The sequence below is a fragment of the Synchiropus splendidus genome, chromosome 11 (assembly GCF_027744825.2).
Source record: "Synchiropus splendidus isolate RoL2022-P1 chromosome 11, RoL_Sspl_1.0, whole genome shotgun sequence".
Classification (NCBI taxonomy): Eukaryota; Metazoa; Chordata; class Actinopteri; order Syngnathiformes; family Callionymidae; genus Synchiropus; species Synchiropus splendidus.
In genome coordinates this window covers 14,080,963-14,152,174 of record NC_071344.1, presented here as the reverse complement: position 1 = coordinate 14,152,174, position 71,212 = coordinate 14,080,963, and the positions used below count along the sequence as shown (strand labels likewise).

The window sequence follows — 71,212 nt, the reverse complement described above, 5'->3', positions numbered from 1 at the left end:
ATAGTATAAGTACAGCTTTGTGAAGTACAAAAACTAACCTCAACACGCACATTTTTCCGGGGCATGGACTGTGTTTGAGTCTGACTAGCGCCCCCCATTGGACAGCACTATAATGACAGGCACCCGTCTTGATCAGTAAATGATTCTGATGAAACACTGGCAAAACGGAAATATGTCATTTATGGCAAGCAGGCGATGTTTTGCAAGCATATTTAATATAGACGTGACTTTAAAATGACAACAAGATAACAGTCTTACCATGTGCTTTGCGCTTCGGTTTCTTGTCTTGCGTGGAACTTGTCACCAAACCATGGTGGAGAAACACATTTGAGGACTGCTTGTTTCCCATGATGTTCTCCCGAGGAGGCAGCCAGTCTGTGGTCCATCCAGTTCAGCGTGTGCCGTCCACTCTTGTCTGGTGTTTCAAAAACATTGAATCCCGCCTGAAATTTGAAGGCGAGCAAACACGAGCACGTGGCCGCTGTTATCTCTCTGTTCTGACCAATAGCGGTGGACCTGAGGGGGCGTGGGGCTGAGCGCGTGAGAGGCAACGAGAAGAGGTTAAATATTCACATGCTGACTTTTGTTCTGATCCAACCGTCTTCTGCTAAACATAGCTGCAACGGTCCGTCCAGTCGGGGCAGTTTTGCGATAGCGACGATTCAGCACGTCGATTATTGACGGCAGCTTTGCAGCTGACGTTTGACATAGATCGACTTTCTCCTGAAGAAGAGTGTCTTGCACTCAGTTCTGTGGTTACATTTGCTTCGATAGCGTGGTCTGTTTTGGCAGGAAAACCAAAACGCACTCCATTGTAAATCAGCGAGCTGTAGTTTTCTGACCGTTTGCTGTTCTCGATTTGTCACTTTAATTATCCAAAGTATTTTTCATTGTAGTGGAAGCAGTTTTTTGCGCGTGCACTCTGTTTACCTACTGTATGACCAGGCATGCGTTTATATGTCAGTTACACTTTAATCACCATAAAAGTGGACAGTAAATATGGTACAATTATTTACAGAAAATTGTGTTGTCATTGCTCAAATAATTATGATTACGCTTTAATATCAAGTTTCAAGTGATTCTTGTAATATCACTAATGGTCCGTAGGATGGCGCTCTCTCTCTCTTCACGAACAGCGCGCAGCATTCGTGATTCTTCATCAACCTTCAGCGGTTAAACAGCGCGACTTAGTCGTGCGCTTTCTATTGATCAATGCTGAGTCAGCAGATACGTTGCCTTGAGCTCATCATGCTTCGCATCGTCGATGCAAATGTATAAAGTGATCCATTGCCATTTCCAAACGCTCGACATTGCGGGTCAAAAATTGTTCCAGAAGTCGTCTTCACTTATGTGTATATAAAGTTATGTGAACCCCTTGGATTTCACCTCCTGTGGCCTCTTTCTATATGCACTTTACCTGCTTCACTGTTTAAAAAAAAAAAAAACAATCTGCAGTCGGCTCCGTTTGTGCTCTGTTTTGGTCCAATCTACACATCCAACTGTCAGAAACAGAACAATGGGATCACAAGGGGGAAAAAATGAGGGAATGATTAAGAAAAAACAAAGAATATGGAAGCAATTGTGGCAGTTTTAATGGAAATGTTTAAACCGTAACTTATATTTTGGTAATATTTCAAGTTTATTCATTTATCCCTCCATTAATTCTGTTTCATGAAAAGTGTTTGCATGGCAATTTTCAAACTAATGATAATAATGTCTGACTTGATAAGCGCCTTCCTCCCCGTGTGTCAGAGCACATCACTGACTGTACAGGCCAATACTACACTGGTGTTTATCTCCGTTATTATCTCAGGTTTCTCCGTGTGTTATGACTGTGAAGGCGTCGAAGGTTCAGTGAATGTGCCCGTCTGCGGCGAGTGATTTATGTCTGTTCTTTTGTGTGCGTGTACGTGACATCATGCAGCCAGAGGGCAGGGTGCCAGTCATTCCTTGAATACTCCACGCAGGGCTTCACCTCTGCCTGCGAACACAACACTCCACCTCCAGTCAGTGGAAAAACACTGACCTTGTGCTGAGTCTGGGCTCTGGACAAGACTCTCCGCGGATTGATGCTCCTGGTTCAACACAAATGTGTGAGACCATTCACTACTGAGATCAGAAATACTGCAGTCATTCATATTATTTTACTAAAGGGAGCTGAGATTTCTATCTTCTCCTCTGTTTCATTTAAAGTACTCACTTGACTCATTCTCAGATTAGGAGCACCCGACTCCTCTCCGTGTGAGGCAGTGTGCGTGAGGAAAACCAATGGAGCCGTTTGTTACGTCAGGTGAAAGGTTTAGGCACTTGGAGTTCTTGGTCACGGGCCAGACTTGTTCTCTCCGCTGTAGTTTTGGTACATTCCGACCCGCTGCCATGGCTGAAGGAGTGGGCCAGAAGCTAGTTTCAGCACGTAGTGACGGGTCATTGACAAAGAATGGATGTTTAGATTTGATCTGCTTTGTTTATTTTTCAAATGTACCCTTGACACCTGGAGCCACAAGATAGAAGTACCTTCACTTCACCTTTCTCGAGCTTCTCCCTGTTCCACTTTTCACAGCCTGGAACGACCAAATTCCAACATGTCCAAGATTAGTTTAGGATTAGGGACAAACACAAGTTAAGCTTAAGATCAAATGAACGCTTTGTGGACATACCTCAAGAGGAAATGACCCCCTATCCAGAAAACCATGCAAAACTAGTCATCAAATGCTATGAAAAAGTCAGTGCTGGAGACACTGCATCTGGACCATTGCCTAATGGTGTGGTCACAACAGACAGGTCACCACAACATATCATGGGTCGCCTATAAACCACATCATGAGCTTCACCTGTGTGACCCAAGTACAGATATTTAAAGGGCCTGTAGAGCATGTTTTGCAGTTAAAGCACTGCAGTGCATTATGGGTCTCTTCATAGTTCCAGTGGTGGGAGATTAAAAATAGTCAGCATGAAGTTATAAAACTGTATACATTCATTTCTGTTGACATGATTGTAGTACGTTTTGGCCTTATTATCCACTAGTTCAGTTAGTGATGGAGATAAGGCAGCTACATGTTGGTCTATTTGTAAATACTGAGTGAGAAACTGAAGGATGTTTATAGAAAATAAATAGAAAGTAAGATGACCCTTGCTTATACAACACTGACCTGGATTATGATTTGAGAGGGGAACAGTCCAGACAGGCTTTCTAAAAGGAGAATGGTGCTGAGTGAAAAGAACATGGCACTTCATTGAAGTCACACTTGGTGACCTGACATGCCCGGAGGTAGCTGTGCTTTGTCACCAAAGATCTCCTCTGTCACGATACAGCAGCTTATCAGGCAGGTTTGGTTTGGCCCCGACTGACCTGCCGTCCTGTGTGTGGGTTTTTTTTCAGGTAGCAAGATGCACTGCAGCATACACGTCATCGGGCCTCTGTGTCGCTTCAGTGTGTTTAGACAAGTGTGTATGTTGACGTGGGTCTGAGGACAATGTAAATGCAGGATGTCACAGAGGATGCGCCGCCACAGTCCTAATCCTCTTTACGACAGGTGGGAATTTTGCCATGACATCAACTCGTGGACTAAACCTTTTCCGTTAGGACCAGTGTGTGAGGGAGACACTAATCCAGTTTTCAGTCCCAGAGGTGTAACCTGCCTGGCTTAACTGAAATTTGCTCCTTGGGTTTGCCAACACAGGAAATTAGATTAGAGCTTGTTAACTGTGCCCTGTTGTTGGGAGCCTTTTGTGATTATTTACACTTGACTGGATGATTTTTGTGTCACTCAGTTTTGCCTTACGATGTTTATTTATTCATTTATTTTAGGCTATTTTCTCCTTCTTTATATAATATAAAAAGTCAAGTGAACGATTCTCTGTGTTTACCACCTGAATTATGAGCAGACGTGATGATATTATTATAGAATATGCACACATTTCTTACAGTTTTGTCTTTATACCCGGTTGTTGTGTCGGCTCACGGTCCTTCACACCTTGTGGGAAGTCAATGCTTTGATGTCTCATTCAAATGTCAGGATTCGATGAAGAGCAGAATAAAATAGCAAACAAAAAAGAATGGTGCGTTGAACGTTTCTCCCTCAGGTTGTGTCTAATGAATCGAAGTGTGAAATATGACATCACCAGAAACTCCGCACAGCCTTCAGTGTCAGGACCTTGAATTTCATTCTGACACACTCCCAGACATGAATGATTCCAATGTGCTGACTTGCCGGCGTTTTGTTGTCCCCTCATCAGATCATGAAAGCGGCCTGACGATTTTCACACGCAGCCAGACAAACACACGCTTCTGCCAACAGGAAATCTGAGGTCACAAAAGCGGGTGGGCTGGAGGATGGTGGGGGGACGAGGGAGGTGGGGGGTGTCACACATATGTCACCAAAAACACAGCTTGTCTGAGCTGATCTAAAGAATGAGCCCTTTATTAGAGCTCATGCAGATGATGTCAATATTACAGTCAGGAAAACTTCACCCCTAAATTTGGAGCTGAATTGGAGCCTTTGAATGCAGATGCTGGTTTTACTGAGGTGTCATCATCCTCACCTAAAGAGGAAGCGCACTCCCCTTTCTCACACCCTTTGAAAGGTCAGAGCCAATGTTTTTTTGCTAATTCACACCCAAACATATTCCACTCCCTTTCACGGCCGTCTGCGCCCCCTGCTCCCATTGGTCAGAGGACACAAGACCGCAGCTCCAGCCAGCCCTGAATGCTCTTTAGTCGTCACACTTTTCCCAAACGCCTTGCAGCTGCTCCTATTGTCGCCCCAGAAGGGGGCCGGGGGGGTGCTCCTCATCTGATTCTTTAGGCTCCTTCTGTTGGGCTCGTGTGGCCCAAATAAGAAGGGAGATCATGTCGTCATGACTCTGCATGATGGTGGGATTCCTTCACAGGCGAAAAGACGTCTCATCGCTGTGTAACCAGGAATCTCAAAGTCTCACCTAACTCACGATCGCTCTCCCTCTCAAATTCATTAGGTTGTCGACTCTGGAGCTGGAGTGAATTTTCAAATAAGGAGTAAATGCAGTGAACACAACACACTTGTGAAGGTCACATCTATCGGCTGTGTGTATGACATATTGAAACGTAAATGTATATAACACCAATATTTCTTTTTGTCCCCTTCATTATTTTCCCAGGTTTTGCCAACTTGTTCTGCCTTACTTCATTCCCTCTGTCTTTTGGGGTGGCAGCCCCCACACAGCAGTCCTTGTGTTGTTCACATCTGTCCAAGTCGGACAAGTCACGTGAAGCTATTTGGATTGTGGAAATGTTTAATTCCTCACCTTTGAGGTTGTCACCAGGCCTGAAGAAGCCCTCTGTTATTTAGACTTTGACTTTATTTATTTATCTATTTGTAACTACAAGTTTACAGTTTGTACTTACTTACTCTGGATTTCTCATTTGCTCCTTCACTTATGTTACATTATATACAATATTATTGGTAACCAGCACCACAAACAAAAAAATAAAGACTTATGTTTTTCACTACAAAGTATATTCACTGTTTATGTCCTGCAACATTCTCGGGTTACTGGCTCTGTAGCTCATATTTTTTAAATAATATACAGTACTAACAAGAGAACATCCCAAAATCCATAGCCTGGGAAATGAAGGGAGTCAAAAGGGGCAGATATTATTGAAGCACTTTTTTCAAATGTTCCTCTTTAAATTCCTGAACAGGCCCGAGAACCAAAGAGTTTCTTGAAGGCTGTAAACTGGAATTAAAATAAATCTACTTGCGCCGTACAACATCATTTTAAAAAACTGCAGCTTTTAATCTGCAGAGAGTCTGAGTTTATTGGCACAGTTGTACAGAGTCATCAGCTCAAACTCAAAGCTTTCTCAAATGCCCATGACATTGATTTGGTTTTGGAGGGCACATGACCATCCACAGATGCAGCGATCCAGACTTAGGGGTCGTATTCTCAGAATGGTGGATTTTACAGTGTTTGAAGAGAAGAGAACATGATCTTTAAGTGACCAACTGTTGGGAGAGTAAGTGTTTGCTGTGCCACAGGAGCAACAACCATGAGAACTGCAATTCAAAACAAAGAGATCGAGCAGGTGATACGAAGCCAAAAGACGTTTATTCAGCAGTATAAAAAAACAACAGTCGAACGTGTGAAAAAATAGATATTCAAAACAAATATATTACTTTAGTTCAATAAATAAGTCAGATTGCAGGCCGTGAGGACGACCGGGCCCAGGGCGAGGAGGTTCCGGGGCCGGGACGTCAGAGCCGCAGTACACACACATGAGGTATTCAACGGTTTGTGTCCCTGTCGTGGCAGCATCGCCGAGGATTCGTCTCGTAAGGCAGGTTTTGCATTTGGCAGGACCTTTTAAAGGGCACTGATACATTCACGTTTCTCCGAGAAGGAGTTGGGCAACAAAAAAAATAACCTCCCCCAGTAGGGGGTGTATTCCTGAGACAACTGAGAGTCCTGGATTGTTGAGTGATTATCAAAGCAGTTGTCTTCATGATAGAAAAGTGTCAATCGAATAAAAATATCCAGATTCATCCAAACTTCCTAATGAGGAGGATCTGTGAACGAGGAGGGAGGGACAATACTGACGGACGGGCGGGCGGTCGCGAGCTTATCTGTCTGAAATAACCCCGCCACAGTTCAGGCCCCTGAAGCAGCCGACACCAGCATCACCACGCTCCTCAGCAGCTGGGCGAGGTGGTGATAGGGCTGTGGAGGAAAGTCCGCTGTCCGGCCGCGGCATGCACAGGGATGGACACGGGGAAGTTGAACACCGTGCTGCCTCCGCTGGTTCTGATGGCCGGACTCCCAGCCTCCGACGAGCAGCTGGACGACGCCAGGACTTGCGACTCGAACTGCAGCAGCTGACCCATGAAGCTGAAGTTAGGAGAGATGATGCTGCGCCGCTGCTTCACAAACTCAAAGGCCTCGTCCAGCTTGACTCGGTTTGTTCGCATCAGGTAGGCGAGGCAGATGGTGGCGGAGCGGGAGATGCCGGCCTGACAGTGGACGAAGACGCGGCCGCCTTTGTTTTTCACCGAATCTGTGGCAGAAAGAGACGGATTAGTACAGTGACGAGGGTAATCCAGATTGATACCAGGAGGTGAGAACAATAAGCCTTTTGACACCATATATTCCTCTAATCCCTGGTTAGAATTCAACATTTTAAATGTAGTTCAGTCTAGTCCAGATGGAATGAACATTCTTCTTCTATCATTTAATGTCATGATAAACGCAGGGAAAACAGGGCCTTTGCAACACTCACACACAAAATTCAAATGTTCTGATTAACACACAGGAAGACAGTTAGTGGAGGGGTGGGGGGCGAATGGCCAAAAAGGAGGGAGTCTCATGGACAAAAAGAGGGCCACACACCCCCCTGCTGGGGGTATTGATCTCAGAGGAAGGCTGACAGTGAGCAAAGAGAAATGGCCTTTTGTTCACCCCAAACAAAGGGTGGAATGGATGGGAGCCATCGCACCAATGGTTGGGGGCAGTTACCTCACCAGCCATTTAGATCAGGGCACCCCCCTTTTCCAGAGGGGTGATGATGCAATAGCCATTGTGTTTGGGAAGGGAGCCTGGTCTGGACCAGCTGGTCGGTTTTGGAGGGAACTTTTTTTAAATCGTGGTGTGACAGGAAGAAGGGGGAGGGGTGTTTATTTTGAAAGAATCCTCACCGATAAACTCGATGGCCTCGTTGAACCAGGAGCTGATGTCAGCCTTGTGGTTGTCCTCCACCGGGATGCTCTTGTAGACGTAGGAATCCTCGAAATGGTTGGGGCAGTTGGCTGAGACGTTGATGAGAGCTGTGATGCCAAGCATGTCCAGCATGTCCTTTCTGGACGCATGGTAGGCGCTGCCCAGGTACAGGAAGGGCAAGATCTCCACCGGACCACCCTGGAGTCAGATGAACAAGGTTCAATAAATGGCGCTTTTCCGTGCCAACCTTGAAAATGGCGTTGTTTGCGACGCATACCTGATCATAAAGAGGTGTGTTACAGGGACTGCAGCTGGGGTCAGAGCTCTCTGGGCGGCTGGAGCTCAGAGGTAAACTGAGCCCCTGTGGTGGGGAAGGCTTGGTGCAGACCTCCGGGTAGTCAGTGGAAAACTGCTCAAAGCCACCTGGGAAGAATAAAAGCGAATTAAAGGAAAGATAAGAGGAGAGTCGCGCTCCGGTTGTGACAACTGGTGGCGGGTTCTATTTTGGAACATTGTTTATAGCTGCCCAGTTGCTCTGTTGACAGCTGCTCCAACTAGCGTTTGTTGCGCCTGCGGCCAGGACGCACTCGCTCCATTCTCCTCACCTTTCAGGACAAACACTGGCGCTCCACACGAGTCCCGGCACAAGGCAGTCACCGCCAACATCAGGGTCCCGTCCTTCTTGGCCTGACTCAAGTCACAGCTGCGCTCGTCCAGCAGGACCACGGAGTCGTAGTCCCCGGAGACCAGTCGGTTCCGCGTGTTCTCGTTCGGGATTATGTGCTCGAGCCCCAAGCCGCCCCTGGCCCGCCGGCGGACGATGGTGCTGAAGCGGACGTTGGTGGATCCCGGGATGTGAGACGAGTTGAAGGAGAGGAAGGAGCGGCAGTCGAGCACCAGGCAGCCCGGGACGTCGGCGTCCAGCAGACGATAAAAAGACGTGCAGTCGATGGTGGGAACCTCCATTATGACCATAGTAGTACGACGGGGCAGGAAAGTTAAATCCAAAAACATAAAGCTCGAGCGGCGTGGATCGAGTTCAGGCTCCAAAGTGGCGAATCCTTTGTTCCGAAAAGCGACCAAAACAACACAAGACAAAAAAAACTCAAAACAAAAAAGTCCCTGTTTATATCTTGAGCTTTGTCTACTCCCAAATCAACTTCTCAAGCGAGAACCTTCTGCCTGCGAGCGGTTTGAAGAGGGTTTATATACGGCTCACAGTTGTGAATGAACACGCCTGACGTCAGGCACCGCCCCTTCCTGGCGGCCGGCCACACCAGCTTGACGTCAGCGCGCGCACACGGTACATTGTGAACCAGCACGTACGCGGTCACGTGGACGCGGAACCCGGATTCCAAATGTTTTGGTTTTTGTTCCCCGCCGCGAAAAGCCATTCTCCCCCTCTTGTTTCTTTAGACGGTAAATTTTTGGGGTATTTAGTGGGGAAATCACTGTTCAACTTTGGCCTGGCGTTAGACAGCATTGAAGTTACAAATTAAAATATAGACGCATATTAAAGCCATAAAAGAAATCTAAGAAATAACCACTGACAAATTCATCATTTACGCAACATTAAACTTAAATAAAGCCGTTGTCGAGTGTAATACGATCTTTATTTATTTGAATTTAATGAATTGATTTGTTTTTTTAGGGATTGGTAAAAACATACACAAGAAGAATCACTTTTTATTAACAATAAACCTAATTCTAGTGTCAATAAGAAAAATGTTATTAGTTTGAAAAATTGTTACACAGAAACGATCACTATTGTTTTCATACTTTTTGTCTTCTGTTTCAAATTTCCATGATGTTATTGTTAGATTTCATCAATGACTTGCCTCTTGAGTTAGTTGACAAATAACAAGATAATAAGAAAATATCTGGCTCAGAGGCCATAAAAGTTTATTCTTTGTTTTTATTAGTCAGAGGTACATAAAGTTCAATGCCCCGTGAGCAAAGGCTAACCATAAAAGTTAATCACTGTATAGAAATATCACGTCCAGTAAATTTCCACACGCTGAGAAACAAAACACGAACCAGGAAGACAACAGCAGAGAGAGAGATGTCTCGACTGTGCATCTGTGGCGTAATAGAAAGAGATAAATTTACAAAATTGACAGAAAACACATCCCGGAAAACCGTTCTGTACGGTTGTGGTTGACTGACTCATAAATTGGAGCCTTGCTGTCTCATAATAGGGAAGTTGTAGTCATACTGACAAGGCGCCTGATCAAAGGAGGGTGTGCTCAGCTTAGTCAAACTAGTTATTTTTGTTGTGAAACTACATGTTTACAGAGCAAACTTTGAGGTTGTCTTGTGACTGCCTCCTGCCTCAAAGCTCCCTTGCAATTTAACTCTTGATTCATTAAAATCATTCCGTCATTGAATATCTATTAAACTGCAAGCGAGGTTGAATTCTTTAGATATTGTTTTGGAACAGAGAGCAGGATGTCATCCAGGCCATGGCACCATTCTCACTCCACTGCAACTGGAGCACTTTCAGTCCTGAGAATACACATTCAAGCCTTCTGTTTCACTTTAAACTTGATGTGTTTTGGTGTGAGAGCGGAAGAGGGGGAGGGGGGAATATTTTAGCGCACAAATGTAAACCAGTCACAATGGAGTGCAAGAAGTAGCCATCCAGTCTGAGTTCACACCCCAGTGAGATGAGTCAACCAGGAGGCACAAGCCAAGAAGAGGGAATATTACGACAAAGTGGAGGAGGGATTTGAACACACAGTGTACCTAAACAGCTTGTTCTAACTGTAGTTTTGTCATCACATAAATGATTTGGGGGGAAAACTTTTGTCAAAGGTCTGGTGTCACAGGATGGGAGAAGGGTTTGTTTTGTTAAGTTATTTTTAACAGGTATACTTTGATTGGAATGACTCAAAGTTGCATTTAGCAGCGTTTGAGTTTCATATTGTTTGAATCTGAATAAAACCAATGAATAAATGCTTGTGGGACTTTGGGGGCTGGGATCAAATTAACTTGTCAGATCTACATTAATATCAGCAAAACTGAAACTAGTTCACTATGACATCAAAGTAAAGTATTGAAAAAAGATCCCTCAAGAACAAATGCCGTCCAGACTTATCTAAAGATTCCCAGGACCTTGACCATATAATAGACCATATCAATATACAGACAGGGTGTTGTGATGTGGTTAAAACCAGGTCGGAGTAGCGAGCCATAGGTTTCCATTTTTAAATTGCCACTGGGAACCAAAAGCAGACCCAAACTTCTTTGTAGAAAGAGAAGTGAAACAGAGGCATTTCCTGTGTTGTGAACTTACTGTCACTTGCAGACGTCCCCTCCTGTTTACCGACATTGTCGCCATGACAAACAGCTGGGACACCGTGGGAAAACACAGGGACGATCCATGCAAGCCCAAGCCAATTTACCACAACTTGGTTTCGTTTCAGTTCAAGTGTACCGCACGAGTCTCTGACTGTGCTATAATACTTTTGTCTCGTCTACTCTTGAGACACAGCAGTTGACCTTTGGACCTTAAATGCTTCCAAACAGTTTAAAACAGTTCCAAATGTAAAACTAAATAGAAGAATAAAGAAGGAATATTTAATACTAATAATAATAATCTTAGAGCTGTATTTCAAGCTTTTGAGGACACTTTTTTTTTTTACCATTCAGCTGGTTCGACCCTTGACCACTTCATTGCCCTCAAGAAAGTTAAAGGTATTCAATAGAAAGTAGAGAATCCAGGCAGTAATGAGATGAAAATATTGTTTGACCAAACTATTATGAAACTTGCGAACCAAGTGGATGTGTTTATTGGAGCATCCTTATGATGTCATCGGTCTTAAAAGCATTGCACAATATTTTATTGCCGGCAGAATATTTCATGTATGGAACGCATTGACCAAGACGAATTTCGAGAACAATTTAGGTAGGTTTGGGAGCTCAGTAGAAAACCTCGTTTTACTAGTCTATGTAAATATATGAATGTAACCTATACTTCTCTTTGCTTATTTAGTAGCTTTGAAACACACATATTCAACGGCGAGGACGTTTTTTAAAGAATATTTTTATTTATTTTTTTTCTAGTTTTGTCTCCATTATTTATGTCTACGGGACGAACACATTAATTATTACAAATATATCACTTTTATATCACGTTTTTCGGGGAGGAAGTAGAATCACCCAAACCGGAAGACGCTGTCCGCCAATCAGAACGTGCAAAGCGTCCTAAGGTGACGTCAGCCCGGTACTGACGAACAGCCGGTAACGTTTTGTAGCCGTGTGCTAACCCGCCGATTTTTGTCTTCTTTCCCGGTCAAAGTTGCAAACATCATGACTTTCGATGTCAGGAGGTGAGTACGCCGCTTGAGCCGCGGCTACCGAGGGGACTTGCGGGGGCTCCGGTGTTCTGGTGAAGCCAAGTGAACTCGCCGTCTCGGTGACTCTGAAGGATGCTCTTAGCTTTGGATGCATGTCACATTCAGCCCGTGAAAGCTGCGTTTCCATTCATCCCCGCTTGCTTCGGCTGCGTTTGCTCATTTGCATGGAAGTCGTAACGGTGCCACAATGCCTGTTTGACAGCCTGGGTCGGTCTCAATTCACACATTGAAGTTTGAAAAGTCTCCCAGCAGCCCACTCTGCGACAACAGTCGGCCAATAAACAACCTTAAAAACAACACCATTGAAACCTGGACAATAGTGAGGCACCTCATTATCGCTCGTATACAACTATTGAAAGTGTCAATAACCGCACGACCCTATCAAAACAAAGGACAGGATGTCTGCACTCAGGTCCGCCACCTCTTTCCTTTACATGGAAAACTCAGTGGGTCTGTATCAATTCACTTTATAAACATGACTAAAGCCCATGGTTAAAGGCTGTAGAGGATCTATTGAGGAAGATATGCTAATATTTCAAATGATCTAATTTGCAATCACTACTAAACATTTTTTTTAATTGTATACCATTTATTTATTGAGTATACTACTATTGTGCTAAGCTTAAATATTGAGTTTGTATCTTCCTCTAGTAAATATATCATTTGTGTTAGTCTACTAATGAAACTCCTTTAAACAGTACAGTATTGTCTGTGAGTTTTTCAGTTGGATATGTATTTCTCAAAGTACTATGTTGAGAACAACACAACACAGTAGTTCAGAAATGGAGTCTGAAGCATGTGGTGGATTATATGTGTGTTGTTATATATATATATATATAAAATGCATACATGCTAAATGTGCTCCACCAGTTGCGTTTTACTGCATACACCAGTAGGCTTCTTTGAACAGAAACTGATGGTGTTCAATATTTATGTGTCGAGCAGTTTACAGAAGGTAGTCGAATTGAATAGGTCAACATGTTTACCTACAGGATCTGGTGCAAGGCATGTTTGAACAGCCACAGGCTATGGGATCATAACCGTCATGTGCTTGCCGCGTGGCCACATCCTGTTGACATCCTGCACTTAATATTGGCCCCCATGACTTATGCCTGATGCAACAGTGGTTAAATAAAACAATGGACTACTACGCATAGCTTCTGTGTGCTTGGCTGAATTTGCGTCCCTTAACTGGATTGTAAGTTTCCAAAATGGCATGCTTAGGTGTTTTTGTAACCGACAGCAAATATATTATGCAGCTCCGAAATATTCTGGTCACATTTTGTTATTCTTTTCATAATCATTGCTCATTGCCAGTTAAATTCTCATCTCATTACCACAACTCTTTAATATTACGAATATTACGATACTCGATCGTGCCATATTTTAGAAATATTTTCACTGAAATATCAACATCTTGATAGTGTGGACTTTATTTTAAGTTATATTTAAATTATATTGATATTTAATACACATAGAGATACAGATACTTGGATATGCTGCTGCGTTTGTGGCAAGTTTGATACTAACGTTTTCTTATTATGCACTGCCGTTGTGTTGTCGATTAAGGGAGCATTTCATTCTGCGTGCGGAATTTAACTGAATATCTAACTGGACTGATGTCAGACGAATTAACTCATTTTCACGCACATATTATTGTAGTTCATTATCTTGTTTTCCCCCTTAAAATGATGGTTCTTAATACAACATATTGCCTAACTTACAGTATCACAGTATATGGCAATGTATCGTATCACTACTCCTGTATCAAAATACATATTGCATGCATATAACATAAGATACCTGCCGATACACAGCCCTAGTTATGGCTCAGGTGTCAGATGTAGAACCACTGATAGTATCAACTGTGTCCACTTTGGTTCAAACAGTCAGGTGTTTGGTTTATGTCACCCAATCAGATTAAAGCATTTTTTGAGTTAGGATTGTGACATTAGCTGCATGTGAAACTGAGCAATAGCTTCATATGAACACAAAATAGGCTGTGATGGGGAAAAACAGTATCATGACGTCAAGTGAATCAGTATCAAATATATATTTTTAGTTTAATAGTGAATATTTCATAGGGTTGCATCAGTGAAATGAGTAAACTGTCGGGAAGCAGCAATCTCACATTAGGTTAAATAGTCTGAGCTAACGCGATGACACACTGTTTGCTCGTGTGATGAGATCATGGCAACATTTAGTAACCTCACGTATGTAGTCACTTGCTAACTAGATTTCAAAAGCCGTTTCTGGCAAGTAATCGGTGAAGTGACTGCTGACCGTTGTTGAGTAATTATGAATATCATGAGGGAGTTGTCTTAATGACTCCTTTATAGATGCTTATGAAAACATCCTCAAACTAAATGAAAAGGCGATGATCTGGTGGTGATTCATGACTTTATGGTTTATTTAATAATTCCTTGAAATACGACCCTGCGCTCTCGTATGCTGGCGTCAACACTGGGCTGCTGGTACGACATGTCCTCACTAACCACATAACATCTTTGCACGATTGCAGCTGAGCAAGCAGTGAGTGCAGGAAGTGACGGAAGGAGGCCAAACGTCTGCAATTCAGGAAATTAAAAAAAAACCTACAGACTGTGAGATGAACTCTTGAATGGCCAACACTGTCAATATCATAATTATTTAACATTTCTCACATGGTGTTATTAAATGACTTCTGTGTGACTATTACAGTTTTGTTCTTTCTCCTTGTGGGCGTTTAATTGGTTTTGCTCATGTGTGGCTTATTTTCATTTCCATAGCTCAACTCATTCCAATTGATTTGAGTTCTCTTCAGGATTGTTTTAAATGCATTTCAGTGTACATACTGTTTAAATTATACATCACTATTGTCACCTACCTTTCAGTGACCTCAATTTTTAGAATGAAACTCACTTCCTTGTATGTGGCTTAGCGCACAACAGTTTTCATGACGCTTGGTCGTCCCCTTTTTTATAACAGGACTAACCAAGCTACTTCCTGTACCACTCTTGCTGCTCTATGTGCATCATTTGTTTCTGTTCAGTTGCCCAAAAGTATCCAGTTCTTTTTTTTTTCACTCATTACATCATTCTCAGAGGAAGCTCAACCAATATTTCTGATTTTTGCATCTGATTTACAGTAGCTGTGTGATTACCCGGGAGATGCCTGAAATATTTTTGCTGGTCTCTATGAATTCCCTGAACCATCGTATTACCGGATCATCAAAAAGTTCTGGTAAATTTTCAATTATACCGTATACAAAAATAATAATAAACTGAAATAAAAAAAAATAAAGTTAAATTCCAACACTATAATATATTGCTGTTCAAGTGGAATATTGTTTGAGCTTCATAACCTGTGTCAATCCACTCTTTGCCTTAACCCAAATAGATTTCCTCAGGGCCAAATAAATACACATCAGCTTCAGGTTACTCTTGTTTTCCCACTATCGGCAATATGTGTTGTAAATTTGTTCAAGTTCCCTTAGATAAGCTGCAGCTAACTAACATTTGTACTCTTGCCTGAGAGAAGCCCACTGGAGAGGGAGGGGTTGGGAGCGAGATCACCAAACAAGACTTTCGAGAGTCTTTCTCACAACAACCTGTCTGTTGCTCCTGGGAGGTTGGCCCGGTTGGGTGGAGACGAGGTGAGGAAGGAAACTTTGTACAATTGAGGCCCATTATTCAGGAAGTGTGTGACTCCACAAGTATTCTGCTCCAGATACACAAGGCCTTATGAGCTCCACACCCAAACCCTCCATACGCCCCTGGCCTACATATCCTGCCTGGGCAGGATGTTAAGGCACAGCGCAATGCTTCTTAATACGTGGATGAAATATCAGTAGAGGGATGGTGCTATTACTCTTTTCAGACCTGGGGCTATTGAAGCAAATGCGCTGGGTTTGACCTGGCCTGAAAAGCAGTCCTTCAAACCCCTCCTTTCCATTACATCAGCGCAGATGATTTCACTCGCAGCTCACAATTGGAGAAATATGATCGTTTTGGTTGCATGTGAGGACACGAAGAAAGAAGACGGGGAGAAGTGGGTGGAACTGGTGGGTGAAAATATGTATCAGTCCCCAAAAAAGGGCATGCTGGAGAGATTACGAACTGAAACTTGATTTTTTTCCCCCCTTCACCCTGTTCCTCTTGTGTTACACAAGAGGGGTCAGCTGGTAATACTCAAGCTTGGCTTCTGATTCACTGACTTTCAAAACATCATCTCCCACCCTTCTGGTGGTGTGACAGTTTTGTTTATTCTCTCGCTCTTTGTTGTTGTTTGTTTTGTGTATCTGTGACCTGCTTACACTTCGCTGTCGGCGACCTTTTGTTTGGGCCGTGTCTGATGCAGCTGAAAGGAAGAGGTGTGACCATTTATTTAAGCCTATGCGGCAGTGGCTGAGGCCCAAAGTTAACATTCCACGAGTCTCGAGTAATAGTCCATGCTCGGGTCAGAACAAAATGTACATCTTGTAATGTTTACATTCCCTTTTCCTTTCTGATGGCTTCTCTTTTCTCCCCACCAGATTCGATATCTACCGGAAAGTGCCTAAAGATCTCACCCAGCCCACATATACGGGCGCATTCAGTGAGTGGAAATGTCCTTTTTTCATTCATCATTAATAGCCACTCTAAAGACTGAGTCAGGATACTTGTTTTCCTTAAATACCCTAAATATCTGTTCAAATGATCTGATCTGATCTGAAGAATTATGGATGAAATCATTAAGACCTAGCCTGAGCTGAACCAATAAGTTTGGCACGCACAACCATTTAACAGGGTGGGGGGGGGGTTGTAGATCATGTATGTGCTTGTCTGTTGTGAGAGTCAGTCAGAAAGGTGCTCTACCTGTTCTAGCCCTCAAGTATGTGCGGAATGATAATGGACATGCCTGCGTATTGACAGGAGACAATAAGTCATCAGTGGAAATCTAAGCGTTGCTCTTGTCAAGTCATGTGTGTTTCACCCTGTCATCAGTTAGTCATTGTGTACTCAGGGATTGGATCAATTGTTTACCGCTGCTCAGACCCAGATGACGCATCTTTTACTCCGTGCTGTCATTTTCTCTTTAGAGCATCATCAGCTGTTTTTAAATACAGGAGGTATTGGCCTCAAGATGGAAATGTGGCGGCTCGGCCAGTTCCTTCCTGGTAGTTGGCGAGAGAATGAAGGTCCTAAAGATAAACAGCGATTCCACTGGAGAGGAAGTGGATGGAAGTTCGTCCTGTTCTCAGTCAACACCTTTCCTGTCTCCATTCACTGTGTAGGGTTGTCGAGGGCACAGAGTTGTTGGCATTTTGAGGCTCGACCCCTGATTTCAAAAGGTCAAATTCCTCACCTCATGCACATTTGTTGCTCTGCTTTCAGAGAGATTCCAGTGAGTTCAATTTTCATGGTACATCTGTCTCACTACCGTGTGTTTTTACTCTTTTTAAATGGCTTTAGTCACAGTTTGAAGGTGAAATCTGTTAAACTTGCTTAGTACTGACTGTTTAATGAGTCTTTGAAGGACTTAAAAAAATACTGTTATCAGAGATGTGTTTCAAAGTCACGGTTTCTACCAGGAATTTCGCCCCCACCCTGGAACCCTTAAAGTGATTTGTCACACTTATGTTTGCATTTTGTCCTGATTTAAATGTTGATATTGAAGATTGAGAAAAAAATTGACGTTTTCAAGTTGATATTAATCTGTTATCTGATGGTTTTGAACTCGGTTTGCTGTACGTGTGGGCGTGCGTAATATGTGTGTGATTAATGAGACAGGGACGTTTTGTGGTTAAAAGATTTCAGCAACTTTAAGACAAAAAGGCACAAACTTGATCCAGTAAGTGTCGTCACAGTCGTTGATAAGAGGCTGAAAAAACGAAACCTTGGATCTGGAATCGGCTGGTTTTTGTGTATTTCAACAAGGAAATGGTGTAGATTGAAACGACAAACATGTTTTTGCTCACTTCCACTCTATGAAAAGCAACCCAAAGAGTAACTCATTCTCTCTAGCAGAATTGTCCCCTGTGTAGCTTTGATGAATGTGAATTGGTGTCATAGTGGCACTCCCTATTGTTTGTCAGTTAAACATTACCTTATGTAAAACCGGCAGTTTGGCTGTGACGCCCGTCCCAGGCCAAGGTCATGTGATCTCGGATCCCTGGAGATTGTTGCCATGTAAACACGCCTCACCTGCTGAGTGAGAGCTTTCCAGCCCAGGCTCTCGCCATACCAGCCCGACCACAGAGGCATCACTTCCTCCCATATTTATCCCAGCCGACACGTGACAACTATTTATATGAGAGTGTTCTTGATTATTTTGCCATATGAGATGAGACAGACAGCTTTATCACCTCTTTTTTGGTCCAAGACAAAACTGATTTTGACTCAGAGGGTTGTTTTTAAAGGTTGATGCAACTCTGTGCTGAAAGCCTTCTTAAATGAGGTCTTTGTCTGATGTGTGAAGCATGAGCTCACCCGGACCTCGGTGGTGTAATGCTGGCCTGCGGTGCTGCTGTTAATGTGTGATGCTTGTAGGTGGTTTGCTTCAAAACAAGCGTAATTGCAGATTTAAGGTGACCAATAAAGTGGTTATTTCAGGAACATTTTCGCATCGGATGTTGGTTTATTAGGTCACGCGTACTCCTCCTTCAGTTTATAATTCTACTTTTAAACCGTCGTATGTGACTCACGTGTGTTTGTTATTGGGTGTGTCCTTAAGGCTCATTTTTTTTATTTTTCTTTGTCCACAGTTTCCATCCTCTGCTGTGTCTTCATCCTCTTCCTCTTCCTCTCTGAGCTGACTGGGTTCATAGCGACTGAAATGTACGTATCTTTGTCTGGGAAATGCTCATACGATTTAGTAATTTCCTGCGTCATCAGCTGACTGAGAGATGTGTGAAACACACCTCATGAAGGTCAGTGGCTCCATCCGCTGTTGTAATCCTTGATTGGAGTTCATGAGGCAACAGCAAATGAGCCTTGCACACGTCACTTCTCGCAGTTGGTGCGTGGCGGCCATTTGCGCCCACGGCTTCCACACAAGTGTCTCAATCCTCCACAGATATAGCCTCCTTAATGATGCTATGCCACATCACGCTGGTTACATGTCGGCTAACACGAGTGTCTCAACCATGAGTCACGCTCTCTTTTTGAGGCCCAATTACAGGCACATTTCACCTTTTTCTTGGTGGTGATGTCAATTTTAAGTGTGAAATGATGTCAATTGTGTCATTTACCAGCTGCAATGAAAGATACGTGGTGGTCTGTCATGTATTTTAGAAGTGCCATTCCACTAGGGCGGTGTATTGGCAGGTATCTTTCGACACATACATCCCGATACAGGAGTGGTGACACTGTAAGTTCAGCAATATATTGTGATAAGAACCATCATTTTAAGGGGGGGAAATCAGATAATGCAGTACAATATTATGGGCATGAAGTCTTATGACGCAAGTCCAGTTAAATTTCACCCAGCAGAATGACTGGCTCTCTTAATCAACAAAATAAGTTCAGTGCACAAAAAAGAAAATATTAGTATTAAACATGCTACAAATGCAGTAACATATCCAATTATCTATATAACAAATATTGATATAGACGACTTGAAATCTTCTTTTTTCTATGGGCTTCTCCGTAGTAGGGTGGCCACAGTTGATCATCCTCCTCCATCTCACCCTGTCCTCTGCTTCCTCTTCTCTCAAACCTACAATCCTCATGTCTCCTTCACCACCTCCATCAATCTCCTCTTTGGCCTTCCTCTCCACCTTCTGCCTGGCAGTTCCAACCTAAACATCTTCCTACCAATGTACTGGCTCTCTCCCCTCTGTACACGTCTAAACCATCTCCATCTAGCCTCTGACTTTGTCTCCTAAACACCTGACCACATGTGCTGTCCCTCTGATCTACTGCTTCCTGATCCTATCCATCCTGCTCACTCCCAGAGAGAAGCTCAGCATCTTCATCTCTGCTACCTCCAGCTCTGCCTCCTGTCTTTTCCTCAGTGCCACTGTTTCCAAACCATACAACATTGTTGGCCTCACCACCATTCTGCCTGCACCTGCTTCTTCACCTCTTTCTCACACTCTCCATGGCCCTGAACAGTTGAGCCTCAGTACTTCAAACCCCCCACCTTCTTTATCTCTGCATCCTGTAACTTCACCTGTCCACTTGGCTCCCTCTCATTCACACACATGTATTATATATAGAGAACTTGCAATGTCAAGATAAATTCACACAATCAAGATGTCAATATTTCAGCAAAGATTTCAATACAATATCGCACAGTCAGCGTGAAATTTGAGCCTATCAACCCTGAGTTCCAGCATCAGAATATAACCTCTAATGCTCATTCATTACCATGGTTTTGTTTCTAAAACTTACTTGTCCAGTTGATTGTGGCTAACAATTGACTCTCTTTTCCCTCTCAGTGTAAATGAACTGTATGTGGACGACCCTGATAAGGACAGTGGTGGGAAGATAGATGTGAGTTTAAACATCAGTTTGCCAAACTTACACTGTGATTGTGAGTATATAAATATATAACGTTGACTTCTTCTTCACAACACTTTATATGAATGCTGTTTTCCATGTGTGATGTCACTTCTGCTGCTAATCAGGAAGCAACGTTTACGATGACCTGTTTGTCTCTGTAAATCATAAGCCAATGACTAAGCTAAAATAAGATTTTAATGCCCTCTCTGTTGTTTCCTGGTTGTGTTTTTTTGTGTACTTCATAGCATGTTAGCGATTGATATCCCTTTGCAGTGGCTTCTGCACCAGCTCTCTGTCTGAAAGCAGGCCAACTGGCTGATGCCAGGCCCCGAGCGCCGTCACCGGCTATTTATTCCCCTCCATGACTCCCCTTAGTAACTATGCTCACGATGACAAACCCACACCTCAAACAAAAGATGCCATATTCATGCGCGCTTCAGCCAAGGTTCGCCTCCGTTCAAAACGCAACACCTTTAGTCAAGCAAACCATGTCCAAAAATGGAAAAGCGAAGTGCGTGTGTGAAAAATGAAGCTCTACTCTGTGGAGTTTGGAGCGTGGACAAACAGATGTTGGCCATGTGCACAGTCGAGATCACTCATGACGTCCCCAAACAAAACATCAGCCAGTTCCAATTACAGCTCTGGAGAGTCATGCTTTTGCTTCAGTTTAGCAGATACATGGTCGTAGTGAGACGGAACTTCTCCAGCAAAGCTGCACCTAATAATTTCAGTCTTTTTCTCTGCATACAAAATATGACAAGTAACTGTGAAGAATTGTGGTTGTTCTCTGCGCTCATATGTGGACCGTTAAGTAGTTTGTGCTCTAAATTCTGATGTGAAGAAACTTGATATATAAGCTCAACATTTACATTCATCAATTTTATGAACTCTAAACATGTCTCTTCACATGTCTACAAAAACGTACTGTGAAGTTTCATGTGGTTTTGGATTTTTTTTTTGTGAGCTAAATTTATTCAAATGGAAACATTTCTGCGGTCACCAATTGTGCAGAGTTTACATCTGTGTTTTTTTTCCTCTGGTCATGAGATGACTGTTCAAACTGATTTGTCACCATTGAATTCATGTCTTTACTGAACAAGCTGATAGTGTTCGTCTGTTGGGGGTTTCTCTTTGGTTTTGCGGCTTTATTTCTGATAGAATTAGCTAATTACATGAACAGTGCTGGTAATGATCATATCGTTATTATTGCTAAGTTATTAATTAAATGTATTATTATTATAATTAATAATTTATTTTATAGTTACACTCATTCATATTCTTATTAATGATATTTATATGACGGTAAATGCATGTTTAGCTGGATAATAAAATTGGAAATATGTTCGTGGTGTATTTGTGGTTGACTCTGCCTCTCCATGAGATGTGACCCTTGACATGTGAATGGTGTCTGCTGTTTGTTGTTGACTACCCTGTCAACATACCAGTCACAGAAACATAAGACTCTCACAAATATAACTGACAAATCTCGGTGAAGTCCTTTGCCTCTGTAGAAACAAAATAATGAATACAATTCCAAAGAATGTCTAGTTGGAGGTGACGTCCCGCATCTTGGTCCCTCACATTTTCTTCATCCCCTTTCTTCCCCTGTCCTTTTTTTCTGGAGTCCACTTGAGATGTGTGACTTAATGGAAAAGCTCTTAATAACCTTATAATGATAACCCCCGATCCACTTGCACTTTTTCCTTTAAAAGGATGACAGGTCTGTATGTACACGTACAATGTGCCAGACTTCTATTTCTACTCTGTATTTTGGGGATCACCATGAAGAGGTTTAACACGACTCGAATGTCAAAGGTCAGCCCGGCGGTATGCCGAGGTCTAAGCATAGATCAGGCCGACGTCCCTCTCTGCTAACGGGCCAACACACAACCAGGCTCTGAAAATAGGCCACTGCCACCATGCCAGGGCACGACTGTGTGTCCATGTGTGTGTGTGTGTGTTTTTCTGCCTTCATGGAAAAACACAGACTGAGCATGGACTTTGTTTATTTATTTTGTGGGTCGTGCTGTGCGGTTTTAGACACTACCAGCATCAAATATTATTTTCATCTGTCAATGAATTATCAGCATGTTTTTATGCTGTGCTGCTGTTTAGAAATGTTTTGGTCATGTTGTTGTTGTCGATACCTTTTGTACAAAAAAGTGATCATTGTTTTTCCAATTTATTTCTCATATTATTTCCTTCGTTTCACCAAAAATGTCTTAATATATCATCCTGCTGTTCAGTGTAGCCATTTTCTTCTTCAAAAATAAAATTGCAACTTATTTTTCTGAAGACTGACGTGCATCATATGACTGGAGAGCTACAATAAGGAGGGATTAAATGAGGACAAAGAAAACGAAATGTTTGTAGATAATAAATCTGGACGGAAATACAATGAAATGGAAACCTGTTTCAACAACTCCATTGACTTCTCCTTATTTATGCCCTCATTTATTTCCTTGTTGTGGCACTCCTGTGAGTCAGTCACTTATGATCATGAATATTATGGCCTGGCTCTTTGTTATATTGATGTTCTCTTGCTGACACAAGGGTCAATATTTTTTCCCCCAGTGGTGGGTCTGGACATCCAGGATGAGATGGGCCGCCATGAAGTCGGTCACATAGACAACTCGATGAAGATCCCTCTGAACCAGGGAGACGGTTGTCGCTTCGAAGGAGAATTCACCATCAACAAAGTAATTATTTTCTAACGTTCCACACTGAATGATTTTAATGTTGACAAGTTCATTCAACAGGAAGTGGCGTCATGACTTTGTCCTGAGAAGTTCATTCATAGCAAAGGTTTTCCAACCCTCATAAAATCATTAACCCGCCAGTCGGGCATTAAAGCGTCGCCGCTGGTGGAATAATTAGCAAACCCGTCACGCCGGGGAATTAGTTTTTCCCTGGGAAGGGAACTTGTGGGTTCCAGCTGAGTGCATGTGCGTCCAGCGTTTGTCATTAGTGGGCCAAATGTGTTGCAGGTGCTCTAAGATACGTATGTGTGCGCCTGCAGGTGCCAGGAAACTTCCATGTATCGACTCACAGTGCAACAGCCCAACCCCAGAGTCCGGATATGACGCACACCATCCACAAGCTGGCATTTGGGGAAAAGCTGCAGGTACACGTGTAGCTGATGGAAACTGAGGAACCATACTGTGAAATGCTCGACAGATTGAGGGGTCTCCATATACCTGAGAAATACCTGCTTTATTTGATATATACTGTATGTGCTTGCTGTGTGGAAGCATAACGTCTATACATTACAAAGAAAGGATCCCAGATGTAAAAGCTTGGGCTGGGACTTGAATTACAGAAAAATATTATACCGTAAAATCAATCCAAATAACACAGATTGATATTCTTAATGGTTTCTTTCACTGGGAATATTTTTCAGTTGCTCCCCATTATACGAGTGACGTCATGACCAACACATCCATGATGATGCCGTTCAACGGCAAATTCATTTTAAAAAAATAAAAAAGTATTTTGTGTAGTGTATAGCCACAAAGTGTACTATGTATATAAAGAGTTCCATCATCACTGGAGCTCTTCTACCCTGATGTTTGCCTGCACAGATTGAATTTAAATTTGATAAATCTGGTGTCAAATATTCTGATGGGTTTTTTTTTTAATCCAGTTGCACCCTAGTGCAAGTCTTTTTTTACCACCATAAAATAAAGCCAAAGCCAACTGTAATATTTTGTTTTGTTCTCCAGCTCTTACAAATGGGACTGTGTTGTTTTTGTATATCTGAATTCCAGACGAGACGTTTTGAAATGGCTTTTTTTCCTCCAACCTTGCTGTAGTGGAAATACTATTCGCCCATGTGGGGATCAGGATTTAAGAGTCAGAGCCACAATGATTTATTGACAGCTGTAGTTATAAATATTATCATGATTCCAAAATATTTCACATGCTTTCTCAATTTAATGAGAGACTCCTCAGGAAATGCAAAATCAAATCAAAAGTAATGTTATTTTATTCTCTGATTTTGGGTTCTTTTTCTTCACACAGGGTCTAAAAGTTCAGGGTGCTTTCAACGCACTTGGAGGCGCTGACAGACTGTCCTCTAATCGTAGGTGTTTGCGTTTCCGTTGCCCTTGTGTGTCTGAACGTTTGCATGTTTTTAAGAAATATTTTTCTGTCTCTCCGTTTCCACTGCAGCTCTGGCGTCACATGACTACATCCTGAAGATCGTTCCGACAGTCTATGAAGATCTGTCGGGCCGACAGAGGTTTTCTTACCAGTACACAGTGGCCAACAAGGTATCAAAATCTCCTGGTGGTTATGTCTTATCGCCGTCTTTATTTTCCTTCCTAATGTGGCGTGTTGAAGCCAAAATGCCAGGCGAGCTAGTAGTCTCAACATGTGCTCTGACCTGAGAGCCAACACTTGCCCCTAGTGATGGGGATGATGTCAACAAGCCATGAAGACAATTCCTAGAACTGTGATGTCGGTTGGCTGTGGGTTTAAATTTGAAGTAACAACAGTGGCGATCAGCCATGGGGAAGAGTATCCCCGAAGATTCTTTTCACATGACATTTAAGGACTCTGCACAGGCTTGATGCATGAGGTCCAATTCTGATCTGTTTACTCCCTGTGGCCCCAAATTTCAACATTCCTTCCATGTACAATCCTCCTGGTTCACAGATGGATCGCTTTCCTGCTTCTCTTGAACTGTCATTACATCATCACTGTCCGTCATCTGAGTTGTATTAAGTCCCGGATTCATGCTAATTTAGTCATTTGTGACTTTAGTGGTTGTATACTAAACAAATCCTGCCGTGACTCATAAACTGGGCGTCCAAATTTGATGGATGAAGCCCCAGATCTTTGCGAACGGATTGTTAGCTGTCCTGTTCCTCATCATGTGATGGAGCCCAGAAATCCAAATGAGTAACAATGGTTCTCTCCCACGCAGGAATACGTCGCGTACAGCCACACGGGCCGGATAATCCCCGCCATCTGGTTCCGTTACGACCTCAGTCCGATCACAGTCAAATATACAGAGAGGAGACAGCCGCTGTACCGCTTCATCACAACAGTAAGTGATACTTAGGAATATTTTTCACTGTTGCACCGATCGCCTTTTTCTGACCGATTAATGTATTTTTTTTAAAGTCCCAATTGACGATTTTTGTTGATTAAGTAACTTGAAGTGTAATGGTACTGAAATGCTGTAATGTGGTCGTACACTTCTAGTTTTGGGGAAAAAATGCCATCAGTGCATCCCTTGCAACGCTTTGCTTCACGTGTAAATCTGTGTGTTGCTACATGAAGGATATTCACACAGAGAGAACAGGTATACTGTAGAGTTTCCATGGTTCTGTACTAAGGCTGTGTTGGCAGGAATCCTGCGATATGATATGTGTATCTGTATCATAAAAGAACGGCTCCATATGCTTCAAAAAGTAAATTGAAAATTGTGTACTTCGTTTTTTATAAAGTTAGTGTTTGAGCGTGGCACATCTTACAGATAACATGGCTCTTCTACTGTTGTCAACTACTGAAAAACACAAACTTATCCAAATGTTTATTAATGTAATATCGATGTAGGGTAGAGAAAACATTGAAACCAGTATCGCAGTACGTGAGCTTATTGCTATTTTATTATGTCCCTATTCAGTTCTGTGAGGATGAAGATTAATGCCTTGGTTGTCGTGTTCGGCTTCATAAACAAGGCATTTAGTCGGAGTCTTCTGTCTTTCTTTTCTTCTGTAACAAAGGCATTGTGCCATCACGGATCCCTACTGGGCCTCTGAACCGGTTTGGACCTGCTGTGGTCTGACCACCTCATCAGGAAAGTTTTTCAGGCCGAGATGACGAGTCGATTCATTCGTCGCTTTTTGCCTTTTTGTGTAAAGTTCATGATGACCTAAACGCACAAGCAGCAGATGAGTGTCCTTAAAGTGTGATGATGAGTCACGGCCATGGATTGTGAGTCAGTTTGCCTTCACTGAAGTCCAGCTCACGCTCAGATGACGGAATAATGCATCGCTTCGATTCCGCCAGATTAAAAACAGCTGATATGGAGCCATTCTGAAGCCATATAAGTAAATATCAGGAGACTGAACCGCGCTGTCTATTTCAGATCTGTGCCATCGTAGGAGGGACCTTCACGGTCGCAGGCATCATCGACTCCTGCATATTCACCGCGTCAGAGGCCTGGAAGAAAATCCAAATTGGAAAAATGTCCTGAAGACTGCTCCTCCACTCTTCTCACGACTTATTTATGTGGCCTGGAAGTTACATCTCCTAGTTCCATGAATGAAGTGGATCTAACTACCAGACCTCAGGTCAGTTGCCTATGCTCCCCTCCAGTTCCATCTGAGCTGACCACAGCCACAGATGCTCACGGTCATGTGTCCCCCGAGACTTCAGATGTTCCACTGTTACTGGGGAGGAAGGCTCTAGTGTCGAACCATTCAAGCTGATGTTGAAGGGCTGTTTTGTTGTTGTGTAGTTTTGCACCATGTCCAAGGGTCACCCGTCATCCATGTGTTAATAATTCAAGGAAAAACAAACTTTCAGTTATTGATATAAGAATTATTAAGTTCAGAATACACAAATAATTTCGAATTGGAATTCACCTTTTTGTGTGTTTTCTTGAGAATAAAAAAAACAAACATTTGTATTGCACAAATGTGACCATGTGGTTGAACCAGTAGAATATAAATGCACAGATGACCTTCCGACACAAATACACTATCATACTGCGTATTTCTGATTCACGATCGGCTCTGATGAACTGTGATTGTATTTCCTACCGTTTGATGATGACAAGTCAAATCCAAGTCCTTTCATTTCATGTTACTTTAGTCACACATTTCACTGTTACCATGTCTGTAAATTACAATTTTACCTTTGGTGTTCCAGCTGATTGTCGTCGGCAGAAAATGAAGTGAATGTTTATTTTTCTTATTTTTAAGCGGTACTGTTCATTTTATACTGTCGAAGGGATTTTGTTTTTTTCTCCTCACTTTTTTCCTTTTTATTTTTTTTTATATTTGAATTTCCTCTGGATCGGTGATGATTAAATCGATTTCCCTGATAGTGGTCCTCTGCTGTGATGTTGTGTGTCCAGTTTGTGCACCTGAAGTGGTGGTTGTGTTTTGCTGAATATGCTGACTCCAACGTTTTCTGACACATCTTTGAAGTTACAAGACAGATGACGGTGTTGGAAATGGAGGCACGAGGCAGTGCGGTGGCCAACTGTAGCCGGCGTTAGCATGTGAACCAACCTGTGGGGCGAGGTCATCGCTCTTCATTATCATTTGTTTAGCAAGCGATCGTTCACAACTTGTTGTGCACACGTTCACAGTAGTTAGAGAACACAAAGGACGCCACTCTATTGTGATAGGGCTCTTCAGTGGCATGGTTAGGAGTGCGCCTCAGTTGGGCTGGGGGCGGGTCCTGGTGGCACTTTGAAAGCCTTCAGATACTGGCTGAGGTGTGTTTAGAAAGAGCACGTTCACATGCGATTTTCACTGTAAAAAATATACGTTTCCTTTAATGTTTTTTTTCCTTGTTTCTCCAGAATGTGTCGAGAATGACTCCGGTTTGGCCCCTGAGCCGTGAGTTTCTGATCTGAAGGGTCCAACGTTGGTCGTAAGGAAGTGTGATTGAGGAGGACTGGAAAATGATCCACCTTTTGTTTTGTGTTTTGTTTCTGTGGCCAACCGGTCAGAGAGATACTGGTTACACAATGTAACCGCAGCTCTATGAAAATGTGTGTAGTCCCCTGAAACTTCACGTAAAAGTGACGTCGTAACACTTCTGAAATAGATTTTTATGATTTTCCGCGCTGACGCGTCCCATATACAACCAGCTTCTGATGTAAGTGATGGGTTAAATATTGCTGAAGGTTTATTGAGACGGTGCCGCGGCTGTTGTAGCTAACTCAGGGCGTTGACGCACTTCACTCATGGTTTGTTGCAACAGACAGATAATAGTCAGTTGACCTCGTTGTGTTTTGCCTCCTCAGCCATTTTGCATCCTCTGGTGACCTTTGCACCTCTTCTGCCGTATTATTACCTTGACTGGTGCGTTGAAGTGGACTTCAGACGCAGACGCTGCTTATTTCCCCTCATCTGGCTGCATGCCGACTCTGTCGTGTCAGAGCGACTCGTGCTGACGTGACCGTGACTGGTGACTCCTGTGTCCCGGCCTGAAAACTCCCTGGATTCCCCTCTGAGCTGCTCTTCTTGAGTCCAACTGAATGTGACGATGTAACCTACAAACTGCTTCTCAAAGCCTTGACTATGACAGTAAAACAACGATCGAGTCAATCTTGACTCAGAAGTTCGGTGGGCAGTTTCTTCTCAATCAAAGAGAGTTTTTTTTAGGTGAATGGTTGCTCAGGTTTTCAAAGCCAGGACCTAGAAATGTGGATGGACAGACAAGTAAGACTCAGGCAAGGAAAAAGATCTATCTACTGAGCTGTCTCTCAGAACCTCCAGAGATATGCCTCTAAACCAGGGATGTCAAAATTGTGGCCCATGGGCCTTTTGCAGCCCTCAGGAAATGGCTTTGTGGCCCACCCCTGGGCATGGCCCCCACAAGGCCCTCCCTTTTGGCCCAAAGCGAGATGCATAGAAATCACTGTATAAGCAAATTCCAGTGGGTGACGTTTAGGCTTTACATTGGAATGATGGACCTAAATTCCAGTGCAGATACACTACAAATGTACTTGGAATTTGGTTGCGTTTTTACTCATGGTTCCACGGTGACTTTACCATACCTTTGGTCCCAGGAGACCACGCAAATGGAACACAGCTTAAACACAGACTGAGCTGGGTGCAGTTTCTGTTCAGTTGTTAAGGCTTAATTTAGGATCAGTTTCCGCCGCGGTTCGGACCGGACAACACATTTTAGGCAGCCTACAGGATCTTATCTTCCTTCTACAAAAGGTCATATCCTTTTAGGGAACCTTAATGGCCTCATGAAACGACATGGCAGGCTAACTTTTGGCCCCAAGGCCTTGTGTTATGTGCTCTAGTTCAAGACTAAAAAAGGGTGACATGGACACTGCTGATAGGAAATCAGTTGCTCCAGGTCTGGAGGGTTCAAGTATCTCGAGGTCTGGATGAGTAATGGAAAGATGGACCCGTCGTGAGTCAGCGAGGAGCTGAGCCACGGGGCAGAGCTCTTGATTTACCTGTCGATCCTCATTTGTTCTGTCGCCCCTGGTTCCCGGCGGTGACATAAGAAAGAAGAGACGAGGCTGGAAGGATCTTGTGTTGAAGTTGCTCTGGCGTCCAGTCAGGATACCACCGAGACGCCTCCCCGGTGAGGTGCTCCACAGGCGCCCCAGGGCAGACCCTGGACCCGCGCGTGGGGATTATGTTTCATGCTTGGCCGTGGACATTCTCCCAGAAGAGCTGGACTAGGGGTGGGGGGGGGCCATCGTTCCCTAATGTCTGGACCAAATAGAAATGAATGTTCCAAGATGATCAAGTTGATCCTCATATGTAGATTGGGTCTAGCAGCCCAAGTCAGCATTCAATCTGGGATTAGATTTTTCTTTATTTATTTTGTGCTTGTGGAGAGAAATTGGGTAACAATTGTGGAGTGGGGTGTGTCCAAGCCCACTGTCTAATCCTGATTCAAATGCTGGATTCAAATATTTAGGTCGAGCTTTAACCATAACCATAAGAAATAATGGAACCACTAGTGAATACATTCATTTATTTTCCCAATATGAGTCATAGTTCGTGCAGAAAAAGTACTCTGAAAAGGTAAAAAAAAACATGGGCGCCGCTGTTTTCGTCGCGATGATGCCCCCTCGTGGTTGGTAGGAGAAACGTCAGTTCCACAACAGTTCAGGATTAAAATTGAGATACATCTTCGGTTAAACAGCGGAGGAAGGCAAGAAGGTGGAGTCCGCAGCGGAGAAGAAGCCGTCCTCGGACAGGCGGCCGTACTCGTTGTTGTAGAAGGTCTGGCCGCTCATCTGGCTGAAGAAGTTGGAGCCCAGTGAGCTGTCGGCTGCTGTGAGCGGCTCAGTGCTGCTGCTGCTGCTCATGCGGCTGGAAGGAAAGAAAGCTTCATCAGAGAACGCCACTCCAGCCGACCTGTTGTTGACGGACATGAACCTTTTGTAGACGCCGCGTCTGTGCTTGTGCTCCACTCTCTCCAACTCGTCCGAGGCCAGAACCATCCCGCTGTCGGTCTGGTTGTCCTGAGGAGACGGACACGTGACCGTCGCCACCAAGTTGGTGGGAATTAAACAACTTACTTGTGTCGCCTGTGGCTGCGTCTCCAGTGGCAGCTCTTCAAAGGTCTCCACTCGGGGTTGGCATGTTTTGGAGGATCCCACAAACACAGAGCCGGAGAAGGGCATGCAGTTGTAGTACCTGCTTCGGATGATATCAGGAGGTCCGTCAGATGTGGGGGATTATTTGAGGTGGAAAATGGCAGGAATGAAGCTTTTAAATCTGTTTGATCAAAGGTCATCGCAAGGTCGGCCTCAGGCAGTGGCGACACTTGAAAAGGAAAGTTCCCTCCGCATCATAAAGCCACACGTCAGTCGCTAATCCGAGAGCCTGTGACCTCCAGGTAAGTGAAACGTTGTTGAACTAAAGACCATTCCAGCCACAGCTGTTGGTTTCTGGACATCGGGGCTTCACAGCTGCTCTGCCTGCAGGTTCTTAAAACAGGTCAGAATAGAACAAGATCCTCGAAGCCGTGCAGGTCTGTTGTGGTGAAGAACGAGCTGAGCTAAGAGGCAAAACTTCCAGTGATAACTTGGGTTGCCAACTCAGTGAAAGTGTGGTTCAAAGCCGGAGTCGAAGGAACAGTTGGTGAGCTGAGACACGCATCGTGGGACAAACACTCTTGGTTCATGTCGGAAATATTTTGTGAATAAATAAATAAATGAATAAAATGGCTGTTGACCCAATAACCAAGTATCCCCCTTTTATTTCGGGAGAAGATGTGCATGAGGATGATCTGGGACCAAATCATCCTGTATGAATCTGATACTAAATATTTAAGATCCATGAGTTTGTCCTAAATGGAGATTTGCTGCTTCACGAATCAGTGTCCTCATTCAAAGCTCAGTAGGCGGCGCTGTTGAGTCAAATGTTTCAATTCAACAGTTGCTTGAAGACAAATACTCTAAATACTTAATAAACCATACTTGTACGGCAGATCAGAGGTGGGTAAAGTGCGGCCACATGTGGCCTCTAGAAGTCAGTGAAAAACAAAAAAAGAAAAAAAAAACAATCAATAAAAATAAAATAATATACAGTGGTACCTCGGTTTTCGAACGTCCTGGAATTCGAACAAATCGGAGTTTGACAAAAATTTCTAGATTTTTTTGTTTCTGATTTCGAACGAAAATCCAGAACTGGAACGCCCCCGAAAAAAGCAGAAAAAGTGTGTGTGGACTGGTCAGCTGACCCACAACGTGCTTTGTTATTGTGTATAACGCAGCCACTGTATGCAGACGAGTCCCGTTAGCTACATTTACTGAGTGTTTTTTCTTCATATTGAGGTGTAAAACCTTTCCTGTCTCCGCACTGGACCGTGGTAGAGTGTCACAGGGGAGGTGCTCGACACCTCCGAGGCTCGAGCTCACTCCAGGGTTTGATGTCCTGTTGTGGGCTGGAGCTGGGACAGGGATGAGGCGAGTCTGGGACAGAGCGTTACTTGGTTTATGACTTTGTCACAGCCAAACTGCACAGAAGCGCACATTCAGAGCTGGACACGCACCGGGCACCTCTTCACTTCTGGAGAGACGTCACTCACTCGGCAACCCCTCCCACATGCAGCGGCCACACACATAGAGGAACAGCGCACCTGCAGCAGACACTCTACATTCACTCCTACAAAAGCCTATTTTAAGGCTTGGAGCGCATTAGTTCTTTTTCCATTCATTGTAACGGGAAACATCGATTCAGATTTCAAACAATTCGCTTCTCGAACGGCCATCTGGAACAGATTGTGGTTGAGAACCGAGGTACCACTGTACATAGACACATTTAATTCAAGACTGGTTTTCTTCTGTCGTTTGGCCCCTCACGACAGTCACTATAGAATGTGGCCCCTCTGACACAGGTGGACCTCAGTAAACCTTTAATGCCCTCAATAAATGACTTCTGTTATATTTTCACAAAACAAAATCCGGCCAACCTGTTTGGCAGACTGTTGCAGGGAAGTCTCAGCTCTTCCTCAGACGGTGGTCGGGATGAAGCCTGGGAGAAGCCATCATCTTCTGAGCTCTGAGAGTGGTTCAGCGGGATGTAGTCCTTCCCGTCCTGAGGACAGACACATTTCAAAGCCGTGACCTCGGCGTCCCTTCAGCAGCGAGCGTGTCTTACAGGAGGGCTGTTGTCCTGCAGCAGGTCCCCCAGAATCCGCACTAGGCCCGGGAAATCCGGCCTCTCTCGGGGCTCGCCCTGCCAACAGCCCAGCATGATGCCGTATCTGCCGACAGAGGGCAGCATTGTCACACGCGGTACTACAACGGGCATCGCGCTCATGAGCGTTATACATCTCCGGGGAGGCTGTTTCCGGCGAGCGCATCCGGACTCCGTCTTTCAAACGTTTACAGAAGTCTCCATCGATCTGGACGCCCGGATATGGAGAGGCACCTGGAAACGACAGAGAGTTTTCCATTCATAGATATTAGAAATGCAGGTGAAATGTGAAAATAACGCGTCTAGAACATCATTCAGCGATGGGTTTAAGAGTCACGCGTATTTCCAGATCATTGCATCATCTGAGAGTCATAGATGGAGAGACTACACAGCAGCTTCATCTCACCCCAGCAACACCTCCAAATAACGAGGCATCCTTTAAATAAATAAACAATCCTGGATCCAAATAGCAAAATGGTCTCCCAACATTAAATAAAACCTTAAAAAAAACAAAAAAACAACAGGATCCAGACAGTGATCCGGATCGCTCCCAAATCTGAAGCATTAACTCCCAGTTCACATATTTCCTGAAAATACCATCCAAATCCAGCCACATTATTGTGAAGACAGAAAGACAGAAGAAAACAAAACCTCCTCAGCGGAGGCAATAAAGAAAGACAACTCTCGTAAAAACACTTTCGGTCGTCAGGTGGCTGATAATATTGGCTGTATTCACTCTCAAAAGCTTCAACTCCCACACGAGCCACTGCAACTGCACTGGCTTCTGGAATAGCAAAGAGGTTTGGGTCTTTATTGAAAGCACTGTTTTTCAGACGGCGAGAGGGTGTTTTTACCGAGTGAAAATATCTCCCAGAGAAGAACTCCAAAGGACCAGACATCGCTCTGGCTGGTGTACACCTTGTCAAAGATGCTCTCCGGAGCCATCCACTTCAGCGGGAGGCAGACCTGGAAGGCGGAACCGCCGTCAACAGAACCGCGGGAGACAGAGACGGATCCCAAACTGGCCAGTGCCGAGCCCCTTACATGGCCTTTCCTGACGTAGTCCGGATCTTTGTAAACGTCTCTGGCCAAGCCGAAGTCACAGATCTTCACAATGTTGCTTTCTGACAGGAGAATGTTCCGTGCTGCCAGGTCTCGGTGGATACACTGCAGACACACACGGGAACGTGACACATTACAAACAGATGTGACGGCGGCCCACAGATGTGAATGAAGTGGTCTCACCACGGCGCTGAGCCGCGTTTTCTGTAGGAAGCAAGCGCTCCCAGCTTGTCTTCAGCGCACTCAAACCTGACCTGCTACACCTCCGCCTGCTGCCTTCTCACCTACCCTCCGCCTTCATCTCCCACCCCAGACGCCACCAGCCCTCACTTGCTTCCCCATCCCATGTCTGTGAGGCTATAAACCAGGGCCACAGTGGGGGCAGGTTGGTCTTCCAAGCCATCAAACATACACAGGTTAACTTAACAAGTGCAGCTGAAACAAACAGCCCCAGACTGACAGGTTAGAAGGTGAAAACCTGCCCTGACTGCGGCCCGACGAGGACTGGTTTGAGGCCCCTGCTATGAAAGTTAAAGTCAAGCTATCAAAGCAGAATCAGAAATGATGTCATTACAATACAGGGAAAGGCACTTGGCGAGCGCATGACTCCGCCACACCACTCAGTTCCACCCAAATGAGCAACATTTTCACAGGCGCTTTTCCCATAATCTGACTGAATGTAATCCGATCGGAGATGGAAAATATTAGATGAGCGTGCTCATGCTTCAGGCCTTTAATCTGAGACCAACTACTCTGACATGCGCAGTACCATTACACCTAAACAGAAGAGACTCCTCTGCTGCAGCACCTTGTGAACAAACGGCTATCTGTAACCTAGCAACACCCCCCAGCAAAGAATGTCTGCCTCATACCACGTATTCATGTCTGTACTGTGTTTAATCCATGAAGCCTAAACCACAGCTCTCCATCTGAACGGGTTCATTTGGGTTCTTTCATTCAAAGTATTTTCATTCCGATCAGTGTTTATTCTGCTAAGAGCGATCTCCATAATGCTGTAGTCTAGAGCACCAAACCCGAGACCGAGTCGAGGCCAAGACCAGAGCAAGCAGAGACCAACTCTGACTTTAGTGGATCGACACCGAGTTGAGGCGAAGACCAAACTGAGTACAGAACACTGAATCACAAGTCCATTATAGTCACTATAGTCACACCCTTGGTCTCCACTCCGGACTTCAACACTACTGTGTTATTTGTGTTCGAAACAGCCCTGGATGCAAAGAGCACAATCACCCAGCAGGTAGCAGTAGTGTTGAAGAGCAACCATGGTGCACACAGAGGAGGCTCAAAGTCACATGGCAGATTGAGAGGCGTCCAAAGAGTAAACTACAGAAAACCACCAAATTCTACCAACCAATCCTGGAAGCGTCCATTGAAACGGCGTGTATGTTTTTGAGCTCTTTGAGCTCTGTGTACCACGGCCTCGTTGGTTGGGTGCACCTGCTCTACACCGCCAGCCTACTTCATCATTCACTTTGGCTCGGAGTATAAATGTGGTCTATGAAAGCTTCAGCAGGTCTTCAGGTGAGGTGTGACTGTCGTGGACTCTGAAGACATCTGGCCGCAGTGCAGACAACAAACCTTTCTGGAGGCCAGGAACTCCATCCCTCGAGCCACCTGGAAGCTGTAGCAAATCAGATCCTCGATTGTCAACGGGGTTTTCCACAAATCCTCCACTGCAGAGACCAGCCCAGAGAAAACCAAACATTTGCAGCTGACCAAATGTTGAACGCTGCGAGAAACCACGAGGCTCACAGTTTTCCATGGCGGGAGTCTGAAGGGGACCGTTGGACGGTGGAGTCTGAGGTCTGTCACCCATCTGTCCCGCCTTGATCATCCGTCTCACCTGGCTCTGAGTTTTGGGGGAACGATCCTGAACAGCCAAACGGTTATTGCTCATCAGAACACAGCTGAGAAGGTTGTCGGTCCGTGTGTTACCCTGTACGGAAGGAAGAACTCTCTCTTGGCGCGGAGGAAGTTGGACAGGTTCCCGTACTTGCAATATTCCACCACAACCATCAGCGGCCCTGCAGACACAGAAGGAATAAAAATGATTTGGAACGGTTCTAAATGCAAATAGCAACCGTTGCATCCCATTCGGAAAATAACATTGCAAACTCTTGCTGTGCTTTAATTATTTCTCTGGATCAAAACAGCATGTGACACAATAAAAGTATCAGTGAGGGGTAACACCACTTCTGAGCCCAAGCAACTGCCTTCCAAACCTGATTTACAGCAGTGACATGGGGAACGTGAGCTATGAAAACTGAAATTGAGCTTTGTCCTGCTCAGTCTCCTACTTCCTCTTTGAGAACTTCCCTCCTGTGGAGACCACATCTTCCTCCCTCGTCACGCCTGACTGCATCCATGAACCTTGCATCATGGATGCAGGCTTCATCTTTCTTCTGCTCTGGTGACCTTCTTTGTCCTTCACTGCCTGTGTCCAGACCAGTTCCAAACCTCGACACGTGGGGTAGGATTTTCTCATTTCTTGGCCACTATTCATCCTAAAGCTTTCCGAGTGGAGTGGTGCCTCCTGGTGTCTCAAGGAAATCAGCATCGGATCGTGAGACACCCAGTGGTTCCCACCCCAGCTGTCCACGGAGGCAGTCGGACCACTTGTCTGAAGCTGCTTTCATGAACTATGCTGTCATGGTGTGCTTTTATTTTGTGGCTTCATTTCCTGTCTTCTCCCCTCCATGTCCCCCTGAGCTCCACCTGCTCTTCTACTTTGCTGCCCCACTGGGTGTGTGTCAGGTCCTCACTGCTCTCATCTCTTCTTTGCTTCCTGACCCTTGAGCTTCAATGGTTACATTTCTCCACGAGTCAGTTCTGTCCTACCTCACGCTTCTGTTTCCTCAGTCGTGAGTGTGTCTTTCCACCACAATCTTAATTTTGTTTGTACTTATTTCCTCCCTTTTGAGTTTTGACCACCATGTTACTTTCTGTTGTCTTTGACTAGACTTTATTTCACCACGATTAAGTGAGTGACTGCTGTGTGACCCTGTGTTCTCTGGTGTGTGTTGTGATTCTTGTTTGCTCTCTGTTCTCTGATCTGTTCCTCAGTTCTTCCTTCTTCCTTCTGTCAGTTCATTTGTGTTATCGCGTGGTTTAATGAACTGTTAAACCTTATTCCTGTGGTCGAGCCTCTGTGCTGCTGGTTACCACTGGCACTTGGGTTCCGTGCACATGCATCACCTTATATATACAACTCAAATTTTGGTTTCATTTCCTAGTTTACTTGCATGTTGTGGCCCCACAAACACCAGCAACAGTGTTTCTGTGAGCTTCTCGTCCTGGCTCCACTTGAGTTGGGCCATTCACGTCACACTTCCTGTTTCACCCTCACCGTTGGCTTTGGTGCAGGCTCCCAGCAGGTTCACCACATTGAGATGGTTCCCAATGTGGATGAGAATCTTTAACTCCGACATCAAGGCTTTGTGTTCACTGGCGGTCGCTCCCTCTGAAACACACGTGGAGGGAACGCCACATGTGAAGGTCTGTTTCTGATACCGAGCCCTGCATCCAGTCTCACCCTTCAGCATTTTGACAGCCACGGTGTGGGGCAGGTTGGTGCTCTTGCTGCCCCCACACATCGACGCCTCGATGACTTTGCCAAAGGCACCGTGGCCCAGCACCTTCCCTGTGTCAGAGAGAGACAGTCGGCCATTAAACACCGACCTAAATCGATCCGACGAATCTCAATCGAAGCGTTTGCCAAACTCGCGATCGGGGAACTGAGGATTTTCCTCTGGGTGTTTTTAAAAAGCATTTGAAACATTAGCACTTTGTCTGGCCAACAGTTTGGCTTCGCCCCAGCGCCATGCCATCAGAGACGCCGCAAATGGAAAACAAATTCACTTCCCTCCATCTCTTCACTCTCCTTCCTTCCTGTCTGCTTTGCCCCGCCTCCTCCCGTCTTATCACTCCCTGACGACAACAACCATCCATCCTGCTCCGACGACAGTCGCTCACCCAGCCGCAGTCGGTCCCGGGAGATTTCCCACTGTGTGGAGTCGTAGGGCAGATATTCGCTCTGCTCGTCCAGTGGAACCTCTCCGGGGTCCATGATGATGGACAGATAGCCGGCTTTGATGTCTGCGGGGTTAATCTGCAGCACACAGGGGGCACAGGAGAGTCACTCTCAGGTGAGCGGAGAACGGATGCTCGACCCATTATTCCTTTTCAGTAATCACAGAATACTCTCCAAATAATGCAATAAAGTGGAAGCATTAGCTGCACCTTCAGTTCGGAAAATGAAACGCTCACACCAGAGAAGGACATCACAAGCTGTGGCTCTCAGGTTCATCTGGTCGACCCCAACTTTTGCTCATTATTCTGAAGTGCATATGAGCTGAGGAGACAGTGGCCGAACCTAACTGTCCATCGCAGTCTGACCTCAGATGCTTCCACTGAAGACCAGACCTTGTGACCCACATCTGAGAGTTGTAATGGGCAGATTTCAATGGTAAATAATCATCCGTAACTCCAAGATGTGGACTTTGGTCTTCGGTTAATTCAGGAGTTGAGCTTCAAAATGCAAGAGGATCACTTGTAAACTAGTTTGGAAAACATGGAGACGGACTCATGAAACACTGGAATCATCAGCTCCTCACATCTGTTATTGACATTAAAGTGCTCCGACACCACAGCCGCTCTCAGCTGCCGCTTCTCCTCTCCGCTATGTGGGCGGAGCTGCTTTAAGGTCAATAACACGCCTGTGAAGTCATCGCTTTGATGGGAGCAGGCAGCATCTTTCGCCGGCAAACATCCATATATTAGAGTCATCGGACTGTGAGACAAAAGTAGCGTCTTATAGTCCTGATATTATGGTACTTGTCTTTCACATAGTTAGGTCAAAGTTTCCACCCTGCAGAACGGCTCCAGTGTACTGCGCTTCACCAGGCCAGATGCAGCGCTCGCTGCTTAAAGGTTCCTGTCTAGGTGCCACAGGGAAACTGACCCGTTTCACATTGCAGAATATGAGGATGAGCAGGGCCCAGAAGAACACAGCGATCACTCCTGTCCCGATGAGAATCACAATCTCCACACTGGCCTTTTCTGTTGAGCCTGGACAGAAAAGAAAGTGGAAAAAAAATGGCTTTGTAATCCTTTCATTCCTCCCACTGCTCACGGACTGTGCGGGGAGCTGCATTACAGACGGTTCCCTCCTCATCCATCACGGAAGAAGGTTAAAACAAACAGAATCATTTATGATGATGTCAGACATGTCTGGCTGGTCCAGCCTGAATCATGTGTTGAGAGCTCTGAACACTTGGTTTTGCATACACAGTGAAAATCCAGCGTCCAGCGGTGTGTGGGCAGGTTGGGGTGAGAGGGTGCGCGCCACTGTTGGGCTTCAGTGTGTGTGTTCTGACTGTTATTTACCGATGACCTGGACTGCCGCAGACGAGTGGACGCAGCCTCGGCGGTTGCAGGCGGTGCATGTGTAAACGCCGGCATCCTCTTCCCTCACGCGCTGGATACTCAGGCTGCGGTTGGAGTCCTGCAGGAGGATTCCTGTGGGGAGGCAGAGCCAGACTTAGGCCACAGCATCCCAGCCGGCGCCGTGACGCGCTGCACTGCCACACTGCAGCCTGCTCTGCGTCTGGGCCACTTGAGTTTCCCAGCCACTGGAAGGGCAACATGTCGCAGGCCACCTGCAGCCAACAGGCCCTGTGCATCATCCACCACTAGTCCTATTGATCTTCACTGCCAGCCCAGACGTTACGGGCCACATGGATCTCATCTTCATTTGAATGCATCCAAGGACAGATAAGCTTCAGTCATTGTTTGTCAACCTACATTTTCTGTTTTGTTTTTCAGAACTTTTACAGTTGCTTGCTTAGTTCCTTTTCATCTTTTCTCCATCCTTCTGTAGCTATCACAGTTGTGGCTGGTGTAATAACGGCGTGTGCGATCAGGCACCTGACATTTGGTGCAGCGGCTGGTCGTCTTTGAACCAGGAGAGCCAGGGCGAGGGGCGGCCTTCCACGTCACACTCCATCCGCAGAGATCCAGTCACGTTCACGGTCTGGTTGGTGAGACGGAGCTTGTACCGCGGCGGCTCCAGGGCTGCACACAAGAAGCAGAGGATTCGATCTCGCGGGACGAAGGAAAGACACACCAACGTCTCGGCCAATCCCGCAGGAAAGGCCAGCGTGGAGGTTCTCCACACCTTGCTCACTCGAACATCCAGGTTGTATGAAACACCTGCTCCAGCCCAGGGGCTGTTTCATTTCACTGAGCGTGTCGTACTGCAGTACTTTCTTCAATTCCCGGGTCAGCTGTTGCCAATGGGTGTATGCAAATGTGATCTTTCCACAATACAATGTATTGGCTGTGCCGCTAATAACTGGACCATTGCTCTTACAGCGGGGGGAGGGACCTGCGTGGCCCTGCTGCTCTACTCAACACACTTTCCAAAAACACTTTCCAGCAGAAACTCACCGGCTGATTTGCCTGCATATTACTGTAGTGGCAGTTTTTTTTTTTTGTAGCTTTAGCACAAGGTTTACAGTCTTTAGTGAGAGAAAACAGGGAGAACACCTCATCTACAAACACATGAAGCTCCAACTTGACCTGGCTTTTTCTGAATGACTGCAAATGGTGTGACAGTGTGGTGATGGAATCACATGATACAGGTTTAGTTTGGGGGAAAAGTTCAGCCAAACGCCTCCAGACCACCTGACACGAGTCAGAGAGCAGAGCTTACAGAGACCTGTTGGAGTCCAGACCAAGACTGAGCCCAAACTGAAAACAGAAGACAGAAGTCTGTTGGTCGAACAGGCACATTTGCCAAGAAACACCAGAGGATTTTTCAAACTAAATCAGGAAGTGAGACCCTGGATATTCAGCTTGGTCGTGGCCATGGTGGTCTGGACTACAACAGGTCTCTGTAAGCTCTGCTCTCTGACTCGTGTCAGGTGGTCTGGACACCACCTGGTAGGATCATGAGGAACTGAAGCAGTTGTGAAGGCCTCATCAATGTCTTCAGCGACCTCCACTGGCCAGAGCCGGGACTCCAGACACTAGCCACTCACCTTGGACCGATAGGTAGCTGGACAAACACTCCATCTCGCCGCTCCATCTGCTGTGAGCCACGCACACATATCGACCCTCATCCTGTAGCTTCACGGCAGCCAGGGTGAGGTCCAGGACCCAGCTGTTGGAAGCCGGTTGGAAGGATGTCTGGCCCCGCAGCGCGTCGGCGTGCAGCGCCACACTCCTGCAGTCCAGCTCCTGGGGCTTGCTCACCCGGTCCTGCAGATGGTACCACTGCAGCTGCGCGTAGGTGTAGTTGTCAGCGGAGCAGCTGAGGGAGACTCGCTCCTGCTCCAGGGGATTTTCAGAAGGATGAACCGCCACGCTGAAGCCCTCGGGCACCGCTGTGAGTGTAAAGAGGTCTCAGGTGACACAGAGGTGATGCATGGAAGTGAAGCTTCCCAAATACAATGCCAAGATGATCATGGAGGCAACGGGGGGTCGGGAAATGAGGAATCTAAAGTTATGACAACGGTTTTCAGGAGCATCTTTCAGTGAAGCAACAGTCAAAATGAACATTATAACCTCGAAAATCTCTTCGTAAACTCATGGTGAGAGTCAAGTCGGACCTGTTTTCTCACGACTGGATGTTTGTTCTTTGTGTTGCGGATAATGAGCATCTGCCTTTGAAAGCTCGCCCGACTCACAACACAGCCGTGACTCAACTGGAGATGCTGTGAACAAACACCAACTAGAGGAAGCATAATGGCACATAATGGAGACTGGAAGCCGAGTCAGCAATTATTTCGGAGCCGCTCTTTCAGTAACGGGTCGGGGGTTTGCCGAGGCGGCTAGCTGCAAGAGACCTGACTCGCGAGGTGGGTGTGTAATAGCATTAGCTCCCGCTTTATAACACAGAATCCAAGTGAGTGAAATGAATGGTCAGTTACTTAGCAGCAGAAGTTACTTCAGAACATCTTCACACTTTCAATTTCACTTACTAACACTAATCTATTCAATGGTCTGCACGCACTTGAAGTCAAGATCAATTTTCATTCATAACTCACAGGAAAAAAAAAACGTTTTTTAATCAAGCCCCCCGCGTCCCGTGTTCTGCATGTACAACAGCCAGGCTCGGCTCTCAGCTCCCACTCGTTGGACCATCTGGCAGATGAGGTCAGTCAGCAGTCTATGTGGACCATAATGTTTGTGGTGAGAGTAAAGAAGAGCTGGAGGAGAAGCTGCAGCGGTGGAGGGTGAATGAAGGTCAGTGAATGAGACAAGGAGGAAGCGTGAAGATCTGTGTCGTGATACGTATGGTATCGCAAGCCAACACACAGATGGTTCATGATGGAGATACCAGGTGAAAGACGAAGAGGAAGACAACCAGTGAGGTTCATGGATGTGGCAGAGACACTGATGTGCCGTGTTTATCATGACAGCACCAGGAGATGTCACTGACATCTCTGTTTTCAGGAGATTCTACTGTGCACACGCCATAGTGTCTCTGACCCTCCGCCCTACTGGGGTTCAGGGTTTGTCAGCATGTTTCTGTGGCGCTCCGTCCCCCTGCGGACGGAAGGCCAATCACTCATACTCACCGCTGACGTAGAAGTAGATCACATGCTCGTCCTTGCCCACTTTGTTGTCAGCAGAGCACCTATAGACCACGGAGACGCTGGCGTTGCGTATGTGAAGTCTGCTTGCCATCTGCGAGGAGAGAGGACGGATGGTGGCGGAGACTCTCAGTGGCTGCCATGTAAATGTTGGTGCTACATCACAAACAAGGTCAAGTGGCGACCGCACTCATGCAGGCGTCTGGAAAACAGGCCTTGGCAAAGTGTGGCTCAACGGCCACATGCAGCACTATTTACTGGGCCCACGTGAGTCGAAACCTTTCAGACCGTGAAGGATCTAAACAGCTTTCAGCGGTTCTGCACTTGAAAATGTCTGTATGTATGTCGTGTTTTCTACAGTATAAACTATTTGTGTGCAATTCTATCATCGTATATAACTTATAAAACTATGTTTTTTTTTTTAAAATGAAATGACTACATGACTATATATATATATATATATATATATATATATATATATATATATATATATATATATATATATATATATATGTCATCAAAACTCTTTTTTTCCATTTCTTTTCACACTACAAAAATAAATAAACTGCACCTTTTAATGCCTAAAACGTTTTCTACAAGTGTCATGGCTGACTATAAACGTTGGTCTCCTTCTTCTCATCTGATGCACGACAGCTTTCTGTCCAACATAACCTTTGTCAGTAGCTTCTGTGTCAATGGCTCCTCCCTGATCCACAGCTGCAGCTCTCTGCTGAGAGAATGATTCACGTCTGTGTGCGCTGACAGGAAACAGGCAGAGGAAGTGGCTTCCAAATATTTTCACAGCACAAATCGACCTCGATTGGCAATATTTGTTACGGAGCTCACGATTCTTCCTGTTGTTCTGTCAAATTTAGACTGCCCTGAAATAGAAGAGCGTCGAGCACTGGCTTTACCTTTTGTCGTCCATCTATCGCGGAAGTGTCGACGGCCTCGATCTCGTTCCCGGAGTTGTCCAGACTAAGGTCCTGCCAGTCCTGACAGTCTGTGCTCCTGTCACTCTGGCTCTTCTTGTCTCGCCGGACCCTGGAGACACACATGGAGACGACTGTGACATCCTTCCTCATCGACATGCAGGGCCCGGGCCGGGCAGCAGGCATCAGACACGCTTCCCAAAAAGTCAGAGACGGTGAGTCCTTGAATTGAATTGGGCTTTAAGCAGAATCAAATTCTGACCAACAGAGTAATGAGGCATGAAGTGGTGGTCTGCATTAACAAGTGCCTCCTCAAGCTTGAACGCTTGATGTTCGCAAAGTTCATTTCCCTGAGACAGAATGTAAAACCACCAATGAAAAACACCCCAAATATATATATATATATATATATATAGCAACAGAAAACTTAAAAAATAAAATTAAAAAATCATTTAAAATATACGTAAAAAGCTTGTGTTAGTGCTAGTGTTACAGCGAGGTCGCAGGTTCGGCTCCAGCTGACAGATAACCATGTGTTTATGTGGGTCACCTCCGCTCCATCCATGTTTGTGCTTTACATGTTTAAACATGGATGAGTCATACGTTTCTGAGTGCCATGCAGTGAGGAGCGCCACCCTGCCTGAAGAGCCTGCAGTCAGAAAGCCATCAGACCTGCTCCCATCATTTGCCATTATGCAGAGCAAACATTATCCAGTTCCGTTCAATTCTAAGAAAGCAAACAGGCCCGATTGGGAGAAAACTGTTTTGGAAAATGGTGTGAGAGTATTTGACAGATTCCATACAGCCTCAGGAGACACGGTTCATGGATGGACACATTAGGTGTGCATTGAAAGCGGCTCCAGGGTGCAGTTTAACCTGGTGTTTTTACTGTGGACATTACCTGCAGAGACGCTACGAGAGAAGAGGAGCAATAAGTATAGAAATGAAGTCTTGCAGGAAGAGCGGAGCGGTATGGACATGAGGGGTGTGATGGAGGAACCTGGAGCCCTTTGCATATGATGAGGGGGGGAGAAAATGAACTGGAATATCACTGACGTTCTCATCTCCGAGGAGATGGGAGGGAAGGCGCTGGGGGCGATGTCTTTAGGATGCTAATCTCCGAGTGTGTGTGTGAGCCTGGCTATCCTTCAAAAATCCTGTGTAGCGTCCCTGACTGGTGGCCGGGTTTGAACGAGACATGGAAGATCCCAGTGTGAGAACCAAATCAAATGGGATCAGCAGTGCAGCAGCAGGGGAAACGGTGGAGGCCCTCGGGCTCAACTGATGCACAGCAGATTCAACGTTTCACAACCGTCCCACATTCACCGCCCAATGTTGATATAACAGTGTTGAAACAAACACGATGTAATGTAAGAGTTCCAATCCCGAATGACACTATAATAATTCATAAATAATAAATAAAGCACTACTATCAAATTCTAATGAAAAACAAGTCCCACTGCCTCCTCACCGTCCCATTCTCATGCGACATGCCGGTCATGACTGAGAGAAGAGGTTTGAGGTGTGAAGGTTTGCCTACTGTCTGCTGCTGCTGCTGCTGCTGAGGCAGGGACCCCAGGCTCTCCACTGCCAGCTCAGGCTCGGGGCCGGGAGACCGTAGGCGGTGCAGGTCAGCGTCTGGCTGCTGCCACTGGGGAACAGACGGGAGGACGTGGCCAGTTCCTTCTCATGAATGTGGGGCGGGACTGAGAACAACAGTAAAATCAGTCTCGGCCAGAAGTGAAATATGTGAAGCGGTGCAGTACCATTAACCACCAGCGTGATGTTGAGCTTCCTCTCCAGCCCCGCAGCCCGGTTCCTCAGGGCCACCGTGTAGACGCCAGCATCCTCCCGGCAAACATCTCTGATCTCCAGGGCGTGGTTGAGGTGCATCCGCATCCTCTTGGTCTTGAACTCGGGCCTCTCATTTATTGGTTTTCCATCTCTGAACCTGAGGCTCAGCAGACAGCAGCTCCAGTGCAACATAGTCCCCTGACCCCGAATGAAGCACCGGCGAATGCAGAAGACTGAACTCAGCCCAGAGGCTCCACTCACCACTGTGTGTCCGGAGTGGGGTAGGCAGACACATTCACGTGTAATTTGATGGACTTCTGACCTGCAGTGACCTCCATGACAGGTCCATTTCTGTAGTCCAGTATTATGAATGGTTTCTCTAGAAGATGCAACAGAAAATAGTTTGTTCAAAAGAAACGAAACTTGGAAGCCCAGCTGAGCTAGTGAGATCACGAGTTAGCTCCTACCATGGACGAGGATCTGAGTGTTCTGGACTTGCGTACTGTCTGGACTTGCGTGATTGGTGACATTGCAGCTGTAAATTCCAGAGTCAGCCAGCGTAGCGCTGTGGATGGTGAGCACGCTAACCGCCTCTGTGGCGTGAGACTGAGGCTCCCGGAAGGGCTTGATGTCCACCGAAGAATTCCTCTGGTGGATGCAAAGTCATACGTGTGAGACCAGATCCTATGTTCACTTATTTATCACAGTATCTTCTACATGTCTGGCCACATCTGATGCACGATATTCCCACAATGCTAGTGGGTAGTTATTGTCATAGCACCTCAGTGGAGCTGCACCCACGTGCTGTCTGACTGACAGCCCAGCAGAGGTTTGAGAACCTTTCCAGTCAAGATGATATTCGTCTATAACGTCTGTTGGTGTGTTTCCACCGAGCAGTCTGGGGTGTTTCGTCTGTGGTCGCTACCCAAACAAGGGCTATTCCAATGCAATCGCCCAGACCTGGACCACATCTTGGAAGGATTCACTATGGGTCCTAAAAGGGGGTCAATACCTGTGACTCAATGTACAAGGGGGAGCATGAACCAAACCACTGCAGGCGCCATTGATGAAGCAACAGATGAAACGCCGCAGATATGCTGTCACCTCCCGCATACTTGCCCACTGGAAGGGGTACACCAGTCGACGGGCATGCAGGACAGACCTGGGCAAGTGGGACCTGTTACTAGACCACCAGAGACGAAACTACCTGGGTGGCTCGGTGGAAACAGGGCCTAAGAATTACAGCAGAACGGGGCGATCCGGCGCAGTTACCCTCGAAATGGTACGTGCTTACCAGTCCACCAGGATACGACCACTTGATGTCCACGCTTGCGTCAAACTCCACCAGTGCTGTGCAATTGAGGGTGAGGGTCTCCCCGACAAGCCGCTCCGTGGGCTCCTCAGGATACAGCTTGACACTGTAAACCTTACTTCCTGTTCAGGAAACAAAGGCCCGCAGGAGCACAGGTCAGAGTAACACCGTCAGCAGTTTTTCCTTTCTCACCGGACAAAGGTTTTTTTTGTTGTTGTTTTGTAACCAGTTAACCAGCTAATTACAGTGCAGTGAAGAGTGAAATGGTCTGTAAACCCTCAAGTCGGACACGAGGGAGGAGGTTAACGCGTCCTCCGGTGGTGTTTGTGCAGCAGGCCGCCATTGTTTGTTTTAATGGACCGTTTGTGGTCAGGGTTTTCAGTTTCTTCCTAATGTGATGTTACTTTTGGCTGGCGTCGCTTGGAACAAGCCTCCAGCGTGAGATCCCTCACCAACACCACCGCTGAGTCGGCAAATCACTTCTATGACTCCGGATTCCTCTCGTTAATTATGGAGCGTTCCATTAACTGGGTCACGTCGCGGCACCATCTCAGCGCTGATGGAAATGATATGATGAAATGAAATCCTGCCATTAACACCCTAATTGGCTAACTAGCCGCCGTTCATAATCTGGGCTACCACAGGAGTGGGACCACCTTTGATCCCTCTGCCGGGCTCCAACGCAAATATTGGTTTTGGATCGGTTGCATTTTAATAACGGCTGCCTTGCTCCGCTTTCATCGCTCTGCTGCCTCATGATGAATGAGTCGCTCGGATTTTCAAGTTTCATCTCCGCTCACTAACTCTCCTTTGTATCCTTCATGAAAATAATATATTAAGTCCAAGCGGCGCATGTTTCCCTCCAAAAAGGGTCAGTACTGATCTCCATACAGGACTTATTTGTGCCACAGTTTCAGGGTGCAGATGTTGTCAGTTTAGGAACTTCCCGACGTGGGGGAAGGTGTGGCTGGGTCATGTGATGATGACGGTGCCCGTCCGGCGGCTACACCGCTGGCGGTGCTCGGTGACTGAACGCTGGAAAGGAGTTTAGACACTTTTCAGAGCCTGAGTCATTGATCAAAGCCGTATTTCAAACACTTTTCTGACACTTTGATTCGGCCAATGGGGAAGAGAGACTTTACTTTTGGTGGGATCCCCACCCGCCCCACCTCCCCTCCTCCCACTGCAGATGATAGCTGGTCCATTATTAATTTCCCAAGGTCCAGTCAACGCTCCAATCCATTGTTCTGCTTTAATGAGACGGACTGTTGGATAAATCTATTTTCCTTCCATTTAGTGACTTCATTTTATGCACTGATATCAATAATGGAAGGGGAAATGTGTTTTACCCTTTTCTTCACCGATTTTCGAGAACATTTTGAACTCTCATGCATCCTTTGGGAAATTTAGTTCATTTTCATTTTCTTATTTTGTAAGACGAACACTGAGAAACAAAAGTGCTGCTGTTTTATTGTATGAAAAATGCCCCATATTAATTTTCACAACTTTTCCACCACCTTCAGAAGACTCTTCTTTACTTGACTTTTGTTATTTTTTTTGTAAGTCTGAAGTCTGGGGGGAAAAAAACCTTCAGAACCAGTCATGGAAGGCAGGAGGATTTTGTTTTTTCCAACTAGTGATCCTTGTTTTTAAATAGAGGTAACTTTAATTTTCAGATTTTGTTTTTGGTCATTCAATTTCTTTATCAATTCAGAAATAAATACGCCCAAAGTATGTAGGGTTTTAAACACCAGTACCAACTTGGTATTCATGTTTTATGAATAACAAAAAACATCAAAATATGTATTCTCAAACACAAAAAGGGGAAACATATTAGGGTCAGAATCTTGAGACGCACTCACAGGTCCACGATGCATTTACTGACAAAAGATCAAACACATATTTTCCATAGTATTCAGGGTTGTCAATGGGCATTTTGTTTTCTAAATGAATCGCACTCGAGGTGAGTTAACTCGCGATCATTCACATTTTGAGGAAAGCATCACTGGCCACTCTTATGTTGATAACATCTTCCTTGCAACAGATGCAACATATATAAAACGTGTTAACTGAGATTAAAATTCAAATCTATTGATTCCATTTTGTCTTGTCATAATATCAGTGCATCAGACTCAAATCTTCTGAGCAGTTGCTTTTGCCGACCCCACCCAACCTGGGCTTCGGGTACGGGGCGAATCCCCTGGAAACTCCTTGATAAAGGCCGGCATCAGGAAGAAATTGAACTTGAGATGAACAAAGATTATCTTTTCAAACACATGAATCTGTTTCTCGATTACCTGTCGTATGAATCAGGTAGTGTGGCGACTGAAACTCTTTCCCTCCCAGAGTGGCCGCGCAGGTGAATCCAAAAAGCATAGACATGCTGTCAATGACGTGTCTGGGAATCAACCAGCCCTGCTTGTTGTCCCACTTCAGGCTGCTGCCCTCCAGAGGAGGCGGATGCTGGAGAGGAAAAAGAAGGCTCAGCCTCCACATGGCGGCGGCTGGAAAGGCAGAGGTGCTTACCGCGTGCAGAGTGACGTTGAGGTCCGGCACTGTCACCAGGCACGGCACTATGATGTAAGGGGAGTTGTGTTTGACTAGGATGGTCCCCAGGTTGTCACCGTGTCTCCTGAGGAACGGCTGCTCCGGGTCTGCAGACAGAAGGTTAACCTGAAGCCCTAAGACTCCAATTTAATGGCATCCATTACTCTGATAATGGCAGCTTCAGACAGCAGAAAACCGGGAAATGACCGTCGGTGGAGTCTTTATCGAAATTACCCACCGTCCACTGACGGCAAATTGCCTCCAAATGCCAAAGGGGAGTCATCTACTTCTAAATGCCCCAACGCCCCAAACTGCCTCCTGATGAAAATACCTCCCCCGAGTTCTGTGCTCGACCCCTGCGTTCCATCTGATCTAGGCTGCTTTGTGGGGACGTCACGATTCAATTTACCTCTGCACAGTAACCGAAACACCACTCGCAGCCACAGTAACGGCGGGTGCTGCAAACCATGAGAACCTTTATAGAGTGGTATTTGAGCCATTTCAACTGTCAGGAAAACATTTGCATGAAAATGTCAGGTCAGTAGATGCATGTAGCTGCATGATGTATGAGGGAACCAAAGATATGATTGAATAAATGCTGAAATTAATTTCAAAAATAAGCAGAAATATGCATGCATATGCATGTATAAATCTGGATATGCAAAAATAGATGAGCTATAGAAATAATAAATTGAATAATACATTTACATGAAAATATGGAAATGCAATTACTGATTTATTCATTCATCTGTGTTTGTATTCCCGCATTCATAAAATTTCAAAATCATTTATGTATTTTCATGTTATTTATTTTGGGATATCTGACAGATCATTGACCACAAACATGGTCAGTGGTGTTCCCATTTCTCCACCAATGTTTCCACCCAACAAGCAGAAAAGCAACGCCCCTGCTGAAACCGCAACTCATATATTGGCACCAATGATGACTCGTAAACTCTCCCTGGTACACCGAGTCTGTGAAAAGTGAACAGTGAATGAAAATGTGAGGGATGACAACTGCCGTCGCCCATGAGCCTGCTGAAGGTCCCCCAGCCTTGGATCCAGCATATTGGATCACCACTAATCCGGTTGCACCACAGCTTCCAGACAAACAAGTCACCTGAAGCGACTCGTCCTCCCAAGTTTCTGATCTAATCAGAGTCAGAATCTCAATAAGTGCTGCTGTCAAGTCACATCCTCTTCCAAGTTCAAAGACATGAATTAGAGAAGAGACCATGGCGGTGATGAAGACCCGCGTCGACAGACAATTCCAACTCATGAATGTCACTTTATACCTAGCAAATCTGCTTTTTTTTCTGGAGGACAACAACCGAAATTAAAGTGGCCCAAAAGTGACTAGTGAAGTTACAAAGTGTCTGATGTCGGACCAGATTTCAGGGTTGTGTAATCTGACTTCAGGTGTCATGTGCTTCTGATGAGTGAAATGAAAAAGCTGTTCACTTCCTGATGCACTGGTTTCATTCAAACAAAGCCCCTGGTGATCGAGGAGGTTCCAAGCTTCAAAGTTCCCGAATGTGCCGTCACCATTTCCTCCCACTCACCCTTGACGAAGACATACACGCTGACGGCCGTTGTGCCCTCGATCCGCTCCTTCACGTCGGTGTAAAAGCAGCGATAGTGTCCGGTGTCTCTGGCCAGCGCCGCGGTGAGGAGCAGCCTCTTGCAGTAGGGTTTGCCACGCTGCCCGGGACATTCACTGACCAGAGCGCTGCGTCGCGCTGCAGACACCGGCGGCCCAAGCAGGCGGTCGACTGGCTCCTGCCCTGCTAGAGTCTGGTCAGGCCACGTCCAGGTCAGAGTTCGTTGCCCCCTGCCGAAACATACTTTCGTTAAAACCAAACCCCACTTGGATGTGAAAGCTAATGATGCGACACGGTAACATCCCACTACTAGAGAGCAGTGTCGCCCACTAATGCTTCAAAGTCCAAGGACAACTTCTCTGTCATGAGGTGCCTGCAGGGCATGAAATATTTTGAAAGCGAACTCAGACGTCAGGATGCCAAACCTAGCCTCCTTGACTAAACCAAGAAGTAAAAGCAAACCTTGTTGTTGTCTTTCCATTTCGACAGTATTTCCAGGAAAAGCAGAGCAACCTTACACGACAGCTACAGCAGCAGATGGTTTGACTGAAGCAGCGTCATTTGGCATTGGATTTTCTCTCAGACTCAACAAGGGTTCAGATTAGGGCAGCGATGATTGAGACTGTATTGAGACTGAAGCTTGTCTCCCAAACCATCCGATTCCCAAAGCTTCATTCTTGTTTATCCAAAATTCTGTGATTTTTTTCAATCATTTTGGTGAATTATTATTTGTTCCTAGTTAATGTTTTGTTTTGGTTAAAATGGTTCAAACATTCAGTGACTGAATGAGACAAGTCTAACCACGATCTAACCACTGCCACATCAGGTTTTGGAATCCGTGTGTATTGGCCAGAACTGAAAAACCGATGCATTTTTTTTTGTTTTTTTTTTGATTGAAAAGTCACCTCGTCTTGACGTTTTATTGTGTGGGAGTAGGTCGCCCACCGCCAACATGCAGGACCCCCGGCAGTTCAGCAACGGCAGGACATTCAGGACATTGAGATCATGAAACCTGATCATGGCGTTCACGCGTCCCAGCCAGCTCCAGCACAGAAGGTGAGTTTGGGGAGAGCTTTGCACATTTTACGCTTAAGGTCAATGAGTTGCATGGACGAACACGAGGGCGAATTTTTTGAGGAAAAAAACGGCTGCAGCTTTGAACAGATGTTCCAATAGTAATGAGGTGGTGTTTAACAGAGTCAGCAGGAGATCTGAACCCTCTGAAGGCTGGAGATCTTCATATTTCACTTCTCACATCTGCTAACTACATTGTTTGTTCCTGCACTTCAGGTTTCTGTTATTCAGGTGTCACAATCCACTCCAGGGATTCATCTGCTCCTTTTGTCTTATGGTCCATGATTCAGTCCTGCTGTAGCAATTCACCTCGCCTCTGCTACATAAGCAGCAGCAGCTGAACTGCCTCGCTCTTGAACTGACTTTGATTCGTGCCTGCTGATCCTGGCGCAGCCATCTTCCTTTCCCCGGGATCTTCCACCAAACTCTCATCTCCACCTTCCTCCAGCTCACTCGATGGAGCCCTCTGAGGCTCTGGCTGTGTTGAGTTTGGGTTCCAAGCATTGGCAACATTAGTAAATCATCCCTGGATGGTATCGGTTTCAGACCGCGGCCAGAGCGATCCATGGCATTGACAAAACATGAACAGGAAAACACACATCGCTCCCACTTGTACATTAGTCCACAATCAATTTATATGCATGTTTAGACTGTGGGAGGAAAGCGGAGCAACTAGATGGTAATAGTCAGAGGTATAATCATATTGGTTTCACTTTATTTTGAAGTCTGAACAAAACGCAGGGCAGTGAGTCACCAAGAATACTCGTCCAGCGGAGCCCTTCACCCTGGGATTTAGTCCCGTACTCTGAGTTTCCATCTCTGTCTGGTGCTCCAGCATCACGCCACCCACAGACTCGGCATGTCTACTGCATGGTGTTACATCAAACTGCAACATCTTCATCCTACGCTACTGTTTTCTTTACATTAAGGCTGAGGCAAAGAAAAAAGTATAGGAAACTAAGCTTCTGAAATTGGATTTCTAGATTTAGGTGCTCTTATGTTGAAGATTATTTTTTTAAGGACACTGCAAAAACTCACTTTTTTCTGTATTTCAAAGGTGAAAAGTGACACAAGTGAAAACATATGTAAGTTTGCATTGCCTTAAAGGGATCCCTCCCTCTTGCTGAAATGTTATTAATGTTTATTTATATTTGAATGTATCCCAAATGAAGCAGGATGAGATATTTTGACTAAAACTACGGCTTAAAAGAGGAGCAGTGTATAAGCTTGGGTCACAAGTTTATTAAACTTGATGACAATAATCCCTTGATTTTACACTGAAACCAAAAAAAGTGAAAATGCAGCATTTAGGTTTCATTTATGAATCTGACCGTTTCTCTCCAACTGAACTACTCTTCTCTTAAATCTGTCCAAAACAAAACAAAATAAAAACTGCATCGCCTATGCAACAACACAGGTCTCAACCTGTCTGATCTTACAGCCAGTGAACGTCACAGGTTAACTTCCACTTCATGGATGTCTCTCTGACATCACAGTGTCAGGGCCCCTCGCACCATGCTTCAATATTGTCAGCTACTTCCTGCTCCTGGTTGTGTTTCGACCTTGACAGTGTTGGGTGCCATCGGCAGCTGCAACTAATCCCATTGATAGAACCTCCGCCTCCTGAGGAGGAGCTGGAGGCTGATGCAGCGCCACATTGTGTGACTTTTTGAACTGCTCTCTGGACTTTGAGCATTGTCTTGTGCCTCCATTGATTGTTTTGTTTTTTTTCGACTTGTGCCATGTCCCATTTGTGTTGGCTCTGCCGTTTTAATAATGACCCTGGTTTGTGTAATTTTCGTGTCTAGCACTCACTTCTTCCTGGTCTTGGGTTTCCCTCATTGTGTGAGAACTCACAGCTCTGAAAAATGCTCATTTTAATGCCTGAATAAGTTAAAACTTTGCAGGATCTCGCAAGTCACATCTGCCATATTTCAACAAAATAAAAACATAGAGGCCCGTGTGCGTCACCAGCCCTTGTCTAAAGGCCCATTTCTGCTCCTGATAGGCATGAAATTGCACCCGTCTGTCACAATCCATGTCACCGATCGCATGCTGCCATGTGTTCATTATGTTGGTGTTGCTGTTCACCAATATATCCACCAGGGGGAGCAGCCCAGAGTCAAAAGTTGATTACAAACAACAAAGTCCAAACCAACATGGCGACTGTGGAGTCAGTGTCGATCATGTAGCTCTTGCACAGAAGAGGAAACGGAGGCACCGTTGTAGCAGGTGGTGGTCGGTGAGGCCGGTAAATATATGGCCACTGGAGGACGGAGAGTTTCCACCGTGGGAACCAATGGGCCTTTAACAAGCGAGGTGTCCCTGAACGCACCAGTAGATGATCACCAGCTATTAGATTCATAGTTTAATCTGCCCTTCAATGCAACAATCCCAACTACTAATGGCAGCACGTGGAGCATAGCAACCACATGAGGCTGAACAGAAAACCTTGGCCGTCCTCGTGGTGTCATCGATCAGTGATACAGGCAGCTTCAGTCACTTACCTGCAGGTGAGGGTGAGATTGTCCTCGACTGAGATCACTACATCATCAGAGCGGTCCAGGACGGGTGGCGTCATGGAGAAGCCAGCTACCAGACCTGAGGACACACAGTCACATGAGTCAATAAATAACAATAAACACAGTCAAATCTCCCGCAGCCACTCAAACAGGAGTCAGTACGGTCCGACTGCAAGTCACTCTGTGCTGCTGGAGCAGGCAGAGAAACCACTGGCTGCTCCCTGAAGACTCACACTTCAATACATCTTTTGTGCCTGACTGTCCTGGTCAGTTATTATTGCGATTACTGATGAGGACTCCTGGCCAGCAGAGAACAGAAGCACAGGAAGCCCAGCTGTCAGTCATCCATCCAGGCACATTGCACGGCATCCATTTACATTTTGTTTAAAGGTCACATCTGAGCATGTGCAGCAAAGTGCGTGATGAAGCAGGTTGAAGAGCGAACAGCAGCCCTTTTTTATGAAAAATGAAATGAAAGAAATCGGCAGGAGGCAACGTAATGGACTCGCCGCAGGGTTTCACATGAACCACAGCACATTAACACTGGTTTAAACCAACATGGTGTCCACTCTCTTCTCGCTGGAGCAGAAAAAGAAACAGGTTTCTGAACAAGTTGCAAGTTGCAGCCGTGAACTGAGATGAAATGACCCTAATGTGGTCAAAGGTGACTAGTGAAATATATCACATCGCAATAGTTCACTGCTTAGCTTAAATGCTCAGGTCAAGAAATAATGAGGAGTCAAAGGCTTCATTTTGGCACCATCAGATGGAGAGAACACATGATAGCGGACGGACCTTTCATATGCTGAGAAAACTCTCCAGTGAGTTCAGTCTGTTTCCATGCAGGGTCAGAGAGACAGACCAGAGGAGTAGGAGAGGTAAAGTGCTTGGGGAAATTGAGGTCCCAGGTAAAAGAGGACGGCAGCAAATGAGGTTCATGGAGGCGGTAAATGCGGACGTGAGGGGGACAGGTGTGACCAGGGAGCATGACTTGAAAACTTCTGTTTGGAAAGAAGGGAAAGGGGTTTGCGATTCTTACACTTGCCGATGCTCTTTAGGAATCTGGATTCAACCTTGTGCAGTGAATCAATTCCTGCAAGTCGCTCTTGCTGCCTATTGGCACAAACAAGATGTGTGTTCCATCTCCACAATTGCGATGCGCCAAGTCGCCTCTGCAGCCTTATGAGCAGGATTTGTTCTCAGTATTCCGCCCTCCCAGGCTTTAACTTGCCTTGCCTTTTGGGTGTTAGTCTTGGCTCCGCTCACACTTGTTCTGGAACTGCTCTCCATTTGGAATCAGCCTTAATCCGAGGAATGAATCTGCCTACCAGCCGTGTTTTGAGGATTTCTTGATCACTCTCTCCCACCGTCTTCCTCATTTCACGTGCTTCATTTCTGGCTGACACATTTCTGTTGGTATCAAGATCAAGACCCCCATCATCAGCGCCACATTAAGAAAGTTGGAAATCTTCCGGATCTTTGAGGGACTTTGTTGCTCTGAACCCAGAGCTACAGAAAGATGTGAAAACTACAGGCCACCCAGGGTCATCCTCCATCCTGCCGCAGAGAAAACAACAGGGGAAGACGATTGTTCTGTCAATATTGCGTTGCTGGCATTGGCTGTCTGAAGACTGAACAACAGGGGGGTCTTAAAATAGGACAGACCTTCTAGGTCCAAGGACGTGGCTTGGAAAACAAGTAAATGATTACAGAGATTGAAAACAAATCCTATTGTTACCATCGTGTTTTTTACTGAATATGTGAATCAGCCAAAACCAATGATCTGAGCTGACAAGGTGCATTAGATTCATCTTTGTTTCTCAACGTTTGCCATCAGGGGCTGCCACAGCAGATCAGCCTCCTCCACCTGAACCTGTCTCGACCATCCTCCCTGGTCACACCTGTCCCCTTCATGACCTCATCCTCCACATCCATGACCCTCTTCTTATTTTTGTCTAGAAAGGCATGTAAAATCTCCATGTGTCAACAGCACTTTTCTTCAACCCTGTTGGCTTTGTTTCTTATTTTATTTTTTAGTCCATAGGAAGTGTCCGGTCCTGTTTGCTTTGTGACTAGAGCTGGGAGGGGATGACATCACGCAGCTGACGCAACTGCGAGTGGCAGTGGTGGCAGTCCATACATCAGCCTGACTCCCAGCAGGGTGTTCCTGCCCGGACTTGGAGCAAACCTTGACACTGAAAACAAGCAATGAGGTATTGTCTTGGTTGAGATGTGAACGCGCCTCCAAAACCAGTCCCGTCGCCACCTTCCCATTCCTCCAGGGACACAGTCTCAGCAGTGACTGTTTGCAGTTCACTGTCAGCTTGAAGCCACAGACTTTCTCTCTCCCGGACTTTTGTTTAAAGTCCCACACTTTTTCTCCAAATAGTGTGCTGAAGTATAGCTGAAATAATGGTCCCTGTGGGCGTCGCTGGACCTCACTTGAGGCCAAAACAATTGAGTGGCCTTAAACAAACCAACCAATGATGTTGGATTCAGAGTCCTGCTTCCAACCGAGATCACGTTGGAACAAATGCTCACAAACTACTTCCACGTCCAGTTCATCTCAACTTTTAAGAAGATCAATGTCCCCGAGACTTTGGTCCAGTTAAGAAGGGAAGTTGCTCCTCATTCACTCCTCATACTGAGGCTGTGTGGGTTTGTGTGGGTTTCACTTCCATTCTCTGGAGGGAATGAATTGAGTTATTTATCATCGATCTGTTGGTGCCTGTATCATCCAGTGACAATGTTACTCTTCAGAGGTTAAGACTTAAACAATTGCTCTTGTCATTGTGCTTTTATTTTATTTTATTTATGTTTTTTGTTATTGTTCGTGTTTTATTTGTGTTTCTTGTACAATAAACCTGTTCAACCTGATTCTCGTCTGGTCCGACTCCTCTGTGAGCCACTCGCATTTGGCTCACACCCTCTGATCCTCCATGACAGTCCTCTTACAAACTCATGTTGATGTAGCGCCGTAAAAGCAAACAAAAACATCCTTGAAATAAAGTGTTCTGACATTACGGTTTCATGTCACGCTTTCATGTCTTGCACTGAAAACTTGACAGTACTGTGAAGCAAACACGAGGTGCACACCAACAGTTGAAGATGTGATTCGAATAAGAGACTGGAAAGTTTCTGAGCTCTGTGTTTCAGACACTTTCAAGCAACAGGAAAGTGACCATGTTGTTGTGTGGATGATGCACTAACAAATGCTTTGACAGCTAGTCAGCATGAAACCCCAGGCTGGCTTTAACAACAAGCATGGGCCTTTGGAGGGAAGAAAAGTTGGTCGTCTTAGCAACAAAAGAGATCAGAATCATTACAGCACCGGAAATTTGGAGTCATTTCTTTTTGAATGTGCGCATTACGATTGTATTACAGAGGCAACAGGGAAAATACTAGGTAACAGGAGGGAGAATATACGTGGGTCTCATCTGCTGAGATTTTGAAAAGTTGATAATTCCCTCACCATTCAGGTTGCTATCGCACTGTGACAGACAGGAGTGAAATTGTAAATCATTTTTAAATGTCATGAACGACAGATGAGGAACAATAGGAAAACACGCTGCTTGGCCAGAACACACTACAGGGCAGGTGCAGACGTTAAAAGGCTTCTCCGTGAGACAAAAGTCAATATCGTGCAGTCAACACCGCAGTGTCACGTGTGATGAAATAAGGCAACGCTACACAATCGGTGTGTTGAACAAGGTCGAGGACCAAGCTGGAAACAAAAGAAGGGATGAAGAAACTCTCTGTGCAAAAAGAAAGTGCCAGATGTCGATACGTTCCATATGCAGCCAATGAATTATCATCACTGCGTGTTTCTAATATGAGGCAACAGAAAATGGAGACTTGTCAGGGAGCCAGATTTAAAAACATTGCTATAGGAATATACAACCTTCTAATAGCCGCTTGCCATCTGCCAGCTTTAACTCAAAGCAAACAGCCACGTCGGCTGCTTCCAAAGGAAAACAAACAGCCCATTTTCCTAGATGTTCACAGATGATGGTCGCCATTTTCATCATACATTTCCTAGCAGCTTATTTTCCTATCGCAGCTTCATGGCAGGAGGAAACATTTAGTGGTGGTTAACATGTTTGCTAATCCAAACATGGATTTCACAGTGATGCACAGGCCAGTGCTAGCAGGGGGAGAAACGTCTACTGTGTTCTTTAAAATGAAATATTCTTATTTATTTTAAGTGATTGGCATCAAAAATAAAATGGGCGACGACGAATGGCTTTGGAATCGTGATCATGATATTTGCAGACATGTATCAACCACACTGAGCGTTTACGCGGCTCCAGAATTCACCCGGATGCCTCCTTTTTTTGCGACAAAATTTGGCGGTTGAATGTCGAACCCACTCTCACATGTCTGAGCTGCATGACCACACTGTTTCAAACATAAAGAGCAGAGCTGCGGCGTCTGACCGAGACCTGTCAATCATTGACGTGTGACACACCCCTTGTCTGAAGAAGGTGTGAGCATATAAACATGGCACTGGGCTGCAGTTTCACTCAGCACCGGCTGGGAGGAAGCACATACACATCCTGGCTCACGGCAGAAACAAAGCCACCTGTACTACTGTTGCTTCACATTATGCTGCAGCTTGTATGCTCACGACTTCACAGCCATACTGGCGGCAACTGGCGGCGTGAAACTGAGCCTGGCAATAGAAGTGTATTAACTCCAGTGTTCTGTAATTGCTTCTGTGGAGTTGCACTGAGAGCGTATTTATTCTGTTGGTCCTTAGTAAGTCCATTTTTTTGGCTAGTTTTATTTTTTTTTATGTCATGAATTAGCATTCAAAAGCTGTTTCATGATTTTCCTAAATGAAAAACTATGATTAATAATCGTGACTGCAATTAAAACAAACATTTTTTGCCTCTGTTCAGGCCTTGCTGTAGTGAGAAATGAAAAAAGGACAAAATTAAAAACAGCGACAGCAACAAATCATGACATGAAGACAGGAACACATGGAAACAACCGTTTGCTCGTAGACACCTGGGAACAAGTCGCCTGTCGTTATCTTTTCATTCTACGTCAAATACCAGACAAACTTGTACTTCAAAGGACAGTTATACCTTAAGGCTAACAAAGCTAAATAGAGCTGGTCGACATTAAATCAGTTGTTGACTAGTTGTTGTCATCATCGTTCTCAATATTAGGAGACATGGCTGCAGCTACATCACCACAGCCATCCAACATGTCGAAAGTATGGGACCATTTCCTAAAGGGAACATCAAAGGACACATACCTTTCACACTGAGTTTTGACCAATTCAAATTCAAATCTAAAGCTTCTAAACAACATTTAACACTATACAAGTGTTTATAACACTTGCACACGTGTTTATTTACATGAATATATTCTCGATTTACAACACGACAATCATGTATACACATATCACATGTTATTGTTATTCAGTGACTAGTTGACTGTCAAGATCGTTTTGAGTTGCAGCCCTAAAGCTAAATGACGTGCTTTGCTCTTGATCTTCGGAGTTTAGACTTTTTCTCTTCTCTTTTATCCCTGAAACTTGTTGAACTGCTCTGTCATTCTCACTAATCCAAACTGTCACTTTGCTCATCAATGTTTGGTGTAAAAACATGCTCCTTCACCAGCACTGACTCAAAACTGTGAGTTCACCTTGAAACTCAAACATCCCTTTTTCAGTAAATCTCACTTTTCTTTGACATTTTGGCTCAAGTGGAGGGAGGAGGGTGTGTGGAAACTGTCATTTGTGGAATCTTTCTTTTTTTCAGAACGTGTGCTTTAAATTCCTTTAAAATTTTATTGGAAGCCAACCACACGCACTGCAGCTCCTGCCGGTCGCAGCCTTCACCGACTGGCGCCGTCCATGCTAGCAACATTCATGAGCAGTATTCATCGATGGCACAAACACTGCAGATGAAGGACTCTGCAGAGCAGTTACTGAGCACTTCAGTGGCAGCAGTCATCTCACCAGGATGATATAAATATAGACCTTATAGTACTTCATGGTCGGGCGGGAACCGATGATGAACGTATTTGGAAAAGAGACAAAAAGCCTTTCTAGAACTCAAGACGGAAACACTATCAACCAACTTTGGTGTTTTGCGAGCCCCTTTTGATGCGATGAACCTCTGTTTGTGAATACTTTCCTCAGAGGAGCAGTAAAAACCTTGACAATTCTCCAGAGCGACTTGTTGAGTGTAAGCCAGTCCTGACAAACAGTGGGTGTGCAGGGTTCACCCGCCCTGAAACACGAACTTATCTGCTGGTATAAAAGACAGAAAACGATAAGCATGATTGTGATTTACAGAGCAAAAGCATCAACATTTCCATGGCTCCAGGCCTATAACTCATGTAGATAAGGTCCTGCTGGACACAGCAGCTCACAGCTGTCTGTCTGACATTTCTGCGCTGCATGCCTTCATCATGATGGAAGAGCCAGATGTATATATATGAGAAGTGAGAGGCGGAATCTGAATTCACTCAGCATTCATGTAAGGTTGCGCCTTGATGCTGCCTGACAAAAGAGAGGAGAGCTGACTGCCTGTCAGAGACCAGGAGTAAACAGGCTGGCACAGCAGCACTCGAGGTTTTAGGGCCGCGGTGTTATCTGGTGCACAGAGGCAGCTGGATGCCGCAATGCTGCACTTTCCACTCTCATAAAACGAAGTTGTGATATACAAAGTGTCTTCTTGTCTTGACGCGCTTTATATCAACCTAGGGAGCGACTCCGTCTTTTGGTGTTGGGCCCAAGCCCATTCTGCGCAAGTTCCTTTGAGCTTTAGGTCTGTGGATGTGTGTCGGAGAGGCGTCGCGACTGAATGTATTTCAGAGTCCCTCTGTTCATCACGGTGACTCGGAGTGAAAGAATCAGCTGCCCCACTTTCTCCAAACGATAAACAAGGAGGTTCATGTTTTCCATGTCTGGGTCTGAACAAGGAGCTTCAGCAAGCTGTCAAGTCTTCGTCCGCCTTTAAATCGCTGTGCTCATGAGTTGTGCAACTGCTTCAACATTACCACCTGGACAGTTGTGCCAGCGGCAAAAGGGCCACAGCGACTGGTCGCCAACGGGTTCATTAGCTGACTAGTCGTGTCAGCATTGTTCCCCAAATCAATCCGCAATACTAGGACAAAAGGCTTAGGCTACATGACCATTGCGACCCAAAATGTCCCAAGTGTGGGACCATTTCGCAAGGGGAACATCAAAGGACACATCAAAGGACACATGCCTTTCACACAACATTTTGAGAAATTCACATTAAAATCAAAATTTTTAAAGCATTTACAGCACTTCAAATACTTTTTTTTTCATTTATATTAACTTATTTTCCTCAACATCACAACCATCTTGCCGTGACCAACTTCAACTTGTTAGTGGAGTTATTGTTAGCGTAGTCGGTGGCAAGTGGACTATCAAAATTATCATCAGTTACAGCCCTTTATCATTAGTTACAGCCCTTTCCCTCCCACTTTAAACAAAGTGCATTGATCTCCTGTGTGGACTTGTTTTGAAATCCAACAAATAAATAGGAATTTAAAAAAACTAAATAAAAAGATGGGTACGTCTGAGCAGGAGTGGCACTGTAGCATGAAGAAATGTGGAAGATATTTCACACAAGAATAACTTCTAAGACAGAAGAATAAAAATATTCTGTCTTTGCTCAAATGTCACCTCAATGTCAGTATCATTTACTCCAGGCTCCAAGTTTTTCCACTTGACGGGCAACACACTCACCCACGGGCTAATGAAGCTTCAAGCATGGAACACCAGCTGACAGCAGGTAAATTGAACACATCCAACGTAGGTCACTAAACAAACCCTTGTGGAAATACAACGCTTCTCTGACAGGCACATGGACGGAACTGGAGAGAAGGGAATCCAAGCTCCGCGCCAAGACGCCACACAAAGCTCGTGTGAAAAGAGCCGCCACCTTTACTGCCAGCAAATTTCCTGTTTTCTTTATCATGTTTTGCGCTTCTTCCATTTCCCTTTTTCATGGACGGTGTTGCCATACGTGTTTCCTCGCTCCTGTGTGGATTTGTCTGTTCGGTCACATGGCAGGAAGAGGAATAGAAGAACCTTGTCTAAACAAATGAAAGGTTCCAGTTAGGTATGCAGCAAGGGCGTGCTGAGCTCCAACCGTGTCGTATGTGTGGGGGATTGAAGGACTCAATGCATTAAGGACAATGTATTTTTGTGGATTCTCAAGGATTTCCAGCATTTTCTCTCAGGGAGAGACACAACCACGCGTCGCAGCAAGAGTGTGACTAGTTATTGCCACGACACATGTGGCGCGGGGCCAAGGCTGGGGCACTCTCAAATAGCCTTGTATGTCCGGTGGAGGATCGCAGGCCACACAGCAGACTTGCTCTCTGGATGTGGACCCCACCAGGTCTTGCTGCATCAGGCTCTAACCCCCTCTCAAAGAAATAAAGACCATTTCCTGTGTCAGAAGGCCACAAGGCCAGGCGACGGCCTGACTGGCAACGCGGCTTTGATATCATTGTTTCTATGGAGAGGGATGACATCCAGCGCGTCCCCGTCCACCAGGACTATTGGGGGAGTTCTGCCATTCCAACATCCTGCAAGAGGAGGGGTGGAAAATGAAGGACAGGCCATCTGGTCCGCTTCCTCTGTGTCAAAATCTCATCTTCCTGTCACCCGCCTATTAGTGACAGATCTTCCACTACTTCTGCTTCTTTTATCACAACATTTTATCGCTCAGAACACGTCCAAATATGTATGTACCTTGGTCGTCAGCAAGACCTCCTTGCTGAAGTCATCCAATATTTCAGTCATATCCACACAAGCCCTGCGTCAAACACGAACCAGCTCTCACTCTCACTGAAAGCGCTGGAGTGGTTCATCTCCACGTCTTCGCCTTTGAGAATCATGATGTCATGTTCTCTTCACTACATCGCACAGCTTGGTCCTGAAACAGACTGGATGGGAAAAGCCCTGTTTCTAGCTCCCAAAGTTTCCTGTTTCACCACATGGCTGTGTTGTATTTCTGATCCTGAGATTTCAGTTCATCTCCTGCCATCAGAAATGCACAGCAGTTGTGTTAGTCAGTAACAGTGAACTGACTAATTTCAAGGACTATAACGGTCCTTCGGCTTGAATAGCTTTAGCATCACGGTCGTCTCACATCTTCCAACTCAAATATTGCCTCCTGCTCTGTAATAACTCCATTCAGCCTGGTGATGAGCCACAGACTCCCACACTGACCTTACTGCTGGGCAGAGAATCACTTCAATATCAGAAAGTCAAAAGAGCACAGATGGTTTTCATCAGCAGAAGCCTGGACACAGATTTGCCTTTAGATAGGTCCAGTCCTACAGAGCTGCTGAGGCCTTTACATGATGAGAAACGACTCCCTCAATGCCCTGGAGGGGCAACCCATTTTTTTGGACGGTAGCGCAGAGTCCTTCTCCCATGGACCATCTTCTTTCCTCTGGCCTTCATAGATGCTCTCCAGATGATCGTGATGGATATTTGACAAGAGAGACACAGCGGCATCCCAAGGTCCAGCCTTCTGGTCCGCACCAAAAACGGTGGCGTAGTGTTGGTTAGAACAACTTCACCTCCAAAAAGCGGAGCACTAGAATAATACCTGGAGTCAGGAGTCCGATTTCAGGGCCCATGTGATCAGGCTGAGGTATGCGTGTGAAAACGGTCTGCTCCAGGCTGACACATCAACACCCAAACCACGTGGATGTTGGAGGAGAGCTGCATCATTTCACCGAGCGGAGATGACTCAAGCGCTCGCCGCGCGGTTTTGAATGATTCAGCATGGCATGATTAGACCGTATTGACAGGAGGATTGTGAGGTATGAAGCTGCGAAGTGAAGGCTTGGGTGACATCAGCGCAGCTGCTGAGAAAATGACATGAGCGCTCTCAGCTGACAATGACATATGGAATCCATTTTCTCTTTCACAAGCCCATCACACGCTGACGTCTACATGCGAGTCCACAAATGCATTAGGACCCGTTTGGTGTCCCATGTGAGGGGAAAATGCAGGTGTTTATGTGGGGTTTCAGGCAAGCATGTGACCAGAGGCTGTTCTGCAATTGGCTGCCTCCCAGCTTTCTTCCTGACAAATCAGACTTCCGGAGACTTCCCTTCGGACTGAAGCATTAAACTGATGCACTCCACTGCTCGCAGCAAATATGGCACATGGCCATCCAAGAGATGAGACAAGATGAAGAAAGTGTGGTTAGTTCACTGGACCAGCAGCAGGAAGCACCAAGCATCAGATGGAGCCAAGAAATCAGACAGGAACAAGCAGGAGAACTCAGCACACAGCGACATCTAATCTCTCAGAATGGGCCTCTAGAAGCTGTCAGTGGAGTTCTGCAATGTGAACCTATTGTTTTTTTTGTTTCCATGAAGCCATATTGAGGCAACAATGTGAGGAGCTGCAGAGCCGGTGGAGGGCCCTGTCATCCATAGTGGTGGAGCATAAAAATGTTGAGCGGGACGACCACGCATGCAGGCATGCCATACATGCTGACGTGAAATTCCAAAGCACTCATTCGAAGGTTACTACGTTGATGGAATAATACTGTACACAATTATAGATGTATTTCTCTTCATCGTTAGAGGCTGAACGTAATGAAGCGGCACTTGAGGAGACGCTTGTGATTGAGGCAACCTTGGAATAAGAAATTAATAAGTGTGTTATTCAAGTCTTTCACCCAGCAGGAAACTATTTTTTCAGGCGAACTGCGTGTGTGGAAGTACAACTTGTCGAAGTTAGTCGGTGCTTGTCAGCTTGTGTGTGTGTGTGTGTGTCTTTGCCCAATGATTGACTGGCACCCTGTCCAGAGTGTCCCCTGCCCTTCACCCAAAGTAGCTGGGATAGGCTGCAACACTTCTTTCAAAAATGTATTTGAGGACATAGACAGGAACAAAGGCTGAAGCTGTACGCAACAGATAAGCCTATTAGCAAGTGATGTATGGCAGTTTTCACGTTCAAGGTAACTGTAGGTACAAGACACTCGGACTATTCACCAGGTTAGACCAACTCTGTTCCTACAAGACAGTTTAAGATGAGCTTCCTCACGATAATAAAAAGCAGAACAACTGGAGATTAAATTTATATATGAAGATGTATTTTTTCTTTTTCGCTCATGCAAAGTTGATAACAGGAGTCAAAGCGATCCAGCAGCCTTAGTTGAAGCTCTCAATTCCACTCCAATGCTGTATGGAGCATTTGATTCACCTCATGCGTTCAACTATGTTTTTGGTTCGGGGATAGACACACATCACCCACTCGCACAGTCATTTACTCAGCATCCTTATCCACAGCACATGATTTCAAACAAAATTCATGAGATCAGATATTCAATGTAATTCACTTAATAGGAGCACAATTAAATGCTAAAGAATACATTCCAGCTGTCTGAGATATTGGAGTTTAAAATAAACTCACAGTAATATCCAGAAAGAATCAATTTATTTCAGATTTAAAACATTTTTTAGTTAGTTGTTCTGTCACTTTTGAATAGTAGCGTTCAGTTCCTGTACAATCCACTCTGACAAGAAGACAAATGATACTGTACAAGAACCAATGTATTGTGTTTCTATGCATTATTTGCAGGAAGTAACTAATCTCTGAAAACATCTCTATGAAATGATCTTGATTCCTAGTTGACATCAGTCTTACTTTTCAGAATATAAACGTTATTTATAGACAAGAAAATCAAAAGGAGACATCAAGTCCTTCAGCCAACAGTCCGTTACATTGACATAAAACGTCATACGCGCAAACTTGTGGCGCAACGTGACTCACCTGATGCACACGCAATCCCGAACCAAATCCGACAGACGCGCGTGAGACCCGTCATCTCCGAAGGTTCGCTCCAGCTCCACGCCACAGCGGGATCTGGGTCAAATCAAAAGTTGTCTTGGAAGCAGTGGCGCGCAGCAAAACTCCGCGGGAGACGAAGCCAGGTGAACTTCTCGGTGCGTCCCGCTCAGCAGACCGCAATCCAAATGAGGAGGAAAAGGAAAAACGACTTTTTTTTCCGGTTTGGGGCCAAAAAAAAAGAGGATGCACAAGGATTTACAGTGACTCCTTTTCCTCTGCTCGTGACTGCGGGTGTGCGTCTGCGTGTGCGCGCGTTGTGAAGCGCCTTTGTTCTGACACCATGAAGACAGAAGAAGTGTCAAGACACATACTGCTCTGCGATAAAAAGCTCATATCCAAACTATGTTCAGCTATTAAGTAACAAGTAAACAAGTTCCTCATTGTTAAAGCAATAACTCAGATGTGTTCAACTCAGGGTCGGAGGGCCAAATCTGCCCGCCAAGTCATTTCATGTGGCCCACAAGACCTGCTGCTAAAACCACCCAAAACTAGCTCGCCCTCGCGTTTTCAGAAGACATTGCGTTCACACCAGCCCATGTTCGTCCACTGACAGGACCTACTGAGAGTGTAGGTGGCAGCAGAGTGAGGAGCTGAGTTAGTCAATCAGATTCTGCTCCTCAGATGGAACCCATGGTGCTCGCACATCAGATGCAAAGTTAGCTTTAAACGCCTCACAGTGCCCACTACAGGCCTAGCATGTGCATTGCATCGATTTAGGTCAGTGACTTGAAATGTCTCCATTTTCTTCAGGGCGCTATTTTGTGACTGGTATTGGATGAAAATGTACGTCTCCATGTGGAGGTGCGGGAGTCTGAGGGTTTTCCATGCGTCGGTCTGGGAGGAGAGAGTGACAGACGGTTTATTCTGAAGCAGCGACAGCTCTAAATCAATAAGTCCCACTGCGCACGCATGTGAGGGCAAGTATCAGACTCTCTGATGAGCTCGGCTGAATGTTAATAAAATGTTATCAAAGCAGTTGAGAAAATGTCAATAAAGAAGGGCTGCAAAGAAGAAGAGGAGCCGATTTGTGACCACACGTCGAGTCAGAAACATGAAATCCAAGCAGGACAGCGAGGAAGCGGTTTGACATGTGTTGGTGTGGCAAATGTGTGCACTCAAGCGTCCGTTTGTCACACGCTTTATTCACTGTTTGTGTTCGCATGACATGCTTGTGACAGACCATGTTTGATGCTGTGGATTGGCCAGCAAAAGTCAGCAATCGCTCGCTCTCGGCAGCACAATTAGGGGCAGTGACAGGGGAAAGGGACTTGAGGTCCAAACAATGCAATCATGTGGCTGTCAGGGCCTGAAGATCTGTGTGGCCTAAGGGTTTGAGGGGCTGAAGGTCTACGCGGTGCTGCGACTTTAGTTCAGTGGCTACAGTCACAGATGAAACCTCTCGCTTCAACCCACAAGTCAAACATCCGCCGAGGTCAGGAACAGTTGACTACACCGCTCCATTGCTGTGAAGACGATTCTGCCCCACACTAAGTGAATTATAGTCTGCAGTATTTACAAACTCCCAGACAAGAAAAATCACATGGCTTGTGGTTCATCATGGTTTTCATCAATCAAAGCTTCAGATATGACCAAAACTTTTTTTGGTGGAAATTTTGTTTTGAAGAGTTATTGATTCAAACACCCTCCATCTTTTTGGGGAGAATACTGAGCTCAGCTTTTCCTCCAATCTCACATTTCACCTCAGCTGCTTGTGAAATGAAAGGACCTGAATTGGCCCCCGGGCCTTGACTTTAACACATGGATCCAGGAGTAATGGGTCCATAAGAGAGAGGGAGGGAGAAGGGAAGCGTTGGCGGAGTCTGCTGTTCCTCTGGAGACGGCAAACACGGCTCATTCATTGCTCTCAGCTGCACCACTGAAACACAGTCCTCTCCAGCAAGCGTGTTAAATGTCACTCATTCATCTCGTGGTTGCATGTAGAAACTTCTTCTGCTGCTGCTTCATGCCAAACTGGGTGAAAGAAAGGTCAGAAGGCGACGCTGCCTCTGACGACTCCCAGCCTTCATCCTTCCTCCTGCGGGAGTGTTTTGCAGTGTAAATGGGAGCCATAACTTGCTGTGTGCCATCTTGGCTGTGAAATGAGAAGTGAAAGCAGGTCACAGAGGAGCACACACTCACTCAGACTCACACACACACAGTCAACACTCCAGTGGACAGGGCCGGTCTGGAGTTCATTTCCCGTGGATCTAACCTTTCCGTCGATCGTGGCTGCTGTTTTGCAGGTTGGGAAACGCTTTGAATGATTGATTCTTCTTTACATGTTTGAGTCACAACACACTCAGCGCTTCTGACAATATCGGACTGAAAATTCAGTCAATTGAACAGAGACAGAGGAGAAGTGGATGTGGCCGTGACAGACAGATGAATTTGTTTTTGACAATATCCACTGCATTTATAAGAGCAGTCAACATGAATTGATCTTTACATTTGCCGTGAGGGACTGAACGCTGTGGAGGAGGAAGGTGCCGGAAGATGGCCGACTTTTCGGGGTCACTGAGTGGGCGATCATCTCCCCACAGCGTCCACATTAGAGGAGCTTGTTCCATGGGACGGCCCTGAGGAGGAGGGTTCAAATTCACCTGGGAATACGCTGCCTTATGTTGGGCACGGCGTCGTCCTGTGGAGGCGTCGCCTCCTCATCGATGACGTTCGGCTTGTGATCCGAGCTGCAGCTCACAAGTCTGCTTGTCTGGGGGCATGTGGTGTTGAGTCATGGGCCACTGCATGCAGTTCACTGGCTCTCCTCTAGAGCAGCCTCAGCAAGCTGAAGCGCGGTTGAGCAGTGGACATACTCGTACATAAGAGTATAACAAAACATTTCTGGAAGGATTCCAATGAAGGCTTCATGAAATGGAACCAGGAAACTATTCCTCGATTTTGGTGGGGTTCTGTTGAATCTGCCTCTCAGTCTCACTCCACCCCTCCCAACATTTTAAGGTTTGATTCCTGGTGAGGACACTTGTTTTACTCATGTCCTGCTGCTGTGTGGCGTGAGCTCCTTGCCAGAGCAGCAGGGCTTTTCCAGTGTTTTCATTCCTGAGAAATAAATAAATGAACATTGATGAATGCGACGTCCTAGTTTAATATGCTGCTTTAATTGCTGCTGTAAACGGCCACATTGATTTGTCATTACAGCCTGTTTTCATCTCTCGCGCTTGATAAAGATGATATATGAATTCAGTAATGTCATGAATGAAACATGACCTTGTTTTGAATGGCTTGACATGACATATTCCTGCAGTTATTTCCCTGCTACCATCCATGGTAGTGGAAGACGCAACAGCTCTTCAGAGTATTTTCATTTAAAAAAAAAAAAAAAACTTTTGTGTTCAATGTCAGTGTGTGGTTACTTACACACAACCAACAGTTTATTAAGCCAATAAATGCATTTGATTTAATACTCCAGAGGCCGGTGGAAGAGAGGACCAAGGCGATATTCTCACGTCGTGAGCAGAAGTGGCTGTGTTTGCTGCCGCATCCCTCTCAGGCTGCCGCCGCTGTGACCTGAGAAGACCGAGTGGAGATTGAACATTTGTAATTAAAATGTTCCCAGGCCTGAAGGAAGCTGGGCTGCGGAGACAATAAACATGCTCAAAGGTCTCCAGGCACCAACTTGGGACTTGAACTTTTTCACTGCACAAGCATAAATGGATGTGACACACTGCACTGTAGCCACTTGCAACACTTCTACTCAGCCTGCGTCCTCATGGTTGCGAGGTGCCGGGGTCAGCAGATCATCAGTTGACCGGTGACGTGCCACCTGGACTCCACAGCTGGGGTGAGCTTCCTCACGCTTCCCCGTCCTCCCTTTTTACCTGTGTCCTGTGGCACTTGGTACCTTGGTTTGGCCACGATGGAGTCGATGAATTATGAGTGAAGGAATCAACAAGCCTGATCTCAGGGTGAGAAGACAGCAGCTAGTGACATGATCACCTCAGAGCTCAGTTTGGTTTCAGGTGGATGTGAGGCTGAATGAAGGCGAGATAACCACAGTATGTCCTTCATCACACCTGACTGTGGTGGAGTCTGTGGACATGCTAGTTCTCCACTTCCACGTTCAATGTCCAGGTCTTCTGCCACTTCTTTGTCTGTCACCACCATTATTGCTCCGCCCTCTAACTGGGCGACTTTGGACGACTTGTGTTCTGAAATCAGTTGAAGAATTTGAGGAACTCATCTGTTGAATTCTGAAATATTCACTTGGGAAACAAGTGATGTGATGGACTGGTTTGAGCGGAGGAATGAATCAGTCCATGACCCTGAAGATCATCTGGGTCAAGCCTTTTTGTACGACTGTGTCAATTTTGCAAAACACAAATGGCCACCAAGAATAGATAAAACCCACCTGGATAAATGTTTCTCATACATTTTATTTTTTTGTTTTTTATTATTACTTATCGTGACCAAAGGTCACATTTTTTACAGCAGATGAATTATTTTTAAATGCTTCAACTTTCAATTTCTGATCATAAAAGTAGATGAGAAATTTTGGAGTTTGAAGCTTCCTTTAGTGTTACATGACAGAATCAAATGATCTGACTGAACTTCCCAAAAGAGCGAATAAATCATGACATTGGAAACTCGTCTGCCTGGCTCTTGCGGCTCTTTGAGTGATGTCATCTCATGTAAACAATCTGTGTCTTTATAGGAGCCAGAACTTGTCAGCGTTATGAGTGGTTATGTAAAACAGAGAGGGAAAAGTGAGCGCAGAAATATAGCTTTTTTTTTTTTTTTTTTTAAAAAAGGAGAATAGTATCAGGCATTATTTACAACAAAAAATATATTTTAATTTAATTTAATTTAATCTGTTTGCTTTTGTTCAGGGATGTTTTTCGCCACACAGTAGTCAGGGTTTCCACTACTCTGACTGTACAGTGGTAGCTCGGTTTTTGAACGTTCCGGAACAAATCGGAGTCCGAACAAAAACATTCAGAGCTGGACACGCACCGGGCACCTCTTCGCTTCTGGAGAGAC

The 71,212-nt window shown here is 45.4% G+C and overlaps 3 protein-coding genes across 7 annotated transcripts; 1 reads left to right on the top strand and 2 right to left on the bottom strand.

The window, feature by feature from the left end:
* Positions 1–6,041: 6,041 nt before the first annotated feature.
* Positions 6,042–8,856, bottom strand: dusp1 (dual specificity phosphatase 1). The gene is made up of 4 exons (XM_053879141.1): positions 8,295–8,856; positions 7,967–8,112; positions 7,668–7,887; positions 6,042–7,030 (listed from the first exon to the last, which is right to left on the bottom strand). The coding sequence occupies exons 1-4, from the start codon at positions 8,701–8,703 to the stop codon at positions 6,669–6,671; spliced, it is 1,137 nt and encodes a 378-aa protein (XP_053735116.1). The 5' UTR covers positions 8,704–8,856; the 3' UTR covers positions 6,042–6,668.
* Positions 8,857–11,888: 3,032 nt separating this feature from the next.
* On the top strand, positions 11,889–31,417 carry ergic1 (endoplasmic reticulum-golgi intermediate compartment 1). Of its 5 annotated transcripts, XR_008416099.1 has the most exons (12): positions 11,889–12,020; positions 16,561–16,622; positions 18,772–18,844; positions 20,449–20,543; positions 23,087–23,211; positions 23,532–23,636; positions 24,533–24,593; positions 24,683–24,783; positions 25,440–25,562; positions 26,610–26,814; positions 30,969–31,075; positions 31,164–31,417. XR_008416099.1 is itself a non-coding variant. In XM_053879281.1 (10 exons), the coding sequence occupies exons 1-10, from the start codon at positions 12,001–12,003 to the stop codon at positions 26,715–26,717; spliced, it is 873 nt and encodes a 290-aa protein (XP_053735256.1). In that variant the 5' UTR covers positions 11,889–12,000; the 3' UTR covers positions 26,718–28,048. The 5 variants fall into 5 exon arrangements, 1 of the variants encoding a protein (XP_053735256.1); XR_008416097.1 differs by having other exon boundaries at positions 30,969–31,417; XR_008416098.1 differs by lacking the exons at positions 30,969–31,075; positions 31,164–31,417 and adding an exon at positions 28,503–30,931.
* On the bottom strand, positions 30,218–66,287 carry flt4 (fms related receptor tyrosine kinase 4). Its single transcript, XM_053879280.1, has 30 exons — positions 66,140–66,287; positions 54,328–54,421; positions 50,708–50,976; positions 49,125–49,252; positions 48,896–49,061; positions 46,581–46,720; positions 45,754–45,934; positions 45,548–45,665; positions 45,259–45,443; positions 45,033–45,198; positions 43,475–43,604; positions 42,546–42,654; positions 41,004–41,348; positions 39,889–40,035; positions 39,349–39,480; positions 38,924–39,030; positions 37,936–38,071; positions 37,496–37,603; positions 37,310–37,423; positions 35,899–35,987; positions 35,716–35,833; positions 35,542–35,636; positions 33,925–34,047; positions 33,735–33,846; positions 33,015–33,114; positions 32,842–32,947; positions 32,654–32,778; positions 30,756–30,876; positions 30,613–30,698; positions 30,218–30,546 (listed from the first exon to the last, which is right to left on the bottom strand). Exons 1-30 carry the CDS (start codon positions 66,192–66,194, stop codon positions 30,369–30,371), a joined length of 4,083 nt encoding a protein of 1,360 aa, XP_053735255.1. The 5' UTR covers positions 66,195–66,287; the 3' UTR covers positions 30,218–30,368.
* Positions 66,288–71,212: the final 4,925 nt, after the last annotated feature.

Coding starts and splice junctions, on each gene's coding strand:
- dusp1 (XM_053879141.1), bottom strand. CDS start 8,703: ATGTTTTTGGATTTAACTTTCCTGCCCCGTCGTACTACTATGGTCATA. Junction 8,113..8,294: donor GCCAGTGTTTGTCCTGAAAG/GTGAGGAGAATG, acceptor TATTCTTCCCAG/GTGGCTTTGAGCAGTTTTCC. Junction 7,031..7,667: donor CGAGGCCATCGAGTTTATCG/GTGAGGATTCTT, acceptor TTTCTGCCACAG/ATTCGGTGAAAAACAAAGGC.
- ergic1 (XM_053879281.1), top strand. CDS start 12,001: ATGACTTTCGATGTCAGGAG. Junction 23,212..23,531: donor GAGAATTCACCATCAACAAA/GTAATTATTTTC, acceptor GTGCGCCTGCAG/GTGCCAGGAAACTTCCATGT. Junction 24,784..25,439: donor AGTACACAGTGGCCAACAAG/GTATCAAAATCT, acceptor TCTCCCACGCAG/GAATACGTCGCGTACAGCCA.
- flt4 (XM_053879280.1), bottom strand. CDS start 66,194: ATGACGGGTCTCACGCGCGTCTGTCGGATTTGGTTCGGGATTGCGTGT. Junction 45,666..45,753: donor CACTCAGATCCTCGTCCATG/GTAGGAGCTAAC, acceptor TGCATCTTCTAG/AGAAACCATTCATAATACTG. Junction 39,481..39,888: donor GCCGCTGCACCAAATGTCAG/GTGCCTGATCGC, acceptor GCCTCCCCACAG/GAATCCTCCTGCAGGACTCC.